Genomic DNA, 72,089 nt, shown 5'->3' with positions numbered 1-72,089 from the left:
CAATAATCGACGTTCGTCATCAGATAATATTATTGTTTCTAAATTAGATACAGAATTATACAAATTATACAGATTATACAAATCAAGTTTTTCTTTTATTGGTCCGAAGTGCGGAATTCACTAATCTGTGAAATTAAAAAATCAAACACTGTATATGCGATCAAATACTCTTACAAGTCATTATATTTTAACAGAGTGTACAATTTATAAGTCCACAATGTGTACTATAGGTGTATTATTTTTGTTATAATTATGTTAAAATATGTATTGTTTAGAATTGTATATTGGTAGACTGGTGATGTTTTACTCGTGTAGTTATTATTGTATATAGAGAACCTTATTGACAATTGGTTGAATTCAAATCAATTACTCTCTTAAGATATTATTATTATAAAGTCTTTCCACTTTTCCGTGGAAAGACCTATTGATTTTGTTTTGATAATAGGGTCTTTCCACTTTTTTGTGGAAAGACCTATTGATTTGTACTTTATATGATATCGCACAATTCATGCGCCTTTAAATATATAACGTATTGACCTTGACAAAAGTTCATAATTGATATGTATGATATGAATGGTATGTGATAGAGAACTAAAGTATTTTGATTGTTGGTCCTTGGTTCACAAAAATGATTTGAGATCAGGTCAAAGGTCAAGGTCATGTTCTAAATTTTGCCTTTTCCTTGATTATTTGTCACCTCTGATACTTTTAACGAACTAAAAGAACTAGTGCAAAATGTTTGTTTTATTGTGATGAAATTATGATTCATTTGGTCTCAAACATTCCAATGACATCTATTAGGAGTTATTGCGCCTGAAATGGTTATATTCAAGGATAATTGATTATTACTTAAAGTTGTTACATGATAAAGCCTTGAAAAATATCAACCGGAAGTGACACTGAGTTAACCGGAAGAAGCCATTTTTGCATTTAATTTATGGAAAAGTACCAAGAAACCATATATATTTTAAATAAACTTAAATAAACCTATTATTTGATACTGGAAATCACCGTATCTCATTATCTCCCTTTTGATATGGAAAAGTATAAAGAAACCAAATCTTTTTGGGATCAGTGTAAAAACAGCTATCATGTGAGACCGGAAGTGACATTTTCTAAACTAGGACTATAATAATAATAATTATTATTATTATCATTAATTCATTGCAGGTTCGCCAAGGAGGTATGACCGACACGAGGAGTCCACACATATCATAGGACTTGCAGTTGGTCAAAACCTTAGAATATCAGAACACATTTTGGCTTATCCGATTTTTGATATCACATGGATCTTTCAGCAAGATGAAAATGCATCCAGAGAAATAATGTCGTCGGATTCAAACTGTAGTATATACAATATTTTTGATCATCGAATTTGCTTTTTTAGACCAAATCTTACTGAAAATGATTTTGGACTCTACTCAGCCGTTATTGTCAATGATATCGGAAGTGCAACTTTAAATTTCGTAGTGAATCCACAAGGTAAGTTGTACTGCTTTATAAAATAACTGTTTGATTATTGTATGGTTCTTTTTGAATATGTCACTAAAGTTAAACTGTCACATCTCATTTTTTTGAATATTCCACACTACTGGATTGTTTTATTGTTTTGGAAATGTATATTTAATTTTGAAATGGAAAACGTAATAATATTAAGTTTAATTGAAGCTTCTTTTTAACACTTTAGTACCCTTTTATGCTGGGTCGTTTCAAAAATATAAAGATATGCATAGGAAAAACTGAAAACGGTAATAGCCAAGTCTTAATGAATGGACTTTTAACTGAAAGTATTTGATGAACAAGTTTGTAAAAATAAGGAGATGTGGTATGACTGCCAATGAGACAACTATCACCAAAGCTCAAATGAAGTGGATGTAAGCAATTATAGGCATTTAAACGGCCTTCAAAAATGAGAAAAACCCATACCGTATAGTCGACTGAATTGACCTTTCAACTATTTTAATCAGTTGTAACTGTTGAGTCTTGTGTGTAAAAAGCTTTAAGTCTAGTATCTTCAGTAGACTTTTTGTTTGCCTAGTAAATTAAACTCTGATTCAGATAAAAATGAAGGAATACTTAAGAGATTTATGAGCGTTCCGATTGACGCATGTTTGTAGTTGTTTTAGTAAAACGAACTCATAAAGCAATACAAGTGACTGCAACTAAAGAAAGGAAGCGACTATATCGCTAATTAAAAGAAACAACATGCTTCTTTGTATCTGTGACTAAAGCATCGAGCGCACACATTAAAATGTCTTATAATATTCACTGTTCTTGCATTTGTTTTTATTCTTATTTTGAAAAATCACCAACACCTTTAGGATTGATGCATTGAAAAGTAAAGTAACAAACATACCGAACTCCGAGGAAAATTCAAAACAGAAAGTCCATAATCAAAATGCAAAATAAAATAGCGTTTAAAAAGTCTGAGTAGCAGCTGCAAACTCTTGAACACCGAATGAGTTGGGAAATGTATATCCCATATGCAGGTGAAGTTGGTATATTGCTACTAAGGTGGGGAAAATTGATAATTTCAAAATTAAAATCGTCTCGTTTGTCATGGATTCTGGTACAGAGAAGACCGCTGATGATGTCCAATTTGAGGTATAAGTCTAAAAATTAGACAGAGGAAGCCGTGTCTGTTGTTTCTTTAATTTATGTTTCTGGAGGATATATTAATGGACCCCAGTCAGAAAAGTTTGGTTTGTTCATGGAAAGAACATCATCAATATATCTGAATGTGATATTATCTCTGGCTCAGAATAGAAAACAAGATAAATAATACTTTTTTTTGGCCGAAAATTATTGTACAAGTTCGATTAACAAATAATTTATAAACAAACATGAAAAACATAGAGTATACAAAATTGCGGGCCCTGCAAAAATAACCCGCATAAGTTATATATGTAAAAAGAAATAATAACTAAGCAGTACAATGATTAAATTTAGGGATGAGCGGGAGGGTGACTTATCGAAAATATATCTAATAACGAATACGAAATATCTTAAAGGTACTAACTGAACAGGTACTATTGAAAGTATCGAATTTCGAAATGTTGAAAGAAACAAACTCTGCATATAATTATGCGTTTTTAGAATTAAAAACTTTACAATTATCTCTGGCTCAGAATAGAAAACATATATATAAACAATAATTTGATTTTTGGCCAAAAATCATTGTACAAGTTCGTTTAACAAATAATTTATAAACATGCATGAAAAATAGGGTATACAAAATTGCGTGCCTACAAAAATAACCCATCAAACAAGCAAGCAAAAAAAAAAAAAAAAAAAGATAAGGCAAATTTATATTATAGCAATAAGACAGACCCATTAATTGATGTACTTTTGTGTAAGCCTGAAGAGATAAAAACGATACTTTCTTGTAAATCTCCAACTGAAGATCCAAAGAATATGTTACTTCTTTGTAAATCTTCTCCCTCATCGAAAAACGAACTTCATTGTAAGCCACCTACTTGTATGGTTATCTACAAAATATAAACAAATACAGTTAATTCAAAATCAATCAACTGTCTTGTATATATAAAAGATAATATATACTTGAACATATGAAAATTACAAAAGCGAAATAACATGAATAAAACACATTTTAAGCTTGAAAACTCCAGCCTCATTTAAATGCAAACCTCGATCTTTAATAGCAAACTCATCTCTTTTTGGAGAACCCTTCAATAAAAATCTTCTAAAAGACTTAATGAAAATTATTTCATCTTTGCAAATACCAATCATGGCTTTATTAATCTCAACAACCTTACTTCCTTACCGAACAAAATCAACTGGTCGCGGTAAAACAGAAGAGGTCAAAATACTTATATCTCTATTTCTATTTTTTATACTATGGATCAAATTTTTAAATTTATATAAAATAATCTCCGGAGTATAATTCTCTACATCATTAGTACCAAAATGTAAAATAACATAAAAACGCTATTTAGATCATGAAGATGCATAAATTCTTATCAATAAGATGTTTAATGTAACCTAAATTTGCTCCACAAAAACTCTTTACTACCGTGTCTTTTATCCCATCCAAATATTTCCCAATAGAATCACACAAGATCAACACACTCTTCTTCGTAACTGCAATTAAGAGTTAAATTTAGTCATAGCCTCAGCAACGGAGACTTTTTCTGATGAAGAAAATTGTAGATACAATTTATAGGCATCATTTGCCCAATCGCCATGAACTTGGATTAACTCCGCAGGCACCTTAGATTCAAAGGCAAACGTAGCACCCCCTCGACGGAAGCTGTTTGTCAAAAATAGTCGTGGATTCCTACCTATCTAACTAATAAACTCCTTAATGTACTTCTAAAAATATATATATACAGGAACTAATGTGTGTTTACTGTGAAATAGAAAGGCCGGACTATCTCCGTCGACAGGAATTAATCTACACATATTTTTATACGCTCTCAACTGCTTATTCGTGTCAAACGACATTTTAGAATCGGATACTTTATTTGATTAACACGCCATTAAAAAAAGGCGAATAAAAACAAACACCATATAGTGCACTGATTTGGATCGTCGTGAACAATAACTCTATAAGTATCTAGTAAAATATCTACAGTAATAGCTAATGCTGGTTTTGGTACAAGCTATTTTTCTCTAGTAATCCCTTTAAATAATGATTTGACAGCAAAATCTATATGCACAAAAGGTTTATCTAGCAACAAATGCGAAGTTATAAACCGACATGTATATTGTTTAATAGATCTTACTGATTTGAACGATCCAATCAAAAATTGAATGAACGAACAAATCGTTTTTAATGAAACAGGACATTCCTTCAATTTAAAAAAAAATGTACAAAATGCAAAAAGGCTCGCCACTGAACCATGCAGTAAATTCTTGTTTGTTCCAACAGCAAAGGCTGATAATGTCGATATCTTTACATCCCTTTCTAGTTCTATAATTTGTATATCATAAAACGTATTCCAAAGTAATACATTTATAGCGTATGCTACCAATTGAACCACAGTCAAAATAGGCCGATGAAGTTTTGAAAGAGTACTTCGGTATTGTACATTTTGTTCTCGCTACACAACTCATCTGAAACATCAGCAAAACGTATGTCAATCGCATTAATATAGATACCAGTCGAATGACATATGCTACTTGATATTTCAATAGTAAGAGCTTCGACGCCTCGATAAGAAATCCCAAGAAATGGAATGCTTACAGTGAATCGGCAATTGTGGCAAAAACTATCTTTCTATATAACAAACCATTAAATCTGAAATGGACAAGTTTGTATTCGACTGCACCGATTCTTACTCGACCATTCTGAATAAATCATGAATAAATCAATTTTTTACTGGAAAGTATTTGACCCCAATCTTAACCATACTCGACCTATTTGAACCTATTATCATTTTGATCTTTTTGGATAATAGGTCATTTTCTTTTAATAAGCTTTTGATTTTCTAATATTTTGGCCTCGAACATCACCGAAGAGACATTTTTTGTCGAAATGCGCATCTGGTGCGTAATCAAATGGTGCCGTTAATGTTATTAAGCAAACTCGACTGTACTGATTTGTACTCGACCCTAAATCTGAACCATACTAGTACTCGACCAGCCTGAACTGTCTTAACCCATTTTTGACGTGTACCGGTTCTTCACCTGTTATCAATTTCTGAACAATACTCGACCAAAGGTCTGAACTGTATTCGACCAATTCTCAATCATAATCGACCTGTTTATTTCTGATCTATCAATCTTGATTTTGTGATTTACTATTATTGAAAACTACAATACTTCCCTCTGTTATTTTTCATATTGATTTTAACAAACTGCAATAAAGTTGGATGAACTTCATGATATTTTTCACATATTTACTGATATATTATTCTTTCATGACGCTTTTATAATCTGGGAAAAAATGTACATTTTAATTCTTACATATGCACTGAATTGTTACTTTTCCTGAAAGGAAATGTATGTATTATAACAACCAGTTAATTGGTGTTGTTTTAATTATTCAGATTCAACTCATTTTTTTTTCAATTTTCTTCTATTTCAACTTAAACAAACTTAATAAATCTTTTATTTCACACAGTTCCACTACATAATAGGTATATTAAAAAATGTGCAATTGGAATATATTTATAAATACAAAATAGCAACTCATGTTTTTTTAAGACTACAATAAACCATTTGTGCATATATTGCTGAGTGAGTAAAACAATGCTCGACATGGAGCTAATTTTAAAACTAGTGGTCGCTCAGTTGACCATGTATTTTGCTGTCACATGTGGTTAATGATGCTTCATATTTGTACGTCTAATTTTAAGATACATATGTATTACACAGGTGACCTTTGAACAGGAAAAATTAATAATATAGAAACATCACATTTAAATCGGTGATAGTCAATGCTAGATTGACAATTTGGTCTAGCTTCAAACTAAACAAAATGACTATGTTTAATTATATATTATCCCCTGTGTCGGACTGATATAGGTCATTACTAAAATTAGACAACGATATTTTGAAGAGCAGTTCTTAACAAGAGAAGTTTACTTATCTATTACATATTAAAGAGTTAATAGAAAGGCGAAAGATGCTACAGGGAAAATAAACTGACCACGCCATCGCAAAAAAAATACAAACAAAAAACAAAACAAAATACAATCCAAAGTATACAAAACACCCCATGGAAATGACAGAGCAACATGAATCCACCAAAGGCCGGGGTGATCTTAGGTGCTCCGGATATCAACAGGTAGCACTGTGAGACCAACTTGTTTTTTTTTGTACTTTTAAAAATCCATAATTATTTCATTTTGAATAACATTGTTCATGATCATTTTATGCTTTCATAGGAAAACCGTACAAATCAACTAACCTCAATGTAACTTGTGGAATATTAAAAGCCGAAATAAACTGGAAGACAGCCTATAATGGTGGACAGAAACAACAATTCTATATATTAACAACCAACAACAATGGTTTACAGATTTTGTATAGCACAGGACTAGTCGGAAATAAAAAAGGAGAAACAAAGCGATATTCTCTTACAATGTCTGAAGGTCCGTTTAGTTTTGACTTATTTGGAAACAACACTTTTGGTAATACAACAGTAAAAGGCGCATCATGCAAAGTACAAGGTATTTTGGAATTAAATATAACGAAATCAGTTTAAGTTAGACACAAAAACACACTTTTGTAAGTGCACTTCAATATTTTTCTCCATTTCTATAATCTCTATAACAACATACACGGATGTTTGTACTATTCTGACCGGACGTGGTTAGTTATTCATAAATCCCACACACCCAATCGAACACACACTTTCCGGTAGGAAGATAACCAACAGTGCCCATGTTTCTATTCCTCAGTGACCCATTCGGTGATATCTTGACAAAATTACCTTTGAACTTGTAAATAACAGTGTTTTCACCGAACAATTCATATATAATCGTTTCCATTAATTTTGATTTTTATCTATTGACAGGTTTGCAAGAAAGAGATGATTCTGTGATAGGTTTAGCTGCAGGATTAGGTTCAGGCATGGCTGTAGTGTTAATTATCATTGTGGCAGTCGTCATTATTTGTCGAAAACGAATTTCACTCAAAAATGGTTAGTATGAAATGGCACGTTGGAGTTATTTGCATTTTGTTGCAATCAAACTTGTACCTTTAATGTAATTACTTCAACTTGGTCAATACCTCTGCTGGTTGACAGTTTCACCAGCTGATTAGCAAGTACTTCTGCCCTGCCATGAAAATACGGACATTGTGTTATTGAGATTTACATTTCACTGTTACATAAAAAATGGGAAAATTTTTTAAGTCAAGGATGTATCTCTTACCATGATAGCTCTGTACCTGTGTCCAGTTTTCTTGACTTTAAGTCCTGTCTATTTTAATCGGCTCTTATGTAAGGTTATGAAATTTAAAGAAATCGAAGCCTCGAGCATCGCTGAAGATATATATTGATTGTGATATGCGTATCTGGTGCAATACATTTGGTACCGGTAATGTTATTGCATTTTCACAAATGCAGAGGCATTCACAACATGGTTGAATGTTATGGAATATCTGTTTCACAGATAACAATGGATATCTTCCAATTGTCGTAAAACAAAAATCCCACCTTTTCTTTTTCTCGAATGTGATTTCATCGAATTAGATCTATCACGGAATTTGTAATTACATGGACAACAAAACAAGTGTCACATGTGGAACAGGATCTGCTTACCCTTCCAGAACATCTGTGGTCACATACATTGATAAATGTCTATGATGTGTTTAGTAGGCTGTTGTTTGTCTTATGGTCAATTTTGCGTCATATTGTCGTAAGTGTGTCTTCGACTTATGAGTTTAAATATGCCTTTGGTCTCTTCTGCCTAACTTTTACATTGTTTTAAAACCACTGGGTCTATTTCACTGCTTGGGGACATTTTGTCCCCGAGGACATCATCCGCACTGACTTGGATGTCGCCAAGTACACAAAAGACGCGAAATAGACGTCCACAAGGACATGTTGCCGTCTAAAATTGCAGGTGTCCGTTTTTGCACTCTACATGACAAATACCTCGAATAGACACATTTAAATCATCATTAAGATGACAATAGCAAAATCATCCCGACCGTGTACAATTCTACTTCAAGACAGTTTTTATTTAAATGAGCATGAATAACACTTCTGCAATTTTTACACAAGCCCTTATGTATTCATCACTTCCGCACGAAGCTTTATTCACTATTCTTTACCAAACTTCATTTTTGTACAACTTATGTTTGAAAACAACTTTTACAAACTCAATTCAAACCAATACAAATTACAGCTATCATCTCTGGCATTGCCAGTCAGGTAATTGGCATAACGGTTAGCACTGAAACAGATGAACTTGAGGAAAGAACCTTTCTTAACTTGTATTTGCCACAAAGGATTCGATAACATCAACTAAGGCAAAATCTTTGTCATAGATCAGTTTAATCGAAATTACCACCCTACTTTAGGATTAATCTGTACCACACAAATCGCATACATAAAAAAAAACAAATTGGGACTGAAATTTCGAATAAATATGATGAATAATGACGATTTCGAGTCGATTTTGTGGTTGCACCTGTGCTAATTCCCCATTCATATATAATGCAACTGACCAAGTCATTACCTGTGACTTGAACATTCTCAATAACATTTCTCTATAATCGAAAGACCCGAAATATCGTTATCCTAAATCAATCGATCGAAAACTTTGAATTACTGATGGATTTCAGTCAAAGATTATGCAAGGTAAAGGACTAAACACCAAAGAAAATATATTGATGATGGTAAAGGTTGTGAGGTCGTTGATATCGATAAGAATTGCAAAATTGAATAGGTCTATGAATACTCATACTACAGAACCCAGATGTTGCTAAGTATTTGTCCTTTCTCCCTGGAAAATATGTTACTGTCCTCGCATATAAATCCCCAAAAGAATAACGTTTGTGTGTGTACTTCACATTACATAAACTGCTTGATGAGGAAGTAAGTAACAATTCACTTCGACCCCAATATATACTCCTACGACACTTCTTACCAAAGAGGTAACTGTAAATGTACAAAAAAAGTACAATGCATTACCATACCACAAATATTGTGTAACTCTTATTTTATTGTTGTCGTCATAAAATAATTATGGACTTTTTCCCTCATTTAATTGATAATATTCAACCTAGTTCAACACTGTGGTATATTTAACATATCTTATAAGAAATAAATTTAAACCTATACTGAAGTTACCATTAGTAATTGGTATGTTTATTTTTTATTTTTGACAATTCAACCGGTATGAAATTTAAAATGTTAATAAAAACAAATGAATTGTTCGAGTTGAATACATATAGATTAATTGCTACATTATGATTTTTATACTATTTATAGATAACTATAAATACTTGATTCCAATTGGTCCTCTAGAATTGTTTCCTTGGTTTACTCTTCGATTGACCATGTTGCAAAAAATACGTTTGTAACCTTTGTCTGTTTTTTCAGGAAGATAAAAAGTATAGAGTTCATATATGGACATGGTTTGTTTGTATTTTATTACATGTCTTGTTTGGTATCATGCAATGTCAAAGTTGATTGGAGTAGCATGATTATCAAACTTAAATCAAGTGTCAATAAGTTGGTCCAAAGATGCAATCATGGTGTGCAAATCTTACAAAAACGTTGATAGTAGTTCATTTTTGCTGCGATATTTCTTTGTTATACAAATTATGACCAGAAGTGTAAGTGTTCTTCGTTGGTATGCAATGCTGAATAGGATAACTGTTGAATAGCTGCATACTAGAAACCGATAAGATTAACTGAAAACATTTCTTGCGTCGAATGCACTTAAGTTCTTCGACAGTTTTGTTTAACTCTGAAGAAGACCAATTAAATCAGGTAATCATTATGGATAACAAACGGGGCTGGTTTTTATCTATTGGAACTCTGTAGTATACAGTTTATTTTGTAGTATATCTGATACAATGAAATTACTATTTTCCTGGATAGTTGCATGGAGCAAAAGTATAATAAGACTACCATATGAGAAGAGACAAAGGCAGGAAATTCAATTTTGTTTTGAAAAATTTAGCTTTTTAAGGATTGTAGTTATGAAAGATCAAAGGAAATATCATTTGAGAAAAGATGTGTCCCTATAATATTTCTTTGAATTAGTTAAATTATATCAAATTCATAAATATGATATTAGCATTTCATTGATCATGGGTACAAATATATCAAACGTAAGATGTGTGTTTTTGCAATCGGTCGATCAAGTCTAAGCTTATGTTTGCTTCTAATTAGAATATATTTGCATAGATGGGAAAATTTAGATTAGTTTCAGTTGTAAACTTTCGTTATTATATAAACTATGAATTATGGGTCAATAACTGGTTTACAAATTTGTTTTTAAACGCCTATTGACATTTTATTTAACTTATTAATGATGTCATACACAGTTATTCTTGTATTGATTGACATATCAAGTTTTAATCAGTTTGATAAAGATGTAACCAATTATTAATATTTTTTGTTTTCATTATTACGATATGTTACGTTGAAAATGTAATATCAGTTGACAATCAGACAAGATATTTTTTTTTCTGATATCCAAACATAATGAGAGTAATGTGTTTAAATAATAATACAGATTATAATGGCAAACAATCCTTTTTCAGATGATGATGCAAAGCTTTTCAAGAGGTATGGTTATTGCATGTTTCGCCTTTTTTTTCTTTTCTCTTATATTGTTCAAAAAGTACGACAGATATTAAATAAAATAAAGACAAAATCTAAGCAAAAAGTAAGTAAATACAGGTACCAATACTGTTATAATCTCCCGAATTTAGCTTCCGTGATGTCTTCAAGGTCAAGTTATCACAATTTCTTTCCTGATAACAATGTATTCAAATGGTTCTATTGCACAATAGATTCCCGAGTTTTGATTCAATTTTAAATAATTATGTATAGGAGGTACATTTTGAAATATTTTGCAAAATTATCATTTACGTGTGTTTTTAGAACATCAGTTTGCTTTGGTTTTGAATTTTTTAATATGTTTGCCTTGAGAAACACCAATGACATATTCATTAGGAAATGTGCATCTTGTGCAGAACAATTGGTATCTTTAATGATATAGCTACCACTGGGTTTTCACCTCTGCCGGTAGACTGTTAGTCCCCGATGATATTACCAGTCCGGTAGACCGTACTTCGGTTCTTGCATTTATATACGAATATTATTTTGTTGAATGTGACAGAGTAAGTTGCTTCAGACCACATAATTACACATTTCTGTCATGAAGTCAATAAACAGATAATTGACTGATATATCTCTTCATCTTTGGCAATGATTTTATCATAGATTCCAGGTTTAAAATTGTGTACGCCAGACGCGCGTTTCGGCTACAAAAGACTCGTCAGTGACGCTTTAATCAATAGTTAAAAGGCCAAATAAAATATGAAGTTGAAGAGCATTATTGAGGACCCACAATTCAGTTAGCCACTGTAACCTTTTACAGGAGAACATATGACCAAAGACCACAATTAATGACCCCGCTTTTCGTTGTCCACGAATATAGTTCCCTTTCACAAGTGTATTTGTTCTTTATTTTTTTTTCTTTCTTCTCATTCATATCTTAGTTTTTATGGGGTGGAAATGAAAGAAGAGACCTGAAATAAATTTTTGGATGTTGTATTTTAACTGATTTTGATATAGAAAGAGTGATTAGGCCGGGTGCAAAAAGGTGATATTTACAGTTTTCGGAACATCTCTTGACTTGTCCATAAGGGTATGGATGTGTTTTGGCTAAATTTGTAAGATGTAACAGTGCAATCTTTATGAATGTTGGATATATTTTTGGACTAGTACTGTACATTACACAAACAAAAGATTTGACAAAAAGACATGGTGCAATTTTTTTAATGAGATAAAAAGTTATAAAGAACTAATAGAGGAAATTAATTGTGGTCTGTGGCCATATCAACCCTTTACTAAAAAGGCAAGGAGGTTAAGACATGCATCAACTGAAATAAATTTTATGAATTACTGATAAATATGTAATTGACACTGATCGATGCTTGTCTGAATAACACTGATTTGAGGACATTTTGTCATCTTTCTATCCATCAAGTTCAGCTTCCTTTTTCATTTGAATAGTTTAAAAGTACATTCTTCTGTTATCACTATTATCACTTTATCTTAAATGTTTAACATATCTTATTCCGTTTTCAACCTTCTTGTCGTTTCAACGGCTTCTAGATCTTGCATTATATCGGGTCAGCTTAAATATATCTTATTCAACAAAAATCATCTACTGGCATAATTGTACCCCTTCTTACCATTACAACGCTGTATCCATTTTATCGACTTTCAGTAGGGAGCTTTATACTTGTAGACCAAAATACACCCAACATGTTATTAAATAGTTTTTTGTTAAGACTTTGTGAGAAACGTTTAAACAAAACACATGGAAACCGTTTTGACTTATGGTTAAATTAACAATAAAACAAGTGGATGAGCCCAAATCTTCGATACGATCCAAAAAAACAAGCCGTAATATGAGATGGAACTTTTATATGTTGATAAATTTCTTTTTATTAAGAAACAGGCTAAAAAAACATAAAACAAAAAAGAAGTGGCAAATATAATGCAAAAAATACTTTACAAAATAATAATCTGTTAATATTCTCGACAGTGCTTGAGAACAATTGGTACCGTTGATGATATTTTTCAGAAAGTTTTAGTCGAATCCGACGTTGAAATAATCCACAATAACACAATTGTGTTTAACAATGTTTAAGGCCAGCACACATTCTTATATATATTTATACGTGTGCATGTAAAACAAATTTCTAGGTAGAGGGGTCTAAATACGTACAGCACAAACAACATTTTCCAAAAGACCAACATAGTGAAAAAGTATATTTATATATATATAACGCAATCATAGGTTTGAACGTTGTTTTCAATTTAGACTTGTTTATATTTTTTCATTTGGGCTTGTATTATATTTGCCTTCGGGTTTATATGATCCGTTCATCCTATTTTGACTCCTCAAAATTCAAGAATCTATCCTAAATTGAGGTAAATTATGTGGCCTTCCAATAATCGTTTCGATTCCTAACATCACTGAAGAGACATTAATTGTCGAAATCCGGATATGGTGTACAAAAAATCTTTGCACCTTTGTTTGCGGTATACCATCTTTGCCGCAAGTTTATTCTTTTCTTTTTAGTATTAAATTTATAGTTAAGATCCATTAATTACACCTTGTGATCCGTTTATTTGGCAATCGTCAATTGCAGTCAGCAGGATTTAAGAACATTTGTTGTTCGACCTGTTAGTCAAATGCGTTTTGTTAAAATATACCTTTTCACTTTTTTGGTCTTTTGGAAAATGTTGTTTGTGCTGTATTTAGACCCCTCTAACAAGAACTTTGTTTTGCCTGCACACGTATAAAAATTGCGGTTTTTATCCAACGCAATCATAGGTTTGAACGTTGTTTTCAATTTAGACTTGTATATATATATATATATATATATCTATATGTAATTACTTCTGAAAACCAGTTTAAGCAGACAATAATTCGTTGTGTTTGGCTTGTATATGCCCTTGCGATCGAGATATTCACATCAAATGATACGTTTTGTATAAATATTCAAATTTGTGTTAATGTGTATACAATCTACTTGAAAACATGAAATTTAGACACAATTTGACTTATTGAGAATATGTAAATACATTAAAGAAGTACATGTTGTACATATGCACTCAGAATATTACAGTTTTACTTACTGACAGATGTTGACATTAAAACAGTTGTGAAAAGCCAGTTTAAGTGACATTTAGCAATTAGCAAAAGTAACATCTGTTACTGACTTATACATTTATATCAATATGTGTTTATTGTTTATCACCGTTCAAAAGAACGGATTTGTCAAAGCATCGAGCACCACTAACGGACATTTTTCTCGATCATTGCAGATCACATAAATGTAGGTATGCAATAAATTACTGTAATATTTTAGTGTTGTATCTACATGGATTTTCTATTGGGTTTTTAGGTCAGAAAAAAAGACTATTGAAGAGGATGATGGTAGGCATCGTTTATTGTTTTTTACTGAAGATACATTTATTTATTAAGGATGAGAACAATAGTTAATTTCATAATTTTCGAAACTATGTTTGACAAAAATCAAAATAAATGCATAATTTTGATTGAATCAGTGAGATAATAAACATCGTAAAATGAAATGAAGGAAAACAAAACCAAACTTTGCCGGAAGAACTTCTCTTTGTTGGTTTGCAACACTTAAAATGTGTTTGCAGTTTGACTAAAAGATAAAAAATATTGTCCTCAAGCGCAACATTCTCAAATGTTACTGCAGCAGGTGCGAAGTAAAATGCATATTTGTTTTCATTCTTTTATTGAACATTTTATCAATATGCAATACAGATATGATAAATATATTATGCACAGGCGCGAAATGTAAAGATAAAAAGAATAAATGAAATCAAAATGTCAATTGCACGTGAACAATTGAGAGGTCTTTCATTTTCGTAATGTAAAATATATGTTTAAAGAATAGATGTAAAATGCATTGAAAAGCATTAAACACACATAAAACCCTTAACATATGTTCAAAAACATACAATTTGTGATCTAGGTCATGACCTTGACCTTTGTCATGGTCATTAGTCCCCGGTGTCCTTGCTAAAGACACTATGGATCTAGGACCTTTGGTTTAATACTTAAAGTAATTTTGTCTTTTCACAAACCGTTTACGGAGGTTATGCCCCTTACGGCAAGGTCAAATCTCTTTGGTCTAAACGTACCAAAGTTGCGCCTTAATGACTCAAACATTTTCCACTATTCAAGACTTCTGCAAGTATAATGGTATCCAATAAAAAGGTGTAAGGTCAAAGATTAAGGTCAACGTCAACATTTTGTTTTTTCAAGGTCAGTCACATGAATTACTGATCATTAGTGAAAATTCTAGGTGGCTACGACATACGGTTTCAGAGTTTAATTAGCCCAAATGTTTCAAAAGGCATAACACTACCAAGAGTCTCCAAATCCTTTCGATCAAAATGTTACGAAGAACCAGGGTATGGTCCTAAAAAAAATTCACCCTTTGGTTTTTTTCTACCTATTACGATTACGGTTTTTATCCAATAAAAAAATTGTTAAAGTTTTGAGCAGATAACTCCGAACCGACCGGTGAGTCCCGGATAGTTATTTGTGACACCGAAGCCAAGTGTGAACCTGAAAGCGACATGTTTTACGATTAACGGCTACATGTACAGATTCGTTTCATTAACACTTGTATGATTACGATTATATGCTTCTGTTTTGTGACATCTTAACATTTTATCTATCATATCTTAAAAACACTCGATGTGTGACTTTTTAAATATAACATCATAGCCAAATTTTCTTTTTTGTTTTTATTTTCTACGTCGCCGATATTACCATTCCAAAATTGGTTATTGTTTTCCGTCGGAACAGATTTTTTGAGAGATTGACTATAAACAACTTGAACTCCACAGCACGTTTATGTCAAGAATAACCTCAGTGGTTGTTTTTAGCTATATCATCATTTCTTTTTAGAATAATCTTGAAGTTTCAGGTTGGTGGATGAACTTTGATTATTTGTGATATAATTTGTTTAAATCTTGTCTTCACTGAAGAGAATATATATTTTGAAAAAATACTTACATCTTCTCTTAATTGATGAAGATTATTTGTTGATTCAAAGATGCATGTTGGTGTTTTAATTGTTGGGTAAATGGTATATTGTCGTATACTTAAATTTCTTCTTGAAACAACACTTTTACTCACTCCTATGTCCAAGGCACCTTTTTTGATTTCCTTTCATTAGGAAAGCTAAAAATCTAAATGTTAAAAAGCAAGGAATATATAAATACGAAGAATCGTTAGGAACTTAATGTTCGAAAGGGCCCTACCATGAATAGCCATATTCATATTTGGTCAACATTTTATTATTTAAATTTAATTATTTAAACACGGAAGTTAAACACAGACAATGACAAAAATGTAGAGGGATAAAAGAGTAGAACCCAACAATCAAATGTGATTTTTATCACTACAGTATGTTTATTTATACCCCTATCCCATCACCCGTGACACAACAGGGAATGTTCGTTTCCTTGAAAATTACTTCTAGATACAAAAAGAGGGATACTTATTTTAGTTTTGAAAAGTGTTATTAACAGAAAGACTGCAAACATTATAAATCGTCTTTCATGAAATATTTACTTGTCTGACCAGAATCTGATTAAGCAACCAACGCTCGTGGAAATATGTATAAACATCATCGCTTAATTAATAACACGAATAAGTTCATGCAATAAATAAATAAATAATAAATAAATAATCTAATAAATTCTTAAATACAAGGTAATATATCACTTAAATATCAAATTTTTATATTAAAATTCAAACGTTGTCAGCTATACGATGTTATATCAACTCTGTGAACAAAGAGACACAAGGTACACGTCAAGAAACTTTTCTAATGAATATCTCACTAAATAACAGAACTTTATTTGGAAAATGCATTCAATGGTTTCTTGTATTTCTGATGTAGACTTACTTTGTGACGGTATTTGTTGTCTTACTACTTATCCTTTTTTCAAATCATTGGTCGATTACCGGCAAAACCACGGTAGAAAAAAAGGAAAAAGTCCAACAGCCTGAACATTGATGAAATCAAGTGTAAAACAACTTTCTTCCATCACTTTTTACGTTACGCTTGATTACATAGTGATGATATCTAGCCAGGAAAAAGGATTGTAAAACGCAATTTACAACTCGTCTTACTGACGTTCGATTGGATTGTATATGGCATAGGGGGATTTGACTGTTATTTGTTTGATTCCTGACATCTTGTAGTCCAGGATTCGGACTCTAAACCTCCTTTACTGATACAAAGCCTGAATGAAAATAGGTCTTCGGAAAACGACTGTACCAAGGAAGAAATGTTACAGTTTATTTTTATCCAGCCGAGCGTTTGGTTTTGTCAGTTCAGATGAATATCCCTTTTTTGAATTTTCCTTTGAGTTCGTCATTTCTGTTGTTTTTGTTAATGCATTTGCTATATTGACAAAAAAGGCTGATACAACAAATATGACCAAAAGTATGCAGAAAGGAAATTCTAAATAAAAAAAAAAAAAAAACGATACTGGAATATGATATTGTTTAACATTAGGTAACAAATACATCGTTATCTCATAATCTAAGAGAGAATCCTTTTTTGTTCTTGTAAATATCTGGGATGTAAAATCAAACTTTATTTAACGAAAAGAGAGAAGAACAAACTAGCACAGTATTTGTTATATACATTTTCAGATGTTTTTAAATGAAATATTTTTCTAAGATAAAGTTTTTCCTTTTAACAGTTGATAAAGCATTTAAATTTGACAATTCATCTTTTACTTTTGTTCAGTTAATATAGTTTTTGTAGGCATTATCAGTTTTTTTTTAATCTAAATTCAATTTGATATTTTCGTAGTTACAAAATACAATACTTTGTTTTCAAATGTACTTCAACGTTTAAATATATAAACCAATTGGTAAGTGCAGACCAGTTGACAACTCTTGTGGTACTATGTACTCTGGTTTTTCTTCGCAGAATTTAGATATATTACCAATGGTCATCTTCATCTTAAAAAGTAGTGTATTAGTTTTCAAAATTTTATCAATAGTTTGTATTGTAACCAGAAACGTTTTATCCCTCTGGTGTATTTTTTACATTTTTACCTATTGTGTCTGTTTGTTTTGTTCACGCATCGTTGTCAATATAATGGAATTTGATGCGACTGTCATACAATTGAGAGGTTTAGCTAGCTATAAAACCAGGTTTAATCCACCGTTTTCTACATAAGAAAATGCCTGTACCAAGTCAGGAATATGACAGTTGTTATCCATTCGTTTGATGTGTTTGAGCTTTTCAATTTGCCATTTGATTAGGGACTTTCCTTTTTGAATTTTCCTCGGAGTTCAGTACTTTTGTGATTTTACTTTTTTTTATGTGAAGTATGTATTTTTGCAGTTTATACTGAGATAGTTTTTCTATTTTTCCCATGCAACATTATAGGATACGCTTATCCTGTCGACACTCCTGTTTTGCTTCTTTTTTGAGTTCTTGCTGTTCCTTCCATTTTTGTTTATTACCTGAATGTGTTTTCTTAATTAATTGATAACGTATAAACACCGGTTAACTAATATTGTTTTACAATGGACCAGTTCTAGGATAGCACTGTTCTAGAACATTTTAAAACAATTATTGAAATTTATGCTCATAGTTTTGAAGAAGGGTTAACATCAGTCCAAACTGTATATTTCAATTCTACAAACATATGGAAAAACCGAAAATATGCTGTCTAACAGGCAACTGAACAATTATGGATTGGTTGCATGCCATTTTTTGGCATTTTAGATGTTGTGATGATCAAATATTTGTTTTAACAAAACGTTTACAAGTGGAATTCTTATGTTTTCAATGAATACTCTAAAACATGTTTGAAATCCTTAATGAAATTTGCAGGAAAATATCATGAAATGATCTCAGTATATGAATTGACTGCAAGTAATTTGCATGAACAGAGTTGAATTTATCGCAAAGAAAATAAAGTTATTTGAAAAATGCTGAAACTCTTACCAAGACTATAATTTGAATATTCGGGCATTTTAGATTTTTTTTTGTTCAAAGTTTGCTAACACAAAGTTAGTTAACAATTGGATGTCTTGTGTTACCATTTAATACTTTAAACATTTTAAAATCTTTGATAACATTTTAATGAAATGTTCTTTCAATTAGATGATATAGGGCTATATAACATGTGAACATATTTCATAATAGAATACTAAATATCCTTTTTTCAAATTAAATTTTAGACGAACTGAAAGACAACCCTTTGTATGTTACATCAGATAACAACTCTGGTGGAGAAATTGGACCAGTTTACAGTACCGTTGACAAAACTGAAACAACGAAAGGAATTAAAAAGCCAGTTGCGTTTAGACTTGGCCTTCAAGGACCTGTTTATTCCGAAGTGAACAAAACTGAAAAAAAAGGTAATAATAAATAATGCGTTGTTATAAGACCTGTTGCATTTCAATATTCATATTTATATTACGACTATTAAAATACAGTCAGAAGTCTGCTGATAATCACACATTCTATTTGAAATATATCTGATATAACATCTTGCATCTTGCATTTTACTTATTATAATTTAAGATAATTCAAATTACAATGAAATTGTTGAACATCTGATGTGTTAGACTATGTCATAGCATATCTTAGACTTTGAATTAATATTCGAATCTAAAGTATACATTTGAAGTTAATCGAAAATTACTGTCATGTCTCTGGCAGTATCAACAAAATTGTAACTGTTAAGTGGTGAGCTTTATTAATATTCATGATAACGTCAAATGACTTCTATTGAGAAGCCGATTATATTGAATTAACCCTCATGTGTTGAAGTGTATAGTGTCATTGGGTTATTGTTGCATTGATTATACACATCGTCTACTTTAATATAATTTCAAGATAGATTTCTAATAATATAGTAACTGTGTAAGAGTCTCAATATCCTGAACTCTATACTACAAGCGATGCATATTCAAGTAAAAAACTGCTTTTATTAGTTTTGCATTTATCTGATTTCTTTTAGTATTTTGCACACAAGAAATATCAAACTATACTTGGCATTCCTTTTTAGGGGTATCGGATTAGGACACCATAAACAAATATTATGGTTTTGTTACAAAGTTGTTTGATTTTTATCACGTAATAACCTAGTCTTATCACACGAGTAAAATCTGAAAACTATGACCAACACTATTGGAATAAAGTGATTTTCGATTGAGTAAACACAAATGTATTTTGCTTTTTAAATGATACAGAAGGTAGATTAAGTAAATCCTTGATTAATATTTACAGCAATCTGAAATTTTTGGTTGACGTAGCGTACCATGCAGAACAGGCAGAATTTTGAAAAAAAATATTTCAGCCAAAAAGATAAGGCGACAATTATTAGGAAATCCCATTTATAGGAACATTTCTTTATGGTTCCATTTTTAAAAAAAATACATAAATGGGAACGTACTGTGCACCAATTATTGCGTACCTGTTTCTGTATTGTTATGAGTTACGATTTATGACCAAAATCAGCAAAGACCCATCGAAACAACATCTGATACAAAACATTAATAACGCTTTTAGATATTTGGATGATATATATAGGCTCTTTATCTCAATGACGACTTCAGTATGTACACAAAAGAAATTTATCCTGCTGAACTTACTTTAATAAAGCTTATACTAACAAAGAACACTGCCCTTACCTGGATCTTGATATTTATAATTTTAATGGGAAGCTTAATACCAAATTTTACGATAAAGGAGATGATTTTTCATTTCATATTGTTAATTATCCATTTTTAGATAGTGATGTTCCCTTGTCACCATCTTATGGTGTTTATATATCTCAACTTGTTCAATTCGCTCGTGTATGAAACAATGTATTTGATTTTAACAAAAGAAATCTCTTCATTGTTGAACAATATTACACCAGGGTTTTCGATATCACAAACTAGTCAAAACATTCACTAAATTTTATCATCGGTACAAGAACATCATTCGTAAATATAAATAAGCATGCATACATCTAATACGTTCAGGTATTTCACATCCAATCTTTTATGGTAATATACTATACAAAGCACAAAAGTGTCAGCAATAACCTCACACACTAACTAAACCTTTAAACAGACTTATTCAGAAGGGATATAGTTACGATACTGTCGTCAGGTCATTCAAGATGACATTTTTTTAATTGAAATTGAAAAAAGAAAGATAACAAAACTACCAAACTCCGAGGGAAAAAATCAAACGGAAAGTACCTAATCAAATGTCAAAATCAAAAGCTCATATACTTTTTAATGGTATAATACTTAAACCCTAACGAGAGGAAATGTGCTTGATTTTCATATAATAAGGACATAATCTTTCAATCATTTCAATTGAGGCCTGGAGCTGGCATGTCAGTAATGGCTAGTTGTCCTTTGTTAATTCATGTATCATTGTCGTGTTGCTTAGTTTCTTCTGTTATCTATTCTGACCCGGACTTCTTTTAAACTAAGTTCTACTGTGCGTATTGCTGTGTGTTTGTTTGTTCTACATTGGCTAGAGGTATAAGGGAGGGTTGAGTTCTCACAAAAATATGTTTAACCCCGCCGCATATTTGCGCATATTTGCGCTTGTCCCAAGTCAGGAGCCTCTGGTATTTGTTAGTCTTGTATGTTTTTTTAAAAATTTATTTCATTTATATGTTTCGGAGTTTAGTGTGACGTCCATTTTCACTGAACTAGTACATATTTTTGTTTAGGGGTCAGATGAAGCCCGCCTCCGGGTGCGTGATTTTCTCGCTGTGTTGAATTATTTTGAAATACACTTTGCAAACCAATTCATGTTATGTTAGAAAAATAACGATACAATAATGTTACCATGAAAAACATTAGCCTCTTGTTTTGAAAAACAGGTGCAGTAAATACCAACTTTGTTAAGTTTTATGATCCTCCTTTCAGTTATGTTACCCTACACGTTCGAGAGATATTGAACTTAATCAGTCTGTAGGTCAATATTGGTGCTAAGGATATCATCCTTCAATCCTTCTGTAGAGGCAATTTTATACACTTTTGTTTAAATATCTGAAATGCGTTCTACAATTTTCTTGCAACAATTGCAGCAAATAAGTGTGTTCCTAGTAGACCTGTTTATTCTCACGATTTTTAGGAAGAGAGTTCTTAGTGATAATTTCACCCAATGTCAAGAAGCTCTATATATAAACTGTACAATAAACAATTATCATTTTTAAAGTGTTGAAATGCCGAATATCCATCATTAATAGTTTCAGCCTATCGTTGAATGCGTTTTTCATTTTCCATCCGTTGGTAAGATTTATGTAACAAAATGGCAGACGTATACACTGATATCTAAAGAACTTAGACCCCGAAAACATGTCTCTAGTGAGTTGCAACACTGTGTGACAGTTTTTGTGTAAAAGAAGATACCAAGGGGACATTAGCAACTCTTCAGTTAAATAAAAAATGCCAACACAATGTCAAATAGTGTAAAGTGACGAAATGTTGAGCACAGGGGTGTCTATGAAGACAGCATAGTGTGAAGATGCAGGTGCGTAACGTAATAACTGAGATATGTAAACATTATACGTTGGAGTAAAGGATATGTTACTTCTCCAAAATGGGAAGTTGACAATCTGAAAGTTTAATATAGCGATATTACACATTATTGCAGAGTAGGAACAATACATTAAAGTTCAATCGTACTTCTCAACTATTGTGTTAAATTTAATCTACATGTTTAAGAATTCTAGCAAAGAATATTTGTAAAATGTAACAACATTTCAAACACTAGTAAGTATATTTAAAACTCTATTGGCCAACTATATCAGATCTTTTCGACTATTGTTAACAAGTAATTGAAAAATTCAAAATACAAAAACCTTATAAACTGCATTCATACGAAAAGTTTTTTTCTGGATCTACCTTCATCCAGAATGCTCAAAGCCGAGTATTTGAAAGCCAGCGATCTATAAGAACCATAACAGTAAAAGAACGGAATTTTCAAGAAAGGTTAAAAAAAGAGTCGATTATGAAAACAATTTTCCTTTGTCATGCATGTGCAAAAATATGTGACATTTCTAAGCGAGATAACCCAATCTTTTTATATTGAACAGTAGATAATTAACGACAACTCTTAACTCCTTCCGGTAGATGTCGTTGCAATTACTAATCTTGTTAATAACAATTGATTACCGTCTTCACAGGAATTACAAATTACAATACTGAAGTTAGTGGTCGATAAAAGGGCTATGAGAGCGATACATCGTCGAGATTATAAATCAATGAACGGAGGAGGAGTTATAAAGATAGAAAAAAAATTTAAGATCCATCATTTTTGTTGAATTATCAATTGAATGCCGTTTTCTAAACAAACAGCCATAAAACGTATCTACTGTGTTTACGAGGCATCTGGTTTAATTTTATGACGGGAAGGTAATATCATAACCTGACGGGAGACTACATGATCTACACAGATCTTGGTTGGATGTTCATAGATCTTAATATATGACCATGAAATTTAAAATCTTCATTTGTCCTTATGTAATAGAGACGACGAATGAAATAATCATTTTACCTTAGAATGATGATACATATACTTTTGAAGAAATATCTAACAAGCTAGATTTTATTTTTATTTCTTACATGTTTGATTTAAAAACGGTTGAACATATTTTAACCATCTTCAGTTCTGTAAGCAGATAAAAATATAAAAACAAAAAAAAATAAACAATTGTTGAAAATTAACGATAAAATTCTTTGACTATATTACTGAAGAATAATTCATTTCACAGTTTGATATATGTTTCATTGAAAAAATAAACGAAGATTTATGAAAATTGTAATTAGACACGGAACAAGATTTTTTTAAAAAGGGGGATGCCAACAAGGAAACGTTCGGAGTTTGACTTGTTTAAATTAAACGCATATTTATATAAGTGGCTCCATAAGAAAGAGGGACTCTATCAGTCACTTGTTATAATTATACAAAAGATATATTTTGTCATCATGAAGCAAGTTAAGTCACAGGCGCTGGTAGAGTGGACCCCCTTCCCTTTTTTGTGTGTTTAATTTTTATTTGAAACTATTCTTATTTCAACTTATTTTCACTTATCTAAAATCTTCTAACACTTATCAATGCGATTTTAAAATAACAGTAGTTTATATATGGTGTACCTCTATCCTTATTTTCCACAAGGCAAGAAAGATAAATAATTTGAATTAAAAAAAGGCACGGATAAAAAATCACAGGACTAAAAGTCAAAATTAAAGCTCAGCTATGCGATAGATTGTCTTAGATAAATAAATCATCTTTTAAAAAAGCAATTTGCTTTGTTCATGAACAATTGATTATAAAAATTTAGAAAACATTTTTCCTTGTTGAAGATTTATTTTCCGCAAGTCAAGAAAGATCGAAAATTTGTATTAAAAAAATCATGCACATGAATTCGTCGGACAAAACTAACATGAGTCAATTTTTATGAGTCTCGGTATATGCATCATGCAAAAGGTGTTTTGAAATACAAGGAAAACCCAACATATCAACGAAGAAGGGTTTCTTGTGCTGTTACGAAGATTAAAACTTGTCACCAGGTCTTCAAGAATCGACTTTCAATATTCATTTGTAATTGCAAAACATTCACCGATTTAACAAAAATCACATAGTCCATGTGTAAGCGTTACATTTTTCACACAAGGCCTATTTGAACAGTACATTTAAATTGACCGAGAGACAACCCGCATGTGTTTTATATAGCACTAAGTACGTATCTTAAAAAAAAAAAACAAATAGAAAGACAAAAATAAAAAGAACAAAAAGTATACAAAAAAAACCAAAAAAACAGCAAAATATATTAGCTATACATGGATAATAGAACTAATCAAAGTAGTGAAGAAAAATAAAGGTAACAGTAGTATACCGGTGTTCAAAAGTGATAAATCGATTGAGAGAAAACAAATCCGGGTTACAAACTAAAACCGAGGGAAACACATCAACTATAAGAGGAAAACTGAAGTGCAACAAAAACAAAAGCCAACATACATAGAAACGAACTGTTTGATAACAACTGCCATACTCCTGACAGGACATTTTAAGAAAAAATGGTGGGTTTAACCTGGTTTTATGGCTAGCCAAACCTCCCGCTTTTATGGCAATGTTAAGAATATCGCTAAATGACAACACTACGTGACAGAAATACAGCACAAACACACGCAAGAACACTCATCACAGAGAAACGCACAAACAAATAATATAATAGTCGACACAACATGCAAACCGCAGAACAACAACGATCATCTTCCATCAACGACAGACGCCACATCCACAGGACATCACAAACAGTGACGCACTATGTAACGAATATGTTATCTTGAACTTCACACAATTAATTTCACAACACCAGTCCAAACAATTTTCACGACAATGATAATATTGAAAGGTTATTTTATAATTATTTGGACTACAAACGATAAGACATAACACATTGTCCAACCGAAACTATAACAGAAACATCAAAAATAAATACATGAATGTTGGATGTATAAAATACCGAGACACGTAGTATAGTAATGCAAATTCACACTTGGTATAACAGTCATATTCGGGAATAGGTCACGTTCGGTACTTAGCAGACAGACGACATAGATGTTAAACCACAATCTAAGACGTGGTAAAAAAGAAATATGAGGTGCGCAATGAAAACCATCACGTCGAACCTTAAACATGTTAAATGACCACGAAAAATATATATATATAAAAATAAAAGGTCACAAAAACACTCAAACGTAAGAGCGAGTGATTTGAAGGATTTTTATCATTAACTTTCTAGTACTAAAATTTTTTCAAGTATTTTGATAGTTCCACAACATTGATGTAATGTCATTGCAGAATATTATACTTCCACAGTAAACTTACATTCAGTACGTGTACATATGTCACCAATTAACACAAGTTGTATTGTATCGGATTCAATTAAATTAAACAAGCAGTGGTATCCTGTTGAGTATTGAAGATATCGTAATTGGAGATGGAAAAGACAATCAAGGCGACAGGGTGCCTGCTGATAATAAAATTTATTTGATAATTACTATTTTGATCATTTTTGAATACCACCTTTTTGTTTTTCTCTCAATATTCACGAAATACAAATTGTGGACAAATGTTTTGCAGGTTAAAAAAAAAATTAACAGTGAATCGTTTATAATTATCTAAATGTAAATGTATGCTTTATTATCTATCATTAAATACCTTTCACCAATTATCAATAAAAGCATCTTTATAGCTTCTATTATAAATTGTACGAACTATGATCTATAATGAACAAGAACCCTGATAGTAAAACTCCGTTATGCCCTTTGAACAGATGAGATATCCCTCCTAATACAATTTAATATAATTGAATATAGTTTAATTTTATATTCAATATTCATCGTTGCATATTTGAACAATAAAAAAAGCCGCAATGAAAAACTTTGAATTAGAACTTATCATTTATTTATCATGTTTATATAACTGAATATATGTATTAATTCATTTATTAAAGATATCTGGAATTTAGTTTACAATCTCGACATAGTACGTTGTTTTCGTATTGAGTTGGGTTTTTTTTTTTATCGAAGACCACTTTTCAAAACACCTGAGACCTAAGAATTTCTTAATTTGAACTGAATTTTCTTCCATCAAAATATAGCTTATTGCCAGGAGTATTCAAATGTATGAGTTAATAGTATTTCCACCGCATATGAAGCGTGCTTCAATTTTTTTAGTTATTGCTGTCTCAAATTCTTTTTGGGTAATTCATTGATATTTACTGATGTGAGAAAGGGAAGTTAGATAATGATATTTTCAAAAAATCGGAGCACTAAAAATGATATCAAATAAACTGGATTTTTTATACCAGCAGAAAGGTGAATCTATGAAGAATTCGGTTGTATAAGTTAATAAGAATTCAAACGATAAATAAAAATAATACGAAAGATTAATGAAAGGTACCCATATATTTTCCCATTACTTTCTATGTTAATCGAACATCATTGAAAACATTGCAACCAGGGTGACTCTGATAAGGGTAATCGGCCATTACTGTCCTCCATTCTTGGGTATGTTTTTGATCTACACAAATCTTATGTCGCTGTTACCAAGAAACCTTAAGTCGTATTGATATACAGTCTTTTATATGAGATACATGAGCGATAAACCGCAATGTCAAGGTCATGTTCTCAATTTAGAACTTTGCTTGCTATCGAAACACTTTTTCAAGGTCAGGGTGAAAAGTCAGTTTGCTAATTATTCCTCTTATTTTAAGAAAAGAGTCCGGAAATATGTTTTTTTGGAATCAGATGACACCGGACATGTTTAGACTTGAGGTAGTAAAGTACCTCTCATAATTAAAGGAAATACATCAAACATATGTTAATTGAATAAGTGAAAAGTAAGCTACAGTTGGGTGCAGACCAAGTATTACATATAGACGCCCGAAAAAGTTAACACAGCATTTACTCGCGTGCACTTCATGTAAACGCCGCGTTAATACTGCGTTAGCTCCCAAATTTTAGTAGACATAAAAAATAAAACGGGCGTTTACTTTCACGTTTACCTCCGCGTTGAAATGAAAATGAAAATGCTTACAACTTTTTAAGTTATCATAGGATTTATCTCAAAGTTGGAATATTATACGAATTGATCATTTGATATTTAAATATAAGAAAAAAGAACGAAAATATATGTTTAAACCTTGCGAAAAACGTGACCTGGGCAACGTTGACAGTGACCTGACCAACATCGGCAATGACAGGACCAATTGAAAATGCTGATAATTTTTTTATTTCTCAAATGAATCATCTCAGATTTACTATAAAAAACCTGATAGTTGAGAACTTTTTATTCCTCAGAATGGATTGTTAGACATAAAAGTTAAGAAATCTAAGTTTAAAATTTCAAAGTTTGTTGGCGCATTAAACACAAGGTGTCAATATTTGCCATTTTGTTAGAATATTATACAACGGCATTGAAATTCTGTTCTTTTTGTCCCTAAGGATGAATAGTTTTACGCAAATTAAGAGCTTTATAAGTCTACGATTACTAATATTTATGTCAATAACAATAAAAAGTGACAATATTTCTTTTGTTTATTAATATTCTTGTACTGACCTTATAATTGAGTACTTTTGATATCTCAGGATAGATTGTTAGACATAAAAGTGAAGAAATTTAAGTTTAAAATTGCAAAATTTTTAGTCGCATCAAAAATAAAAATTCCAATATTTTACATTTTGTTAGAATATTATACAATAGCATTAAAATTCCGTTCTTTTGGTCCCAAATAATGAATAGTTTAACACAAATTGAGAGCTCTATAAGTCTATGGTTACTTATATCAATGTCGATAACAATAAAAAGTGACAATATTTTTTTTTAAATAATATTCTTCTAGTGGCCTGATAATTGAGTACCTTTTCTAACCTAGAATGGATTGTTAGACATAAAAGTGAAGAAATCTAAGTTTAAAATTGCAAAATGTGTTGTCATATAAAAAAAGGTGCTTATATTTTCCATTTTGTGATATATTATACAGCAGCATTAAAATTCTGTTCTGTTTGTTCATAAGGATGGAGAGTTTTACACATATTGAGAGCTCTATATGTCTACCACTTTTAATATTTATTAGATAACAATAAAAAGTGATAATATGTCTATTTCGTTTTAATATTCTTGTACTGGCCTGATAATTGAGTACTTTTTATACCTCAGGTGAAGAAATTTATTATATTTAAATTGCAAATTGGTTGTCACATAATAAAAAGTGCCAATATTTTCAGTTTTGTTAGAATATTATACAATAGCATTAACATTATGTTCTTTTGGTCCAAAAAAAAAAAGAATAGTCTTACACAAATTAAGAGCTCTATAAGTCTACTGTTATCAATATTTATGTTAATAACAATAAAAAGTGACAATATTTCCTTTTTTTTATTAAGATTCTTGTACTGGCCTGACAATTGAGTTCTTTTTTATACCTCAGGACGGATGGTTAGACATAAAAGTGAAGAAATTTAGGTTTAAAATTGCAAAATTTGTTGTCACATTAAACAGAAATGTGCCAATATTTCAATAGCATTGAAATTCTGTTCTTTTCGTCCCTGAGGATGAATAGTTTTACACAAATTGAGAGCTCTATAAGTCTATGGTTACTAATATTTATGTCGATAACAATAAACAGTGACAATATTTCTTTTTTTATTAATATTTTTGTACTGGCTTAATAATTGAGTACTTTTTATACCTCAGAATGGATAGTTAGACATAAAAGTGAAGAAATTAAAGTTTAAAATTGAAAAAGTTGTTGTAGAATCAAAAAATGTGTGAGTATTTAAATTTTTTGGGATATCATACAACGGCATTAAAATTCTGTTCTTTTTGACTCTAAGAATGAATAGTTTTACACAAATTGCGAGCTCTATAAGTCTATGGTTACTAATATTTATAATTAAAATTGTCATATATACGTGCAAATGTCTCACAGGTTTGAACAGTCATTACATTTATGAAAATCATATGCAACATATGAGCACCAATGAGCAGGGATGCGTACCCAAAGTTAGCTAAATATCTAAATTTTAAACGGTCGTGAATGAAAAAATACTTGCATGGTTTTAATTCACAGGGATTTCAAATCCTTGCATCTCACAGAAAACGTAAATAATATTTTACAAATAACAAAATTTAATTACTATGTTAATTATTTAATACTCTTTCAGTATGGATTTATAAGTCTCTGCTTATATTTTGTATATCAATATTTTCATATAGTGTAATGTTAGACTTTAAGAAGAGATTGATTTGATAAATAAAATGTCCATTCGCAAATACTTGACGTTTGTGTTTATCGATATTATATTCTAAATTTTCGAAAAAAAATCATTAACAGGAATCTATGTTAATTATAAAATTTCAATTCTTTTTTTGTTTGTTTGTTTTAATAGTTCGACCTTATAGCAATTGTATTCATTGTGTTGACCAGCTATCCTACACGTCTTGGTTCATTCACATTATACATCACCCTGTTCACACGCACACTATCGGTTTGCGTTCACACAAATTCCGGTTTAAATGTCAATGAATCCAGAGTCAAAACACTTGAGGTAGGAAGTTTGACACGGAAATCAACTATAAAGTTATTATATGTGATGACGCAAATGCGTATTCTTATCCAGAGTATTAGTGCGTATGCTTTCTATTTACTATTTCTTGCGCAAAAATACCACGTGCATGTATAAATATTAAGTTCACTCGTGAATGCGAATTTTCGCTTTTCTTATCTAAATTCAGGGCACGGCAGTAAGAGCTTGACATGTGACTTTCAAGCACGGTCATCATTACTTACGGTATTCTGACCTCTAGCTGTTTCTCTTTCCTTTTCATTTTTGAGTCACTGTCCTATTATAAATTAAACTTTGACATTTTCGAAATGGTAAGGATTTTCTACCCCAGGAATAGATTACTTTAGATGTATTCGGCAAAACCTTTGTTTCGAAATTTGGGTCCTGCATTCCTTTCAACTTCATACTCTATTTGGTCTTTTTAACTTTTTTTTATTCGAGCGTCAATGATGATTCTTTGTAGACTTATCTCGCGTCTGGCGTACAACATTTTAATCCTGGTATCTTTTTATATCTACATATCGTTTTATATAAATTGGTTCTTTTGAGAGTATGTTCAGGTATTCATAAAACTTATAAAATATACTCTTCAAAACCAAGTTTTCCTGTAAAATATTTGGATTGATTTAAGTAAAATCAGGAAATCCTTAAAATCTGAGATGTTTTATAAGACTGAAATAAGTCTCTATATAAGAGGTATGAATGAAGCTGATGTGTTACTCTTAAGAAAATATACGAAACCTTCTTATAAGTTGCATGCCACAGGGTTTCACTTCACATGGAAATTGGACTATAAATTTATCTATACAACATCTACCATGAGTACAGACAGCTTCAATAACGAGTCGAGAATAATTAATGGCATCCAGGAAACAAAATATGAAGATATGATAGATAAAATAAAATGCATCCTGATTATAAAGCAAACTGAGTGCTTACATTTATATTGCGATTGGTTTGTGCAATTTGCATTAGACATACGGTTTGTAGAAACTTGGATTTGCAAAACGGTTATTAAAAAATGATGTACACTCCCAAGTAATAAATAAAATAGTCGAGCCTTGAAATGTATATTCAAATAGTAGCTGTATATATACACCTTTCTCTTCACAACTATCCAACATTGCTTTCAACTGACTTGTGCAAGAATCTACACACAATTGCATATTTTGAACAAAGGTGTTTTAACATCATCATTATCGTATTCTATTCAGTCAATTATTTCAATTCAAAAGGAAACAAAAATTCAGCAATTTTGGTGACCTGTCAGCCGTCTTGGATTCACGTGTTGCTTTTCTTTTTTTTAAAGAAAGCAACTTGTTTTAAAGTTTTGCAGCGTTTACTTATCCAATAATTTCTGAAAATATTTTTTTAGCGATACTTTATTTATTTATCATTTGCAATATATGAATAAGCCAGAAAAAAGTATATTTAGAATTTTCTCAAATAGTTACAATGTAAAGGGAATAGTTAACGCGTGTTTTCTAATTGCACGTACAGTTAAAGATGTAAAATCTGTAGTAAACGGCCGTTTACTGCTGACTAATAGGACACAGAGTAAACGCGCGTTTACTCGAGTAGACATTAGAAATTTCCATTTTGACCGCGTTTACGCAATTGTAGTAAACGCCCGTTTACTGGTAAACGCGAAAATTGGAGTTTACTTTATGTTATGCTTGGTCTGCACCCAACTGTATCACTTAATACCGGAAGTAATGGTTTCAAACCAGAGGTTGCTGATCATCTCCCTCAGCATGCTTATGTCATAGAAAAGAACTACAAACTATATTTTGCAAGACAATCTTCTGACACCGTTGTTTTTAAACGAAGTGTTATAAAGTAAAAGTGTATTTACTCTTTAATTATTAATATATGAGTTGAAAGGACCTTAATGTAAACCATTGACTGATAATTGACAAGATAAATAAATTCATATAGATTCCAGGCTTGAATTTTATACACCAGACGTGCATTTCGTTTTCAAAGGACTCATCGGTGACGATCGAAAAAAAAAAATCAGACAAGGCCAAATAAAGTTCTAAATGAAAGATCATTGAAGACCCAAAACTGCCAAAGGTATTTACTTATCGGCTCTTATAAATCAACGGACATACTGTTATATAATTAATATTGTTTGACCTGTTTGGAATCTGTGCAATCCATATGACTTTTTGCCGTAAGTGAATATTATAGCAAACACACCGCAGATGATTTCATCAACAAGCTAATCTTTTTTTTTTCGATAGTCGATAGTTCAATTGGTACTTATTGTGCACCCCTACTTGTCGACTAGTTATTGTAATCTCATGAAGAAAAAACAGCAATAAAAAAAAATCTTGTTTAGTTCTTTTATTTCACTTTCATAAATATTGATGATGTAATGTGACTCAATCTCTAACATTGCCATCAGCGCGTGCATTTCCTATATCCCAGTGATACTGAGATTCCGGGTACTACCAACACTACAAGGTCCGTTTCCTACATTGATCTGTTCCTCGATATTGACACAGACTTCAAATATTTTCCAAACGTGATGATTCAACTTTTCTATTGTCATTTTCCTATTTCCCAGTCGTAACATACCCGCTGTCTCGAATATACGGCATTCGTGAACAGGGGTATACTCCTTACAGACAATTTTTTGAACAGTGTTGAGGACGAACTACTAAAACCGACACTTCATAGTTTTTACGGTCATTATCACGAATTTATCATGTTGGTTGGGACGTGTTTGTGTTAACCAACAATCGACATCTTTGGGGCTCTTGATATAAGTGGTCTGATCTGTACATTTATCGATTGTGTACCATTCCCACACCAGGTTTTTACCTTGATTTGTATCTTCTGAATGGTTTAACGCGCTTTGAACGTCGGTAGATTAGTGTTGCCTCAAATTTATTTGTTATTTGTTCAAAAGAAACAAACTATTATTTTTGCAATTAATAAAGCAAACTATATTTTCCTACACATCAAAATGTTTGGTAATGTATCTGATGTTGTTTTTGTTAGCTCTCCCGAAAGACAAAAAAGACGGAAGCGGAAAGAAAATGTCAAAAGAAGAAAAAACAGGTGAAATGTATAACGTTTGTTATTAGAATAAGATTTAATTATGTTTTTATTTTATTTTATTCGATTCACACTAAATTATTTATTATCAACATGTACATAAATGTCAAAATTTAACTAAAAGACCGTAACTGTAATTTTGTTTATTCGATTCTGTTTCTGTTATGGTTTCGGTTAGATAATGTGTTATGTCTTATCGTTTGCACAATTTCATATTACTTTTTTTATAAGTAGTCCAGAGGAGAAGCAAAAACAATCAATGTCTGAATTTTAAAACGATATCTTGACGTTCAACCTTATCTCATCCAGAGGCCCTTGCATTCCGGATTTACTATTAGAATGTTTTACACTTATATACATTGTACTAATTAAAACGGTGAATAGAAACAGTACTTACAAGAAGGAGAATATATCAAGGCAAAGATCAAAATCATTAGTCGAAAAAACATGGCCTATGCATAAAGATTAAGATCGAGCAACAACTAAATCGTCGAAGGAGAACTGGATTATCACATTAGAGAAAAACAGTTTTATTTACACATGTGACACCCGCTGTGTAAGTCATGATAAAAAAACCTTTGGCGACATGACTTGTATAACCGGTTGCGTATATGGATAATAAACTAATGTGGAAGGAGTGTAGTCCTTGATAGTCAATGTCAAACCCCTATTACCGTCTATCATCATATGCGTATCATCCTAACAGTATTTGGCGAAACAGATTTTAAATGACATAGGAACACGAAAAGACCAAAGCAAAGGCTTTATCAACTGGAAATTTTAAGTACTTGAAAATAAAGTCACTTATCAATTAAATTGGGATGATTGGCGGTCTATACACCTTAAATTTCACAAATAATTTTTGACGTAGGTGTAAACATTGTTAAATGAGCTAGGAAGGTTAGCTGAATACGAAACAGATTACATTAGCGATATAACTGTATATGAATAAGGCAAAACATAAGTTTTGATAGAAAAAAAACCGGATATTGATAGAAACAACCGAATGATCTGCTCCATATTTGAAATTGATAATTTGTAGAGACATTATTTGTTGTAGTTCTCTGTACATGTACTTAAAATTGGCAGGTTTTGATTTTGTCTCAAAGCATGGGAAAACTATAACGATTTAACAAAGTCATTTTTGGTGCATTTTTATAATTTGCAATACTCTCAAAAGCAATATGTGCATTATCTATGAAATTAGAGAAACTTGTTATTATACAAGATTGCTTTCGCGTTTAAAGAAGCCGATCGAACTCTGATTCACTAAAACATGTTGTTTCTAGATACGTTCAGCACAAAGGTACGAAATTGTTTCAATAGCATCTACGTTAACAGACTTTTAAATTCTCAGTTTATATTCAAAGCTTAAGAAGAAGATTGGTTACACGATAATCATTGTTAAAAAGGACATCTTTCTTATTAAATTTTTACTATTTCGAGTTGATGCAAAAAAGAGACCTGGACGTTACAAAAGCGCATACGTTACACATACTTACGGTATAGACATTCTAAATTTGATATGAATTAATCCTAAAACCGAAACATCAATCTATGCATAAACTTGCTTTAATAGTTGCAACAATGTGGACTTAGCATCGATTACAATATTTTCAAATCTGTTTAATGATTTCTATATTAAGGCATTTTTTGTTTAATTACTTCAGGAAAGCACAGATGCGACATTGAAATGGGTTAGTGTTTATATAATGCAGAGCAAAATTTGATGAATGCCATTAATTCATGTTAATGCTTTAAAACATTGATATACATGTATTTCAATAATTCCAGTGCCCGCGGCTCATTTAGACACCACTACACCAGGATGAGTAAGCATTTCAACCAACTAAACACATAAGATAAAACCATCCTTCATTTCACTTTGTCTAAAACAGGTACAAGCTTAATATCAACAACTTTGCTGTCAATGTTCTTTACAAATAAAAAGATGTGGTATGAGTGCTAATGAGACAACTATCCATCTAAGTCTAATGTATAAAAGCTAACAATTATAGGTCAAAGTATGGCCTACAACAAGGAGCGTTCGCTCACACCGAATAGCAAGCTATATAAGGACCCAATGTGTACTGAGCACAGTAATGTGCATGAAAATCATCTGATATACAAGTTACTGTGTTTAATTTCAATATATGTAGTTTATCTAACATGTTCAAAGGAATAACAATGTAGTGTACTCAGCACTTGCATAATTGGCTAGTCTTACATCTGGAAAAGCTATTTCATCTTATCATATTGATATTATTAACGTTATTAATTCATCAGTTTATATCGGAAACAAATAAAAAACAGCGTGTCGTATTCGGTATGACATTTTATGTCATTAGATAAAATTATTTATATTTCTGAAATGTATTCATGTTTCACGCAAATGAAACAGAATACACGGTATTTGCTTGCAATACTTTGAATCTGATTGCAATAATACATGATACAAACTCAATATACCGACAACTTTTGGTGCTACAGCTTTATTTGTACAAAAAAAAAAACAAATACAAAATACATTGACATACAAATGAGGAGACGTTGTATGATTGCCAATGAGACAACTATCCACCAAAATTCACATGCAGTGGATGTTAGCAATTATAGGCAACCGTACGGCCTTCAACAACGAGAAACCCCATACCATATAGTCAGTTACAAAAGGCCTCGACATGAAAAATATGAAACAATTAAACTGAGAAAACTGACGATCGAATTTATAACAAAACAATTTACGAAAAGCAAATTCGACAGACATGATCCAACAACAATCACTGAACTACAGGCTTCTGATTTAGGACAGGTTCATAAATAATGTAGCGGGGTTAAACATATTTGTGAGCGCTCAGCCCTCCCTTAACCCGGGACAGTTCTGTAATAGCACAACATAAGAACAACTATAGAAATCAGTCGAAAAAGGCTTATTCCAGAATAAGAAATAAACATCAAGAACTTTCAAAGCGGTTTGTGTGTTTCTACCGGCCGACAAAGCAGCCAACAATTTGGTGGTGCTATGCCGTAAATACTGCACGGACGTCCTTAAGAATGCAATTGTAAATTCATCTACATTCAAGTCCGTGCGCTCCATAGAGAGTCATATAGTAAACAAACATATCATAACCACATCACAGCTTGAAACCTCTTCTGAACATTTGAAGGTCCCTACTATGTATTGGTTACCTAAACTACACAAAAAACCGGCAAAATATCGTTTCATCTCGGCCTCTAGTAAGTGATCTACAACTAATATTTCAGTGCTTTTAACTAGTTCCTTAACTACTATCAAAGAACTTATCATAAACTTTTGTAATAAAATATACGAAAATAGTGGAATTAAATATTTTTGGAGTGTAACAAATTCTTTGGATATTTTAGATAAATTGCGTGCTTTTGATGGTCCTTTTGATTCTGTTGATAGTTTTGACTTTTAAACTCTTTTAACTACACTTCCAAACAATCTTATCAAACATAAGTTTTCCTATTTAACTAAATGGTCGTTTGGTAAATCTGAATGCAAATTTATTTGCTGCAACTCATTTAAAGCTATCTTTTATTCACAAAAAAAGACACTTTTTAAACAAGTACTTGAGAACGTACTGTTAGATAAGGATATGATAAAATTGAATAAACTTACTATTACTAATTCCATCTCTACAAATAAAAAAAAACTATTTGAGAGGCATAGTCGGGATTTGTTTGCCTTTAAGCATTGATTGTCAATGAGACAACTCGTAACCAGATGCCAAAAACACATAGAAGTTATCAATAACATGTCACCCTTTGACCTTTAAAAATGAGCATAACCTCCGAAATGACAAATGTAAACCTAAATCGAGCAAACTAATAGACTTATTCATGCATAAAAAAAAAGAACAAAAGTCAACCTGTATTCATAATTTTTCATGTCGGTGCAGTTTATACTATTCTACACCATATGGGTTTTGCACCTACTGGAAGGCACAACGGTGACCACTAGTTGCTAAATACCACCTCCTTAATTCTCTGTTAGATATATATAACACTGGCAATTATACCACAACTTTCGTTTGATATTTATTGGAAATGCAATTAATCATGTATATTTAATATTTTAATTATTTATATGGGCTTTTAGGAAACGTATACGGCAACGCGCAAATGATTATTCAGGACAATAGTGAAGACAGTGTATATGCAAATGCAGAAAGTAAATTGGACAACAGAACTAATACTGGCAAAGTGTACATACCAAAAAAGGTAATTATCAACCATATCATTGTTACAAATGTACAAGGTTATTCGAATGTTTTCTTTGTGAAAGTTGTTTTCATAATTTAAAAATATGTCTGCTATTTTATCGTTTCAAATCAGTCTTGATACGAGGTGAAACTAAGCTACAAAAAAGTATAACAATAATACCGAGCTCCAACGTAAATTCCTAAAGGAGAAGTCCTATAAATCTGACAAAATTAAACTTTATCAATCAACGGAACGAGTGGGAAACAGCTTCATATTCTTGAATCTTTTAATACTATTTTTTAAATAAGATTAGAGTTTTAATGAACTTGGGACGTTAAACAGCTTGATGATACAGATTTGTCTTAAATGTTTACTTTACAGCTAAACCATTAATTTGTAAAAGTTCATTTGTAATAGGTATGTTGGTGTCAATCAAATGTTATAATTTGCCATAAGAGATATAGCTGTCATAAAATCTCTCAAAATTTGTTAGATGAATGAGGTGGTCAAATCATATTTGGTTCAATTATTCTTAGGAAATTAAATCGAAACTGTTGTAAGAAATTCATTACTTAAGTCAATGCAGGTATCAACATGTTTACGTGGTTGTCTCAATTATGTCCTGCCGTCAGATTATATAAAGCATATACAAAAGGAGATGTGGAACGATTGCCAATGCGACAATTATCCACCACAGATTAAATGGAGTGGATGTAAGCAACCGTGGCATGTTAAGTATTGTGAACATCAATTTTTTAGTTAGCAAAGTTCATTGAATGATGCGTTTTTATCTGGATTGTCGAATCTATGATATTCAAAGAACGAATTTGACGGATTTGTAGGAAAACGCGTTGCTCCAACTGAAAGCGGAATTGTTTAGATAGTACATGTTATTCTTACGTTATTATTTAGTCTCTAACAAGCTATACACGTAGAAAACTAATTAAACACGGGATGCCATATCCTTATTTTTACGGTGATGTTGTTTACCGAGCCTGTAAAATAAGATTACAATCATTCAAATAAACTTATTCTAAAATGTTACCAATTCAATACTGTAGTTAGATTTTTGAATATTGTTTTTAAAGGTATAAATATAGATTTTTTTATTAATATATTGAAACCCAATTAAATATTATTGTTAGACTCACATAATGTACTTTCACGGTCCTACCATCTGTCGATACCTTTATTTTTGCATTGCATAAGGTCATGCTTTCTCTAACTGATAATGAGGTCTTTATACTAAATCAATTGGATATTGGATGTGTACTGTTTAATTGAGTCTTAGATATATGATTTATATATTTGGTTTTATTAGCTTTGTGTCAGTACTCTCAGTTCTGTGCTTTGTGTTTTCTGTGCACGCGATTTTGTCTTTGATTGTTATTTTTGGTGTGCTTTGTATCGATTTGATGAGCCCTTTTCAACTATTTTTTATATTTTTTCTTATATTGAACTGTTTCACCACTGTCCAAGATAAGTGGCAGGGTTTGGCTCCAGCAAATGTGCTTTACCCAAGACAGGACCCTGTAATTCAGTGCTTGTCGTTTGTTGCTGTCTATCATTTGCGAGTATTATTTGATACCCATAGCAGGTTGTTAGTTCTCACGTTTGAAATGTTTAACATTTGTCATTTCAGGGCCTTTTATAGCTTAAAATACCGTATTGGTTTTCTATGTCACTTGGTCTCTGGTAGAGAGTTGTCTCATTGGCTATGATACCACATCTTCTTATTTTTATATAAACCGGTTTTGTGTTTATTAACATTTCATTGTGTTTGTACCTTTGAAAATTAAATTCTTTAAACCGGAGAAAATTATATAATTTATCTTAGGCGACACAATTATTTATCCCCAGTACTTATATGAAAAGACATATCTAGTTATGATATATCGTTGTCAAGTTTGCAATTAATATGAAGCCAAGTGCTTTTGTGCTGTTTATAATGAAAAACATAATGGCAATTAACAAATTCAAGCCTTGTCTATATGCGCTTTTTATGTTATTAGTGTTGTTTTCAATTGCATCGACCCAGTTTTACAAATATTACAGACGGGTGGGAAAATTCAATTCCAAAGTTTACATGTAATCTATAAATGGTCTTTGATAAACCGTAGCGATCACTATTTAAATAATTTGATATACTGGTAAATTCATTGAAACTGGAAATAATAACAAGATAAAAAAATATTGACCGTATTTATAAATATCTATAGAGTCCACTGTCTTATGAACATCATCGACGTATCCGTAAACGTTTACGTCACAAGGGAAAATATGTGACGCCTCTAAAGAAAAGTGATTGTTATATGACGTCAATAGTTTCCGTGCCGCAAATTCTCGAATCAAGTGTAACAGATTCCGAAATAGCGATTAGCTATTAATTTTCTTATTGATATTCAGACCCGCGATAACCCGAGTCACTTTCTTCAAGATATTATCAAATTACTGCTCAACGCAGGTCAAATGCGTACCTACCTTGCGAAATGAAAACTATGAATTATAATATAGAGCGGAATATAAAAAAAAAACACTTTTAGCTAACCTGGCTCACATCGCCAGTGTTAGCTTTTCTTATCAAATGACGTCCATCGTCTGTCGTCCGTTAAGGTCCATTGTTGTTTTTTAACTTTAACAAAAATCTTCTACTCTGAAGCTGACGGACCAAATTAAACCAAACTTAGCCACAATGATCATTATGATATTTAGTTTACAAAATGACCCGAATGACCCTGCCTGCCAACCAACGTGGCCAGGAAAGCTTGAAATAGAACATTGGGGTAAAATTCAAGTTTTGTATTTTTTCTTGAAAAAAAAACCTAAATAGAGAAAATCTGACAGGGTAACAATGTCCAGATAGCTGAGATCTATTTACTGGCTTTTCCAGTACAACTGTCAATCAACCTGCTATGAGCTTGAAATTTCATACAACAAAAATGAATATCAAAACAATATCTATAGTTAGTTCTAACATGACCCAAATCATTTGTCGAATCTTTATTGAAGTGATTGCCTTTTTTTGGCGATTTTTAATGTTGTTTTTTGTAACTTTGCCTATTATCTTAAAACTTTGATAAATGGATAGAATTTTTAAAACGCAAAAATGATCAGTAAGAAAAGATTTACAAATAAGCAGATTATTGGTGAAATCGTTGATCAACTCTCTATAAAAATAAGTGCTTTTAATGATATCTTTTCCATTTTTTTAGCGCTTTTGACTATTGTTTTGAAATCTATGAAAAAAAAATATATAAATTTAAATAGAAAAAACATGATAAAGAAGACAAGTCAGCACAAAGGTTTGCAAAGATACAATTATCAGTTGTGTTCTAATATGAATTATTGTCCTTCAATGACGATTTTCCCCTCTTTTTGTGTTTGGGCAAAACCTACAGAAGATAGAAGAAAACGGTATACAGAACAAACTGCCAAGTGTTCATCTAGAAGTTAATAGCTATTCATCCAAAAACCCATAGATTCTAAGTTGATCATAACTATCAAGTTGCAAATGCCCGTTTTCCCTGTCAATTTCAAGTTCAGATCTATGAACATCGGTCATAACAAGCCAAAATGTATGATACCAGCCATTGCAGATCGGTCGAAGGTTTTCAGACGGCTACTACACAAAAAGATCGATCACAGCAAATTGATCATTAGTGAACGGCAAAGAAAGAATTTTAATGTAGTAAAAAAATCTTGCTGATATTAGCCTCTGTCAGCAAGCTTTGTTCGTTTTTGAAGTCGTCCTAATTCATTGAAACTGTCTTGTTTACGTGAGAGAATTCAGAGAGACTTCCAAAATGACAAATGTAAAACAAAAAAACAAGAAAACAAACGGCCTGATTTGTGTACAATTATAAGTTCATAAAAGGGCAAGATATACACACATGCATGGTACAATTCTGAGAAAATTATTGATATTCTTTAGCGTTGAGGAGATGATTAATTTAAACATTCTAGTCAATGTGATAAAATTAAAACTTTGTAAGTTGATATAAGCTCTATAATATTTATCCTTCAATGTTAACTATTTATTAATGACAACCGGTATGGGGTTTACAACAATCAATTAGAAATTGACTAATTAATCAAATTAGATATAATTGTGTTTTCTAGACAAAATGAGTGGGTCTTTCAAGGAAGATAAGTGTATCTTGCCATCTCATTCGTAAGCATAAGTGGCATAGGACAATGTTTTTGGTTTTGGTATGGTTACCCATAAAAATTTACTCAGGTCAAAATATGGAATAAAATTTCTACAATTGCATGTCCATTTTATTTTTGGATGTGTCTTCATGTTCAAAGGAGTTTCGAATTAACAAATTTTCGGACGCGTACACATGTCCTCACAGATTTGTTGTCAGTAAAAAAAGTAACTGTTGTTTTTATAAGCTGAAAATAAAACTTAGTAACAACTCATTTAAATTACCATTTAGATCGGCATTTTGAATACTGACGATTTCCTCAAAAACATGCTTTTCAATTTCACAGTCATTAAGCTTTTTTGCTTCTTTCTATCTACCGGGTTATCAAGTCACAATATCCGCTTCATTGTATTTTGGTTTATTTCACAAAAGCAATAGATTATAAATGTCATGGGAATTTTCATTCGAACAAACAATTTCTATGCGGTATGGGTTTTCTCATTGTTGATGGTCATACGGCGGCCTATAAAAGAGGGGCTTAAGATACCAAAGGAACATTAAAAATCATAAGTCAAAAAAAAAAAAATGAAAACGCCATAAAAAAAGACAAGCATACACATCAAACAAGACCATCCGTCGGCTTGCTCATATAAGTACAAACCGGGAGATAAAACTAATTCGGTAGGTAATTGCTTACATTCACTTATTTGAACTATGGCGTATAGTTATCTCATTGGTTCATGTATTTATACCACATCTCCTTATATTTATATGGTTTAATTAAAAATTGGAGGTATCAAAAACTGTTGCTGTAGATTTAAAAGTTATGATGCAATTGCCTGTTTAATAAATGAATTGACAGCAAACCTTTCATGAATATGATGACCAATTACCAAAACGTCTGGTTGAATTGGTCGCAGGTGCGTATTTTTATAATTTTTCATTCATTGTTCAAATGAAATGCACAACAAATTAATTGTGTTATAGGGACTAAGAGATGAATTCAGAAAATACCGAAGTTGTAATTTTGCAACTTTCCTGGGTGATTCAACGGTATTTATTTGTCAAATGAATGAAAGTAGAGGATTTACACTTTTATTTGATAGAAATTCTGTAAAAATATTCCATGTTGGCATAATATGGCAAAAAAAAAGGATTTTCAAGCCGTTTCCATTAGTGGCATTCCGACTTTCTATCTGGAAGGATTTCATGCTTTGATATTTGTTTTTCAAGGCATATATCAAGTTTTATTAATCATTTGTAAACTTTGAATCTAGAAGAAAGTAATTAACACAGAACAAATTTGCAAAATGTGTTGCATTTATGATCCTGGTCCATCGACCTCTGGAAGCAAATTAAATATGTTAAGCTAAGTACACCAAATGAGTATTATATAACTTCGAAAAGATAATACATTATACTTTAAGACAATCAAATAGTATAATTTTGCATTGCTTGAATTTCCTAAGTCTTAATCATGAAAAAAATTAATCGTGAAATTTGGAATTCTATGCGACTCTCATACAAGTGAGAGGTTTAGCTAGATATAAAACCAGGTTAAATCCACCATTTTCTACATGAGGAAATGCTTGTATCAAGTCAGGAAAATGACAGTTATGTTTCATTCGTTTGATGGGTGAGAGCTTTTGATTTTGCCATTTGATAAGGGACTTTCCGTTTTGAATTTTCCTTGGAGTTCGGTAATTTTGCTATTTTACTTTTCAATTCAAACATCAAAACTAAAAATACAAAATTTCAAATACAAAAATTGCGATATTGTCTTTAATATATATCATGTAGCCATGAAACGTCGTAAACTTTCTTATAATACACACAGCTTGAATCATGCCAAGTTTTATCAAAATTGGTCCGATGACATAATTATCAACTTAAGATCTTTGTTTTCTACAAATATAGTCCCATGTGTGGACATTGTATTACTTGCAAATTTTTTTTCATTCACCATCCCAATTTATTTCTTCATGTTTTATGCCTCAGGTAGAATGTAGGGAATGGAATTGCACTGTTAAAATTAAGGTCGAAGTTTCTCATTAAGATTCCACTAAATCTGTTTAAAAATCACCAAACATTGAGTGTTTTACCTATGTCATTTCATATACACATGTACTACATGTTTTCATTTGTATTATAGTAGCTTGTTCAAATATATGCCTATTTAGGTTAAAATTACATACAAGTTTATCACTTAAAAAACCATACTGTCTGCAACAAAATTGAATGCAAGAGTTCTTTTGCATTCAAGCTTCTGTCATAATATCTAAGCATAGAAATGAACAAAATAAACAAATATCCTTAATCGATAGCTCCTGTTTGCATTTGTGTATGTATATGTGTGAAACGGCATTAATTGACATACAAGTATTTTCTGCCTACCAATTTATACTCATGTGTTATGATGTTTGAAATATTAGAAGCAAGTAAATTGTGTTAAGCTAAGTACATTAAACATGTTAAAGTTGAAGTTTCCAATTAAGATTTCACTAAATCTGTATAAAAATCACTCAACATTGATTGTTTACCTGTGCCCTGTCAATTCATTCTAAGATATAAAAGTACTCAATTATCCAGGAACTATATAAATACTTTTAAAAAAATATTAGCACGTTTTATTGTTGTCAACATAAGTTTAAGCAACTTTTATTGGCACTTTTCATTGTTATAGACGCAAGTCTTAGTAACCATAGACCTATAGAGCTCTGAATTTTGTAAAACTCATATAGTCATCCTATGGTACCAAAACAAATGTTAATGTCGTTACGTAATATTGTAACAAATGTGCAATCATTGGCACCTTATTATGATACTAACAAAACATGTTGCAATTTTTAACTTAAATTCCTTCCCGTTTTTTGTTAAACAATTCATCTGAGCTGTAAAAGTACTCAATTATCAGGCCAGTACAAGAAAATGGGAAAGAAGGTAGAAATATTTGTACATTTTATCTTTGTCGACATAAGGTTTAGTAACCATAGACGTGTAAATCTCTTAATTTGTGAAAACAATATCCATCATGAGGTATCAAAAACAACAGAATTTAGTTCCAGTACATAATATTCTAAAATAGAAAAATCTTGAAAAGAACTTTTTCTCACAACAATAGTTATTTATCAAAATCAAAGGCTGAAAGAAATCACTGCATATTCTCTAGCTTTTCTTTTACAGTACATTTTATACCCGCAACCCTGTTCAATTTTTAAAGAATTTGAAAACAAGACTTTAATCAATGTCAGCTTACCCTATGTGCATGTTTTCTGACATAAAATGCGTAGAACTTGTACGAAACTATTCTGATAACAAATTGAAAGCATTTCAGAATACTATAAATGTGAAGTTTAGTAGCTTATCATTTCAAAATTCAAAATTATATAAAGTATCAAATCCTGCCTCTGTCTCTAGTCCACATCTTACTGCATGCATATTTATCAATAAAATGTCACAATTTCTGCCTTGAATGGTCAGTTTAGCAATCTTGTCACAATAATATTATCTCTTGCTATAAATCTAACATAATTTGGCTAATATACGACCAGAAGTGTTTAAACAAAGCCATATTTGCAAAAATTGTATTTTTGTCAACCAAAGTTTTCTTTTTAACTGATGACGTGAGAAGGAAATATTCCAAGGATTCGAGTTCATTTGCAAAATATCTAACACAAGATTTGCGATAAAGGTAATTTATTCAGAAACCATTAAAATATAATACAACTGACTGTTATGAACAATTATGTAATAAACTAAAACTGAATAAATGACAATAATTTGCAAAGGTGGGGAATAAATACCGAATAATAAACAAATTACAAAATCTATAAACAAACAAATATTGTACAATAAAAGATTGAAATCATCATCATATGAAATTTAAATTTTTTAATTTTAAAAATAATACATAAAAATATATATCTGTTAAAGAATCAAGGGAGTAGGTGGGTGGGAAATCTAAAATCTTCACTTTTCTTGAGAAAACAAAAATGGCGTCCGCTAGCATTCAGTGCAATTGCGAGAATGCTGGCTAATCTAAACACATGTGAAGAGATAACATGCACCTAATCCTCATTGGTGAATTAGATATCATTAAACAATCATACTGGTAATTAATCTTGACCCTGATCGTGAGATGACCATACTGACCTTAACTGCCTGTAATCCAAAAAACTTACATAATTCACAGACAACCCCATGCAAATTTACAGTTTCATATTACTCTTGATCAGAATGATTTCCTGACAAAAATGTTTTTATGTACTGTATGATAAAAAGATTGCATGAAATTACCAGTCTGATATATGAATTAACTAAAAGTTTTATAGAACTTACTGCCGGAATCTGTGTTTTGCATAAAATTCAAAGCACAGTTATTGCGTTCTATACGAAAGACCTTTATAATAATAAAATCATAGCCTTTACAGGCTAAATTATCTGTTTTATGACCCAGTGGTGAGGGATTTTTCTGTTTTTTGCCCCTGGGGCCTCAAATTTGCAAAATAATTCTGCTGTTTCTGTGAATATGAAATATTTAGTACATTTTTAGGATAGAACACACTATTGTTAGTTTTATTGATGAATTTTTGTATATCTAGCTTATTTTGTTTTATGCTGCGGTCACAAGAAAACACATGCAGGTGTTACGGCTTACTTTTGGGTTTTCGACAGAACAAAAACACCCCAACAACAATATTCATCAAGGATCTATGAGTTTCAATGACTGCTAAGAGTTAATATAAGCACTGCTTAACAATTTAAATCAGAAATTTGCATAATTATATTATTAATTGTCTTTGCATACAGGGCTTTAGGTAAACTATGCATATTGTAAACTGTGAATTTATGCTGAGCAATCATAGTAAAGGCCCAGGATTTTCTCAATCTTCATAAAAGATTTATAAAACTTTATATTTGAGTTAATTTTATTTAGACTCTGAAGATAAACCAGATTTGGTGAAATTCACATGTTCTCTTTTTTCACCCAATATAGGTTGCACTTCTGTAAATATAGACAATGCAATTTCCCATAGGAACTCCTTTTACGGCTAAAACTGTACCACTTTTACTATGAAGTTTCGTAAAAAATTATATCCTAGAATGGAAAGTTCGTATGCACTACTTTTTTTTAAAGGTCAAAATATAGGGCTGTGCAGCATATTTTCACCATTTATATGCCCGAACTTCTTAGAGTTTAAACTTATACTAAAATTCTGTACTACCCCTCCCTTCACTTTGTTGCTTCTTCAGAATTTAATTTCACCGCTAATCATGTCTATTTATACTGGTAACATTCCCAAGTTATGTCTCTACGAGATTAAACATAGAGATCATATCTGGGAACCAGTAGGTGAACAAAACAAAATATCTTTGAATATTATATATCTTCCAAAAGAGATGTGGTTTGCGAAACAGCTGTATTTACAAAGTGCAACCTATATAATCATGCGTAGCAAGAGTTGACAAAGAATACTCAATCCAAAAAAAATCCTAATAGTCCAACCCTGAAAATCAAATGCTCGTCTCCTAACGCTAATTACAATCGGCTAGATTTTTTTTTTTATTCAATCGTTCAAGTTTTTACAGCTGTTAAAAAAAGATTGTGATATCATTATATATGTCTGTACGTGACTGATGTCTTTTTTGGTTTAATAAGCTGTTCAACGTTTATATTAGGTTTTTGATTTTCAATACGTTTGACGCGAGTATCACTGAAATTACATTAATTGTTGCAATGTACATCTGGTGCAGAAAAACTGATACCGTTGAGTTATTATGTTATGAAGGGACTCTTTTTGTATTTGTGGTTCATAAAGTTCGACATAAAAGATTAAAATAACGGTATAACATAAGTGTATGGTATTGCTTTTGATACCTTTGGTGTTTGAATTTTAATTCAAATTTACGTTTTTGTTTCTTTCAGAACAAGGATGGCCTTATTTATGCAGACTTAGAGCTAGATCCTAGTCCAAGTGGGAAGAAATTTGTAATTAGGGGTCTCGAAAACAAAACAAATTATGCTATAATTGATCTGAACGTGAAAGTAGACCCTCTTCCATCTGATGATGATGACGACGAAGTTAAAGAAAACAAGACAGATGAAGATACAAATCAAAAGGATAGTGTTGAATAATAAGAAAACGATATTTTCCATGTTTTGTGCGATTCGGATACCCTGTTCAAATTACAACCGTTCGTAATGCTTTAGTTGTTTTTACTTTTGTTGAAATGATGAAAAAAAAAAAAAAGAATTAAAAAAAATTAATACAAGGGGACATTCAAAACTCATAATTAGAAGATAATAACTGACAACTCCATGGGAAAAAAACGCCCTACAGACGAAAATAAAATCAACAAAATAAGAAATCAAAAACTAAAGATTGACCAACAATAACCCTACCCAAAACAATTGAGTGAACTCGTGTGTTTTAGAAGGTAAGCAGTTCCTGCTCCACATGTGGCAACCATCATGTTGTTCATGCAATTAAAATTGTAGGTATTACATTAAATGTAGCATTGCTGGTTTCTTAAACCTGTATTACAGCATGAAGCACAACCATCGTTTGAATCGACCATTGGGAAGGTTTCAGTGATTAACAATACATTTCATTAAAAGTGTTTTCCGTCTTTTCCTAAAACAAATTTGTAGAATATCCACAACAATGAACAATACCCTTGGTTTAACATAAATGTCATATTCAAATCAAATGAAAAGAAAAGTAATTTGTATGTGTTGTGTCAATGTTTTCAATATACAATTACTCTGATGTTTTTGTATATAGAAAAAAACATGTGAAATTTTTTTAATTATTATAACTATTTGAACCTACTCAGTATTAAAACAAAGATGTAGTATTTAACAGGTGTTCAATAGAATTTGTTTTTTATTGTAATCAAAACGGTTGTTAAACTATACAATTTGTTCTTCATCCTCCTGAAATGAAACATCAAATAATTATTGTATTGTCTATATATTATAAAGCAGGTGTATGCTAAACGCATTTATCTACGACTTAAACGTAGTACACAAAGCGTGAGGCAAATATCAAATATAATTAAAAGCCTAGAAAAAAAAAAATATTTTACTTTAATTTGTACATAACATGTTGTAGCGAATCTGTTTTGTCGTTGTTGTTAAGGCTTTTGTACATATCTTCATATAAAATGACTATATAACAAAATGACAATCAGTCAGGTTTTTACAGTTTAACATTCAATGAAAGAAGTTTAAAACACTAAAACAAGCATGATGACCAAACATATAGCTTCTAAAGTCTGGCAGACTTATGCCTTGTCAACAATCTGCATGGCATTTATTTGATTCAAATAAATAAAACGTGTGATATAATGCTACATGTACCTGTTTTGTCTAATATTTTGTCTTATATTTAAAGCTTGTATTTACAAAAATACATAAATAAAGAACAATTGCCTGTTGATTTATTCTAAACATTAAAAAAATGTTTCTACACAGAGACATCAATTGCCTTAGCCGTGTTTTGCATAACTTTTTAGTTATTTTCGGTTTTGTGTGTGTCTCTGTCCTGTATGTTCTCCCATTTATTTGTATTTTAGTCCTGTCATTTTGATGTTATATTTAACATTGCCATAAAAGCGGGAGGTTTGGCTAGCCACAAAACCAGGTTCAACCCACCATTTTTTCTTTAAATGTCCTGTACCAAGTCAGGAAAATGGCCATTGTTAATATTATAGTTCGTTTCTGTGTGTGTTGCATTTTAGTGTTGAGTTTCTGTTGTGTCGTTGTTCTCCTCTCATATTTGATGTGTTTCCCTCAGTTTTAGTTTGTAACCCGGATTTGTTTTTTTTCTCAATCGATTTATGAATTTCGAATAGCGGTATATTACTGTTGCCTTTATTTAACATATTCAACTTTTAATTATATTTAGCCTTCCAACTTTGTGTTTATTAGAGTCACTGTTGAGTTTTATGTAAGCGAAACGCAAGTCTGGCGAACCAAATTATAAACCTATAGCCGGTTGTGAAAAGTAAAATAACAAAAATACCGAATTCTAAACGGAAAGTCCCTAAGCAAATGGCAAAATCAAAAGCCCACACACATCAAACAAATGAAAAATAACTGTCATATTCCTTACTTGATACAAGCATTTCCTCATGTAGAAAATGGTGGATTGAACCTGGTTTTATGCCTAGCTACACCTCTCACTTGTATGACAGTCGTATAAAATTCCATTATATTGACAACGATGGGTAAACAAAACAGACAGACACAATAGGTAAAAATGTCAAAAATACGGGTACAGCAGCCAACATTGTGTCACAATCTCAATCAACATAAAAACAAACAAACATGTCAACAAAGAAAAACAAAAATGCACATAGACAAAGCACATCAGCAAAAACGAAAGACAAGAATACAAAAATTTACCATAGCACAATGACACAATGACGGAATGTACAAGTACCGAGCCACGTCAAATGGATACCAACAAAAATAGACTAAACAGCAAAAGTAATAATCTACAAAAACAAATAAAATAATACTATAACGTTATTAAGATGATAAACAACGTCAGTACCTAGAATCCATATTTCAAGACCATCGTGTATTATTTGTGAAGTTGATACGGAATATTTATCAACAAGGTCTTGGTATCTTTCGATTAACATTTTTAGAAAAAGGACGAGACGTTCTTTGACATACTCCTGGTTCATCAACTTTCTGCTCGGACACTGGTGACGTTTTACAAAGTCTGAGTAGCAGCTGTGAGCTCTCGAATACCGAACGAGTTGGGAAATGTATATCCCATAGGCAGGCGAAGTTGGTATATTGCTACTAAGGTGGGGGAAATTGATAATTTAAAATTAAAATCGTGTCGTTTGTCATAGATACTGGTACTGAGATGACCGCTTATGTCAAATTCGAGGTATAAGTCTAAAAATGAGGCAGAGGAAGCCATGTCTGTTGTTTCTTAAATTTCTAGTTCTGGAGGATATATTAATGGAACCTAATCAGAAAAGTTTGGGTTGTTAATGGAAAGAAAACATCATCAATATATCTGAATGTGATATTAAATGATCTGACTTCTTTGATCTCCTCTTTTTGACAAGTGTCTGAAGGAACTCCGACTCATATGAAAATAAGAAGAAGTCGGCAAGGAAAGGAGCACAGTTCGTTCCCATAGGAATGCCGAAAATTTGTTGAAAAAGTCTACCTCAAAATCAACAAATATATTGTCAATAAGAAATTCCAGCATACTGATCACTTGTTCTTCTGTGTAGCAGGTTTTACTTTTTTGTTCACTATTAACAAAATATGACGTATGGTATCCCAAAATAATAAATTTATAGCGTATGCTACCATTTTTATGTTGAAAAGCAATGTGGATTATTTCTTTAAGACGATTTTTCAATTTCACATGGGGAATGGTGGTATACAGGGTTGAAAAATCAAAAGTTTTGATAAAACTAATTTCAGAGAAAGATCGAGATTTAAATTTATCCAGAAATTCTTTAGAGTTTTTTAGAATCCACCTATGGTTAATACCACTACTCAAGTAAACACACCTTAGGCATGCTTGACTAAAAAATCCAGGTGGGGTATAGCACGGATTTTTTTTTTAAATTGGTCCAAAGTTGGGGTCCGACACCCTACCCCACCCTAACTTTCAAAGTTAATAAAAATTTCCTACGGCAATACTTTTTTCCACACTAGGTGCAAATGAAAGTTAGGACCCTAAGGCATGCTTGACTAAAAAATCCAGTTGGGGTATAGCACGGATTTTTTTTTTTAATTGTCCAAAGTTTAGGTCCGACACCCCACCCCACCCTAACTTTCAAAGGAAAAAAAAATATCCTACGGTAATACTTTTTTCTACACTAGGTGCAAATGAAAGTTGGGACCCTTAGGCATGCTTGACAAAAAAATCCAGGTGGGGTATAGCACGGATTTTTTTTAAAATTGTTCCAAAGTTGGGGTCCGACACCCTACCCACCCTAACTTTCAAAGCTAATAAAAAATTTCCTAGGAAAATAATTTTTTCCACACTAGGTGCAAATGAAAGTTGGGACCCTTATGCATGCTTCACTAAAAATTCCAGGTGGAGTATAGAACGGATTTGTTTTTTAAATTGGTCCAAAATTAGGTTCCGACACCCTACCCCACCCTAACTTTCAGAGTTAATAAAAAATTTCCTACGGCAATAATTTTTTCCACACTAGGTGCAAATGAAAGTTGGGACCCTTAGGTATGCTTCACTAAAAAATCCAAGTGGGGTATAACACGGATTTTTTTTTAAATTGGTCCAAAGTTAGGGACCGACACCCCACCCCACCCTAACTTTCAAAGTTAATAAAAATTTCCTACGGCAATACTTTTTTCCACACTAGTTGGAAATGAAAGTTGGGACCCTAAGGCATGCTTGACTAAAAAATCAAGGTGGGGCATAAAATTTTTTTTTTTTAAATTCGTCCAAAATTAGGGTCCGACACCCTATCCCACCCTAACTTTCAGAGTTAATAACAAAATTCCTAGGGCAATACTTTTTTCCACACTAGGTGCAAATGATAGTTGGGACCCTTAGGCATGCTTGACTAAACAATCCAGGTGGGGTATAGCACGGATTTGTTTTTTAAATTGGTCCAAAGTTGGGGTCCGACACTCTACCCCATACTAACTTTCAAAGTTAATAAAAATTTCCTACGGCAATACTTTTTTCCACACTAGGTGCAAATAAAAGTTAGGACCCTAAGGCATGCTTGACTAAAAAATCCAGTTGGGGTATAGCACGGATTTTTTTTTTTAATTGTCCAAAGTTTAGGTCCGACACCCCACCCCACCCTAACTTTCAAAGGAAAAAAAAAATATCCTACGGTAATACTTTTTTCTACACTAGGTGCAAATGAAAGTTGGGACCCTTAGGCATGCTTGACAAAAAAATCCAGGTGGGGTATAGCACGGATTTTTTTTTAATTGTCCAAAGTTGGGGTCCGACACCCCACTACACCCTAACTTTCAAAGGTAATAAAAAATATCCTACGGTAATAATTTTTTCTACACTAGGTGCAAATGAAAGTTGGAACCCTTAGGCATGCTTGACTAAAAATTCCAGGTGGGGTATAGAAAGGATTTTTTTTTGAATTGGTCCAAAATCAGGGTCCGACACCCTACCCCACCTAAACTTTCAGAATTAATAAAAAAAATTCCTACGGCAATACTTTTTTCCACACTAGGTGCAAATGAAAGTTGGGACCCTTAGGCATGCTTGACTAAACAATCGAGTTGGGGTATAGCACTGATTTTTTTTTTAAATTGGTCCAAAGTTGGGGTCTGCACCCTACCCCACCCTAACTTTCAAAGTTAATAAATAATTTCCTATGGCAAAACTTTTTACCACACTAGGTGTAAATGAAAGTTGGGACCCTTAGGCATGCTTGACTAAAAAATCCAGTTGGGGTATAGCACGGATTTTTTTTTTAATTCTCCGAAGTTGGGGTCCGACACCCCACCCCACCCCAACTTTCAAAGGTAATAAAAAATATCATACGGTAATACTTTTTTTCTACACTTGGTGCAAATGAAAGTTGGGACCCTTAGGCATGCTTGACTCAAAAATCCAGGTGATGTATAGCACGTATTTTTTTTTAAATTGGTCCAAAGTTGGGATTCGACACCCTACCCCACCCTAACTTTCAAAGTTAATAAAAAATTTCCTACGGCAATACTTTTTTCCACACTAGGTGCAAATGAAAGTTGGGACCCTTAGGCATGCTCGACTAAAAATTCCAGGTGGGGTATAGAAAGGATTTTTTTTCAAAATTAATCCAAAGTTGGGGTCCGACACCCTACCCCACCCTAACTTTCAAAGTAAATAAAAAATTTCCTACGGCAATACTTTTCTCCACACTAGGTATAAATGAAAGTTGGGACCCTTTGGCATGCTGGACTAAAAAATTCCAGGTGGGGTATAGCACGGATTTTTTTTTTAAGTGTCCAAAGTTAGAGTCCGACACCCCACCCCACCCTAATTTTCAAAGGTAATAAAAAATATCCTACGGTAATACTTTTTTCTACACTAGGTGCAAATGAAAGTTGGGACCCTTAGGCATGGTTGACTAAAAATTCCAGGTGGGGTATAGAAAGATTTTTTTTTTAAATTGGTCCAAAATTAGGGTCCGACACCCTAACCCACCCTAACTTTCAAAGCTAATGAAAAATTTCCTACGGCAATATTTTTTTCCACACTAGGTGCAAATGAAAGTTGGGACCCTTAGGCATGCTTGACTAAAAAAATCCAAGTGGGGTATAGCACGGATTTTTTTTTTAAATTGCTCCAAAGTGAGGGTCCAACACCCTACCCTACCCTAACTTTCAAAGTTGATAAAAAATTTCTACGGCAATCTTTTTTCCCACACTAGGTGCAAATGAAAGTTGGGACCCTTAAGCATGCTTGACTAAACAATCCAGGTGGGGTATAGCACGGATTTTTTTTTTAAATTGGTCCAAAGTTGGGGTCCGACACCCTACTCCACCCTAACTTTCAAAGTTAATAAAAAATTTCCTACGGCAAAACTTTTTTCCACACTAGGTGCAAATGAAAGTTGGGACCCTAAGGCATGCTTGACTAAAAAATCCAGGTGGGGTATAGCACGGATTTCTTTTTTTAATTGTCCAAAGTTGGAGTCCGACAACCCACCCCACCCTAACTTTCAAAGGTAATAAAAAATATCCTACGGTTATACTTTTTTCTACACTAGGTGCAAATGAAAGTTGGGACCCTTAGGCATGATTGACTAAAAATTCCAGGTGGAGTATAGAAAGAATTTTTATTTGAATTGGTCCAAAATTAGGGTCCGACACCCTACCCCACCTTAACTTTCAGAATTAATAAAAAAAATTCCTACGGCAATACTCTTTTCCACACTAGGTGCAAATGAAAGTTGGGACCCTTAGGCATGCTTGACTAAACAATCCAGGTGGGGTATAGCACGGATTTCGTTTTTAAATTGGTCCAAAGTTGGGGTCCGCACCCTACCCTACCCTAACTTTCAAAGTGAATAAATAATTTCCTACGGCAAAACTTTTTTCCACACTAGCTGCAAATGAAAGTTTGGACCCTTAGGCATGCTTGACTAAAAAATCCAGTTGGGGTATAGCACGGATTTTTTTTTTAATTCTACAAAGTTGGTGTCCGACACCCTACCCCACCCTAACTTTCAAAGGTAATAAAAAAATATCATACGGTAATACTTTTTTCTACACTAGGTGCAAATGAAAGTTGGGATCCTAAGGCATGCTTGACTCAAAAATCCAGGTGATGTATAGCACAGATTTTTTTTTAAATTGGTCCAAAGTTGGGATCCGACACCCTACCCCACCCTAACTTTCAAAGCTAATAAAAAATTTCCTACGGCAATACTTTTTTCCACACTAGGTGCAAATGAAAGTTGGTACCCTTAGGCATGCTCGACTAAAAATTCCAGGTGGTGTATAGAAAGGATTTTTTTTTAAAATTGGTCCAAAGTTGGCGTCCGACACCCTACCCCACCCTATCTTTCAAAGTTAGTAGAAAATTTCCTACGGCAATACTTTTCTCCACACTAGGTATAAATGAAAGTTGGGACCCTTAGGCATGCTTGACTAAAAAATCCAGGAGGGGGGGGGGGGGGATAGCATGGATTTTTTTTTAAATTGCTCCAAAGTTGGCGTCCGACACCCTACTCCACGCTAACTTTCAAAGTTAATAAAAATTTTCTACGGGTATACTTTTTTCCACTCTAGGTGCAAATGAAAGTTGGGACCCTTAGGCATGCTTGACTAAAAAATCCAGGGGGGGGGGGGGGGGGGGGGGGGGATAGCACGAATTTTTTTTTAATTGTCCAAAGTTGGGGTCCGACACCCCACCCCACCCTAACTTTCAAAGGTAATAAAAAATATCATACGGTAATACTTTTTTCTACACTAGGTGCAAATGAAAGTTGGGACCCTTAGGCATGGTTGACTAAAAATTCTATGTGGGGTATAGAAAGAATTTTTTTTTAAATTGGTCCAAAATTAGGGTCTGACACCCTAACCCACCCTAACTTTCAAAGCTAATGAAAAATTTCCTACGGCAATAATTTTTTCCACACTAGGTGCAAATGAAAGTTGGGACCCTTAGGCATGCTTGACTAAACAATCGAGTTGGGGTATAGCACTGATTTTTTTTTTAAATTGGTCCAAAGTTGGGGTCTGCACCCTACCCCACCCTAACTTTCAAAGTTAATAAATAATTTCCTACGGCAAAACTTTTTTCCACACTAGGTGTAAATGAAAGTTGGGAACCTTAGGCATGCTTGACTAAAAAATCCAGTTGGGGTATACCACGGATTTTTATTTTAATTCTCCAAAGTTGGGGTCCGACACCCCACCCCACCCCAACTTTCAAAGGTAATAAAACATATCATACGGTAATACTTTTTTTCTACACTAGGTGCAAATGAAAGTTGGGACCCTTAGGCATGCTTGACTAAAAAATCTAGTTGGGGTATAGCACGGATTTTTTTTTTAATTCTGCAAAGTTGGTGTCCGACACCCCACCCCACCCTAACTTTCAAAGGTAATAACAAAATATCATACGGTAATACTTTTTTCTACACTAGGTGCAAATGAAAGTTGGGATCCTTAGGCATGCTTGACTCAAAAATCCAGGTGATGTATAGCACAGATTTTTTTTTAAATTGGTCCAAAGTTGGGATCCGACACCCTACCCCACCCTAACTTTCAAAGCTAATAAAAAATTTCCTACGGCAATACTTTTTTCCACACTAGGTGCAAATGAAAGTTGGGACCCTTTGGCATGCTCGACTAAAAATTCCAGGTGGGGTATAGAAATGATTTTTTTTTTTAATTGGTCCAAAGTTGGCGTCTGACACCCTACCCCACCCTAACTTTCAAAGTTAGTAGAAAATTTCCTACGGCAATACTTTTCTCCACACTAGGTATAAATGAAAGTTGGGACCCTTAGGCATGCTTGACTTAAAAAATCCAGGTGGGGTATAGCACGGATTTTTTTTTAAATTGCTCCAAAGTTGGCGTCCGACACCCTACCCCACGCTAACTTTCAAAGTTAATAAAACTTTTCTACGGGTATACTTTTTTTTTACACTAGGTGCAAATGAAAGTTGGGACCCTTAGGCATGCTTGACTAAAAAATCCAGGGGGGGGGGGGATAGCACGAATTTTTTTTTAATTGTCCAAAGTTGGGGTCCGACACCCCACCCCACCCTAACTTTCAAAGGTAATAAAAAATATCCTACGGTAATACTTTTTTCTACACTAGGTGCAAATGAAAGTTGGGACCCTTACGCATGGTTTACTAAAGATTCCAGGTGGGGTATAGAAAGGATTTTTTTTTGAATTGGTCCAAAATTAGGGTCCGACACCCTACCCACCTTAACTTTCAGAATTAATTAAAAAAATTCCTACGGTAAAACTTTTATCCACACTAGGTGCAAATGAAAGTTGGGACCCTTAGGCATGCTTGACTAAACTATCCAGGTGGGGTATAGCACGGATTTTTTTTTAAATTGGTCCAAAGTTGGGGTCCGCGCCCTACCCCACCCTAACTTTCAAAGGTAATAAAAAAATATCATACGGTAATACTTTTTTCTACACTCGGTGCAAATGAAAGTTGGGACCCTTAGGCATGGTTGACTAAAAATTCCATGTGGGGTATAGAAAGAATTTTTTTTTAAATTGGTCCAAAATTAGGGTCCGACACCCTAACCCACCCTAACTTTCAAAGCTAATGAAAAATTTCCTACGGCAATAATTTTTTCCACACTAGGTGCAAATGAAAGTTGGGATCCTTAGGCATGCTTGACTAAACAATCGAGTTGGGGTATAGCACTGATTTTTTTTTAAATTGGTCCAAAGTTGGGGTCTGCACCCTACCCCACCCTAACTTTCAAAGTTAATAAATAATTTCCTACGGCAAAACTTTTTTCCACACTAGGTGTAAATGAAAGTTGGGAACCTTAGGCATGCTTGACTAAAAAATCCAGTTGGGGTATAGCACGGATTTTTTTTTTAATTCTCCAAAGATGGGGTCCGACACCCCACCCCACCCCAACTTTCAAAGGTAATAAAACATATCATACGGTAATACTTTTTTTCTACACTAGGTGCAAATGAAAGTTGGGACCCTTAGGCATGCTTGACTCAAAAATCCAGATGATGTATAGCACATATTTTTTTTAAATTGGTCCAAAGTTGGGATTCGACACCCTACCCCACCCTAACTTTCAAAGCTAATTAAAAATTTCCTACGGCAATACTTTTTTCCACACTAGGTGCAAATGAAAGTTGGGACCCTTAGGCATGCTCGACTAAAAATTCCAGGTGGGGTATAGAAAGGATTTTTTTTTTAAAATTAATCCAAAGTTGGGGTCCGACACCCTACCCCACCCTAACTTTCAAAGTTAATAAAAAATTTCCTACGGCAATACTTTTCTCCACACTAGGTGCAAATGAAAGTTGGGACCCTTAGGCATGCTGGACTAAAAAATTCCAGGTGGGGTATAGCACGTTTTTTTTTTTAAATTTCTCCAAAGTTTGGGTCCGACAACCTACCCCACCCTAACTTTCAAAGTTAATAAAAATTTCCTACGGCAATACTTTTTTCCACACTAGGTGCAAATGAAAGTTGGGACCCTTAGGCATGCTTGACTAAAAAATCCAGGTGGGGTATAGCACGGATTTTGTTTTAAATTGTCCAAAGTTGGAGTCCGACACCCTACTCTACCCTAACTTTCAAAGTTAATTCAAATTTTCTACGGCAATACTTTTTTCCACACTAGGTGCAAATGAAAGTTGGGACCCATAGGCATGCTTGACTAAAAAATCCAGGTGGAGTATAGCACGGATTTTTTTTAAAAATTGGTCCAAAGTTGGAGTCCGACAACCCACCCCACCCTAACTTTCAAAGGTAATAAAAAATATCCTACGGTAATACTTTTTTCTACACTAGGTGCAAATGAAAGTTGGGACCCTTAGGCATGGTTGACTAAAAATTCCAGGTGGGGTATAGAAAGGATTTTTTTTTGAATTGGTCCAAAATTAGGGTCCGACACCCTACCCCACCTTAACTTTCAGAATTAATAAAAAAAATTTCTACGGCAATACTTTTTTCCACACTAGGTGCAAATGAAAGTTGGGACCCTTAGGCATGCTTGACTAAAGAATCCAGGTGGGGTATAGCACGGATTTTTTTTTTAAATTGGTCCAAAGTTGGGGTCTGCACCCTACCCCACCCTAACTTTCAAAGTTAATAAATAATTTCCTACGGCAAAACTTTTTTCCACACTAGGTGTAAATGAAAGTTGGGAACCTTAGGCATGCTTGACTAAAAAATCCAGTTGGGGTATACCACGGATTTTTATTTTAATTCTCCAAAGTTGGGGTCCGACACCCCACCCCACCCCAACTTTCAAAGGTAATAAAACATATCATACGGTAATACTTTTTTTCTACACTAGGTGCAAATGAAAGTTGGGACCCTTAGGCATGCTTGACTAAAAAATCTAGTTGGGGTATAGCACGGATTTTTTTTTTAATTCTGCAAAGTTGGTGTCCGACACCCCACCCCACCCTAACTTTCAAAGGTAATAACAAAATATCATACGGTAATACTTTTTTCTACACTAGGTGCAAATGACAGTTGGGATCCTTAGGCATGCTTGACTCAAAAATCCAGGTGATGTATAGCACAGATTTTTTTTTAAATTGGTCCAAAGTTGGGATCCGACACCCTACCCCACCCTAACTTTCAAAGCTAATAAAAAATTTCCTACGGCAATACTTTTTTCCACACTAGGTGCAAATGAAAGTTGGGACCCTTTGGCATGCTCGACTAAAAATTCCAGGTGGGGTATAGAAATGATTTTTTTTTTTAATTGGTCCAAAGTTGGCGTCTGACACCCTACCCCACCCTAACTTTCAAAGTTAGTAGAAAATTTCCTACGGCAATACTTTTCTCCACACTAGGTATAAATGAAAGTTGGGACCCTTAGGCATGCTTGACTTAAAAAATCCAGGTGGGGTATAGCACGGATTTTTTTTTAAATTGCTCCAAAGTTGGCGTCCGACACCCTACCCCACGCTAACTTTCAAAGTTAATAAAAATTTTCTACGGGTATACTTTTTTTTTACATTAGGTGCAAATGAAAGTTGGGACCCTTAGGCATGCTTGACTAAAAAATCCAGGGGGGGGGGGGGGATAGCACGATTTTTTTTTTAATTGTCCAAAGTTGGGGTCCGACACCCCACCCCACCCTAACTTTCAAAGGTAATAAAAAATATCCTACGGTAATACTTTTTTCTACACTAGGTGCAAATGAAAGTTGGGACCCTTAGGCATGCTTGACTCAAAAATCCAGATGATGTATAGCACATATTTTTTTTAAATTGGTCCAAAGTTGGGATTCGACACCCTACCCCACCCTAACTTTCAAAGCTAATTAAAAATTTCCTACGGCAATACTTTTTTCCACACTAGGTGCAAATGAAAGTTGGGACCCTTAGGCATGCTCGACTAAAAATTCCAGGTGGGGTATAGAAAGGATTTTTTTTTTTAAAATTAATCCAAAGTTGGGGTCCGACACCCTACCCCACCCTAACTTTCAAAGTTAATAAAAAATTTCCTACGGCAATACTTTTCTCCACACTAGGTGCAAATGAAAGTTGGGACCCTTAGGCATGCTGGACTAAAAAATTCCAGGTGGGGTATAGCACGTTTTTTTTTTTAAATTTCTCCAAAGTTTGGGTCCGACAACCTACCCCACCCTAACTTTCAAAGTTAATAAAAATTTCCTACGGCAATACTTTTTTCCACACTAGGTGCAAATGAAAGTTGGGACCCTTAGGCATGCTTGACTAAAAAATCCAGGTGGGGTATAGCACGGATTTTGTTTTAAATTGTCCAAAGTTGGAGTCCGACACCCTACTCTACCCTAACTTTCAAAGTTAATTCAAATTTTCTACGGCAATACTTTTTTCCACACTAGGTGCAAATGAAAGTTGGGACCCATAGGCATGCTTGACTAAAAAATCCAGGTGGAGTATAGCACGGATTTTTTTTAAAAATTGGTCCAAAGTTGGAGTCCGACAACCCACCCCACCCTAACTTTCAAAGGTAATAAAAAATATCCTACGGTAATACTTTTTTCTACACTAGGTGCAAATGAAAGTTGGGACCCTTAGGCATGGTTGACTAAAAATTCCAGGTGGGGTATAGAAAGGATTTTTTTTTTAATTGGTCCAAAATTAGGGTCCGACACCCTACCCCACCTTAACTTTCAGAATTAATAAAAAAAATTTCTACGGCAATACTTTTTTCCACACTAGGTGCAAATGAAAGTTGGGACCCTTAGGCATGCTTGACTAAAGAATCCAGGTGGGGTATAGCACGGATTTTTTTTTTAAATTGGTCCAAAGTTGGGGTCTGCACCCTACCCCACCCTAACTTTCAAAGTTAATAAATAATTTCCTACGGCAAAACTTTTTTCCACACTAGGTGTAAATGAAAGTTGGGAACCTTAGGCATGCTTGACTAAAAAATCCAGTTGGGGTATACCACGGATTTTTATTTTAATTCTCCAAAGTTGGGGTCCGACACCCCACCCCACCCCAACTTTCAAAGGTAATAAAACATATCATACGGTAATACTTTTTTTCTACACTAGGTGCAAATGAAAGTTGGGACCCTTAGGCATGCTTGACTAAAAAATCTAGTTGGGGTATAGCACGGATTTTTTTTTTAATTCTGCAAAGTTGGTGTCCGACACCCCACCCCACCCTAACTTTCAAAGGTAATAACAAAATATCATACTTTTTTCTACACTAGGTGCAAATGACAGTTGGGATCCTTAGGCATGCTTGACTCAAAAATCCAGGTGATGTATAGCACAGATTTTTTTTTAAATTGGTCCAAAGTTGGGATCCGACACCCTACCCCACCCTAACTTTCAAAGCTAATAAAAAATTTCCTACGGCAATACTTTTTTCCACACTAGGTGCAAATGAAAGTTGGGACCCTTTGGCATGCTCGACTAAAAATTCCAGGTGGGGTATAGAAATGATTTTTTTTTTTAATTGGTCCAAAGTTGGCGTCTGACACCCTACCCCACCCTAACTTTCAAAGTTAGTAGAAAATTTCCTACGGCAATACTTTTCTCCACACTAGGTATAAATGAAAGTTGGGACCCTTAGGCATGCTTGACTTAAAAAATCCAGGTGGGGTATAGCACGGATTTTTTTTTAAATTGCTCCAAAGTTGGCGTCCGACACCCTACCCCACGCTAACTTTCAAAGTTAATAAAAATTTTCTACGGGTATACTTTTTTTTTACACTAGGTGCAAATGAAAGTTGGGACCCTTAGGCATGCTTGACTAAAAAATCCAGGGGGGGGGATAGCACGAATTTTTTTTTAATTGTCCAAAGTTGGGGTCCGACACCCCACCCCACCCTAACTTTCAAAGGTAATAAAAAATATCCTACGGTAATACTTTTTTCTACACTAGGTGCAAATGAAAGTTGGGACCCTTACGCATGGTTTACTAAAGATTCCAGGTGGGGTATAGAAAGGATTTTTTTTTTTGAATTGGTCCAAAATTAGGGTCCGACACCCTACCCACCTTAACTTTCAGAATTAATTAAAAAAATTCCTACGGTAAAACTTTTATCCACACTAGGTGCAAATGAAAGTTGGGACCCTTAGGCATGCTTGACTAAACTATCCAGGTGGGGTATAGCACGGATTTTTTTTTAAATTGGTCCAAAGTTGGGGTCCGCGCCCTACCCCACCCTAACTTTCAAAGGTAATAAAAAAATATCATACGGTAATACTTTTTTCTACACTCGGTGCAAATGAAAGTTGGGACCCTTAGGCATGGTTGACTAAAAATTCCATGTGGGGTATAGAAAGAATTTTTTTTTAAATTGGTCCAAAATTAGGGTCCGACACCCTAACCCACCCTAACTTTCAAAGCTAATGAAAAATTTCCTACGGCAATAATTTTTTCCACACTAGGTGCAAATGAAAGTTGGGACCCTTAGGCATGCTTGACTAAACAATCGAGTTGGGGTATAGCACTGATTTTTTTTTAAATTGGTCCAAAGTTGGGGTCTGCACCCTACCCCACCCTAACTTTCAAAGTTAATAAATAATTTCCTACGGCAAAACTTTTTTCCACACTAGGTGTAAATGAAAGTTGGGAACCTTAGGCATGCTTGACTAAAAAATCCAGTTGGGGTATAGCACGGATTTTTTTTTTAATTCTCCAAAGTTGGGGTCCGACACCCCACCCCACCCCAACTTTCAAAGTTAATAAAAATTTCCTACGGCAATACTTTTTTCCACACTAGGTGCAAATGAAAGTTGGGACCCTTAGGCATGCTTGACTAAAAAATCCAGGTGGGGTATAGCACGGATTTTGTTTTAAATTGTCCAAAGTTGGAGTCCGACACCCTACTCTACCCTAACTTTCAAAGTTAATTCAAATTTTCTACGGCAATACTTTTTTCCACACTAGGTGCAAATGAAAGTTGGGACCCATAGGCATGCTTGACTAAAAAATCCAGGTGGAGTATAGCACGGATTTTTTTTAAAAATTGGTCCAAAGTTGGAGTCCGACAACCCACCCCACCCTAACTTTCAAAGGTAATAAAAAATATCCTACGGTAATACTTTTTTCTACACTAGGTGCAAATGAAAGTTGGGACCCTTAGGCATGGTTGACTAAAAATTCCAGGTGGGGTATAGAAAGGATTTTTTTTTTAATTGGTCCAAAATTAGGGTCCGACACCCTACCCCACCTTAACTTTCAGAATTAATAAAAAAAATTTCTACGGCAATACTTTTTTCCACACTAGGTGCAAATGAAAGTTGGGACCCTTAGGCATGCTTGACTAAAGAATCCAGGTGGGGTATAGCACGGATTTTTTTTTTAATTCTACAAAGTTGGGGTCCGACACCCCACCCGTCCCTAACTTTCAAAGGTAATAAAAAATATCATACGGTAATACTTTTTTCTACACTAGGTGCAAATAAAAGTTGGGACCCTTAGGCATGCTTGACTAAAAAATCCAGGTGATGTATAGCACAGATTTTTTTTAAATTGGTCCAAAGTTGGGATCCGACACCCTACCCAAACCTAACTTTCAAAGCTAATAAAATATTTCCTACGGCAATACTTTTTTCCACACTAGGTGCGAATGAAAGTTGGGACCCTTAGGCATGCTCGACTAAAAATTCCAGGTGGGGTATAGAAAGAATTTTTTTTTAAAATTTGTCCAAAGTTGGCGTCCGACACCCTACCCCACCCTAACTTTCAAAGTTAATAGAAAATTTCCTACGGCAATACTTTTCTCTACCCTAGGTATAAATGAAAGTTGGGACCCTTAGGCATGCTTGACTAAAAAAATCCAGGTGGGGTATAGCACGGATTTTTTTTTAAATTGCTCCAAAGTTGGCGTCCGACACCCTACCCCACCCTAACTTTCAAAGTTAATAAATAATTTCCTACGGCAAAACTTTTTTCCACACTAGTTGCAAATGAAAGTTTGGACCCTTAGGCATGCTTGACTAAAAAATCCAGGTGGGGTATAGCACGGATTTTTTTTTAATTGTCCAAAGTTGGGGTCCGACACCCTACCCCACCCTAACTTTCAAAGGTAATAAAAAATATCATACGGTAATACTTTTTTCTACACTAGGTGCAAATGAAAGTTGGGACCCTTAGGCATGGTTGACTAAAAATTCCATGTGGGGTGAAGAAAGCATTTTTTTTTAAATTGGTCCAAAATTAGGGTCCGACACCCTAACCCACCCTAACTTTCAAAGCTAATGAAAAATTTCCTACGGAAATACTTTTTTCCACACTAGGTGCAAATGAAAGTTGGGACCCTTAGGCATGCTTGACTAAAAATTCCAGGTTGGGTATAGAAAGGATTTTTTTGAAAAATTGGTCCAAATTTGGGGTCCGACACCCTACCCCATCCTTACTTTCAAAGTTAATAAAAATTTCCTACGGCAATAGTTTTCTCCACACTAGGTGCAAATGAAAGTTGGGACCCTTAGGCATGCTTGTTTAAAAAAATCCAGGTGGGGTATAGCACGGATTTTTTTTAAATTGCTCCAAAGTTGGGGTCCGACACCCTACCCCACCCTAACTTTGAAAGTTAATAAAAAAATTCCTACGGCAATAATTTTTTCCACACTAGGTGCAACTAAAAGTTGGGACCCTTAGGCATGCTTGACTAAAAAATCCAGGTGGGGTATAGCACGGATTTATTTTTTGAATTTTCCAAAGTTGGGGTCGGACAACCCACCCCACCCTAACTTTCAAAGGTAATAAACAATATTCTACGGTAATACTTTTGTCTACAGTAGGTGCAAATGAAACTTGAGACCCTTAGGCATGCGTGAGTCAATAATCCAGGTGGGGTATAGCACGGATTTTTTTTTTAATTGCTCCATAGTTGGGGTCCGACACCCTAACCCACCCTAACTTTCAAAGTTAATAAAAAAATTCCTACGGCAATACTTTTTTCCAAACTAGGTGCAAATGAAAGTTTGGACCCTTAAGCATGCTTGACTAAAAAATCCAGGTAGGGTATGGAACTGATTTTTTTTAAATTGGTCCAAAGTTGGAGTCCGACACCCTACCCCACCCTTACTTTCAAAGTTAATAACAAATTTCCTACGGCAATTCTTTTTTCCACACTAGGTGCAAATGAAGTTGGGACCCTTAGGCATGCTTGACTTCAAAATCCAGGTGGGGTATAGCACGGATTTCTTTTTTGAATTGTCCAAAGTTGGGGTCCGACACCCCATCCCGCCCTAACTTTTAAATGTAATAAAAAATATCCTACGGTAATAGTTTTTTCTACACTAGGTGCAAATGAAAGTTGGGACCCTTAGGCATGCCTGACTCAAAAATCTAGGTGGGGTATAGCACGGATTTTTTTTTTAAGTTGGTCCAAAGTTGGGGTCCGACACCTACCACACCCTAACTTTCAGAGTTAATAAAAAAATTCCTACTGAAATACTTTTTCCACAATAGGTGCAAATGAATGTTGGTACCCTAAGGCATGCTTGACTAAAAAATCCAGGTGGGGTTCATGTATAGCACGGATTTTTTTTAAAAATAGGTCCAAAGTTGGGGTCCGACACCTACCACACCCTAACTTTCAGAGTTAATTAAAATTTCCTACGGCAATACCTTTTTCCACTCTAGGTGCAAATGAAAGTTGGGACACTTTGGCATGCTTGACTAAAACATCCAGGTGGAGTATAGAACTGATTTTTTTTAAATTGGTCCAAAGTTGGGACCCGACACCCTACCCCACCCTAACTTTCAAAGTTAATAAAAAATGTCGTGCGGGAATACTTTTTCCACACTAGGTGCAAATGAAAGTTGGGACCCTTAGGCATGCTTGACTAAAAAATCCAGGCGAGGTATAGCACGGAATTTTGAAAAAATTGGTATAAAGTTGGGGTCCGACACCCTAACTTTCAAAGTTAATAACAAATTTCCTACGGCAATTCTTTTTTCCACACTAGGTGCAAATGAAGATGGGACCCTTAGGCATGCTTGACTCAAAAATCCAGGTGGGGTATAGCACTGATTTGTTTTTTAAATTGGTCCAAAGTTGGGGTCCGACACCATACCCCACCCTAACTTTCAAAGTTAATAACAAATTTACTACGGCAATTCTTTTTTCCACACTAGGTACAAATGAAGTTGGGACCCATAAGCATGCTTGACTCAAAAATCCAGGTGGGGTATAGCACGGATTTTTTTTTTAATTGGTCCTAAATTAGGGTCCGACACCCTACCCCATCCTAACTTTCAAAGTTAATAAAAATTTCCTACGGCAATAGTTTTCTCCACACTAGGTGCAAATGAAAGTTGGGATCCTTAGGCATGCTTGTTTAAAAAAATCCAGGTGGGGTATAGCACGGATTTTTTTTTTAAATAGCTCCAAAGTTGGGGTCCGACACCCTACCTCACCGTAATTTTGAAAGTTAATAAAAAATTTCCTACGGCAAAAATTTTTTCCACACTAGGTGCAACTAAAAGTTGGGACCCTTAGGCATGCTTGACTAAAACATCCAGGTGGGGTATAGCACGGATTTATTTTTTGAATTGTCCAAAGTTGGGGTCCGACAACCCACCCCACCCTAACTTTCAAAGGTAATAAACAATATTCTACGGTAATACTTTTTTCCACACTAGGTGCAACTAAAAGTTGGGACCCTTAGGCATGCGTGAGTCAATAATCCAGGTGGGGTATAGCACGGATTTTTTTTTTTAAATTGCTCCATAGTTGGGGTCCGAGACCCTACCCCACCCTAACTTTCAAAGTTAATAAAAAAATTCCTACGGCAATACTTTTTTTCCAAACTAGGTGCAAATGAAAGTTTAGACCCTTAAGCATGCTTGACTAAAATATCCAGGTAGGGTATGGAACTGATTTTTTTTTAAATTGGTCCAAAGTTGGGGTCCGACACCCTACCCCAACCTAACTTTCAAAGTTAATAAAAATTTCCTACGGGAACACTTTTTTCCACACTAGGTGCAAATGGAAGTTGGGACCCTTAGGCGTGCTTGACTAAAAATTCCAGGTGGGGCATAGAACGGATTTTTTTTTTTAATTGGTTCTTAATTAGGGTCCGACACCCTACCCCAACCTAACTTTCAAAGTTAATAAAAATTTCCTACGGCAATAGTTTTCTCCACACTAGGTGCAAATGAAAGTTGGGACCCTTAGGCATGCTTGTTTAAAAAAAATCCAGGTGGGGTATAGCACGGATTTTTTTTTTAAATAGCTCCAAAGTTGGGGTCCGACACCCTACCTCACCCTAATTTTGAAATTTAATAAAAAAATTCCTACGGCAATAATTTTTTCCACACTAGGTGCAAATGAAAGTTGGAACCTTTAGGCATGCATGACTAAAAAATCCATGTGGGGTATAGCACGGATTTTTTTAAAAATTGGTCTAAAGTTGGGGTCTGACATCCTACCCCACCCTAACTTTCAAAGTAAATAACAAATTTCCTACGGCAATACTTTTTTCCACACTAGGTGCAAATGAAAGTTGGGACCCTTAGGCATGCTTGACTAAAGAATCCAGGTGGGGTATAACACTTATTTTTTTTTAAATTGGTCCAAAGTTGGGGTCCGACACCCTACCCGCACTAACTTTCAAAGTTAATAAAAAATTTCCTACGGCAATACTTTTTTCCACACTAAGTGCAAATGACAGTTGGGACCCTTAGGCATGCTTGACTAAAAAATCCAGGTGGGGTATAGCACGGATTTTTTTTTTCAATTGTCCAAAGTTGGGGTCTAACACCCACCCCACCCTAACTTTCAAAGGTAATAAACAATATCCAACGGTAATAGTTTTTTCTACACTAGTTGAAAATGAAAGTTGGGACCCTTAAGAATGCTTGACTAGAAAATCCAGGTGGGTTTTATAACGGATTTTTTTAAAAATTGGTCCAAAATTAGGGTCCGACACCCTACCCCACCCTAACTTTCAGAGTTAGTAAAAAAATGCCTACGGGAATACTTTTTTCCACACAAGGTGCAAATTAAAGTTGGGACCCTTAAGCATGCTTGACTAAACAATCCAGGTGGGGTATAGAAAGGATTTTTTTTTTAAATTGGTCCAAAGTTGGGGTCCGACACCCTACCCCACCCTAACTTTCAAAGTTAATAAAAAATTTCCTACGGCAATACTTTTTTCCACGTTAGGTGCAAATGAAAGGTGGGACCCTTAGGCATGCTTGACTAAAAAATCCATGTTAGGTATAGCACGGATTTTTTTTAAATTTGGTCCAAAGTTGGGGTCCGACACCCTACCCCACCCTAACTTTCAAAGCTAATAAAAAATGTCCTACGGCAATTCCTTTTTTCCACACTAGGTGCAAATGAAAGTTGGGACCCTTAGGCATGCTTGACTAAAAATTCCAGGTAGGGTATAGAACGCATTTTTTTTAAATTGATCCAAGTCACCCTACGACACCCTAAATTTCAAAGCTAATAAAAAATTTCATACGGCAATATTTTTTTCCACACTAGGTGCAAATGAAAGTTGGGCCCCTTAGGCATGCTTGACTAAGAAAACCAGGTGGGGTATAGCACGGATTTTTCTTTTAAAATAGGTCCAAAGTTGGGGTCCGACACCCTACCCCACCCAAACTTTCAAAGTTAATTAAAATTTCCTACGGAAAATTTTTTTCCACACTAGGTGAAAATGAAAGTTGGGCCCCTTAGCCATGCTTGACTAAAAAATCCAGGTGGGGTATAGCACGGATTTTTTAAAAAATTGGTCCATAGTTGGGGTCCGACATCCTACCCTACCCTAACTTTCAAAGTTAATAACAAATTTCCTACGGCAACACTTTTTTCCACACTAGGTGCAAATGAAAGTTGGAACCTTTAGGCATGCTTGACTAAAACATCCAGGTGGGGTATAGAACTGATTTTTTTTTTTAAATTGGTCCAATGTTGGGGTCCGACACCCTATCCCACCCTAATTTTCAAAGGTAATAACAAATTTCCTACGGGAATATTTTTTTCCACACTAGGTGCACATGAAATTTGGGACCCTTTGGTATGCTTGACTAAAGCATCCAGGTGGGGTATAGAACTGATTTGTTTAAAATTGGTCCAAAGTTGGGGTCCGACACCCTACCCCACCCTAAATTTCAAGGTTAATAAAAAATGTCCTACGGCAATACTTTTTTCCACACTAGCTGCAAATGAAAGTTTGGATCCTTAGGCATGCTTGACTAAAAAATCCAGGTGGAGTATAGCACTGATTTTTTTTTTAAATTGGTCCAAAGTTGGGGTCCGACACCCTACCCCAACCTAACTTTCAAAGTTAATAAAAATTTCCTACGGGAACACTTTTTTCCACACTAGGTGCAAATGAAAGTTGGTACCCTTAGGCGTGCTTGACTAAAAATTCCAAGTGGGGCATAGAACGGATTTTTTTTTTTAATTGGTCCTAAATTAGGGTCCGACACCCTACCCCATCCTAACTTTCAAAGTTAATAAAAATTTCCTACGGCAATAGTTTTCTCCACACTAGGTGCAAATGAAAGTTGGGACCCTTAGGCATGCTTGTTTAAAAAAAATCCAGGTGGGGTATAGCACGGATTTTTTTTTTAAATAGCTCCAAAGTTGGGGTCCGACACCCTACCTCACCCTAATTTTGAAATTTAATAAACAAATTCCTACGGCAATAATTTTTTCCACACTAGGTGCAAATGAAAGTTGGAACCTTTAGGCATGCTTGACTAAAAAATCCATGTGGGGTATAGCACGGATTTTTTTAAAAATTGGTCTAAAATTGGGGTCTGACATCCTACCTCACCCTAACTTTCAAAGTAAATAACAAATTTCCTACGGCAATACTTTTTTCCACACTAGGTGCAAATGAAAGTTGGGACCCTTAGGCATGCTTGACTAAAAAATCCAGGTGGGGTATAACACTTATTTTTTTTTAAATTGGTCCAAAGTTGGGGTCCGAAACCCTACCCGCACTAACTTTCAAAGTTAATTAAAAAATTCCTACGGCAATACTTTTTTCCACACTAAGTGCAAATGACAGTTGGGACCCTTAGGCATGCTTGACTAAAAAATCCAGGTGGGGTATAGCACGGATTTTTTTTTTCAATTGTCGAAAGTTGGGGTCCGACACCCAACCCACCCTAACTTTCAAAGGTAATAAACAATATCCAACGGTAATAGTTTTTTCTACACTAGTTGAAAATGAAAGTTGGGACCCTTAAGAATGCTTGACTAGAAAATCCAGGTGGGTTTTATAACGGATTTTTTTTAAAATTGGTCCAAAATTAGGGTCCGACACCCTACCCCACCCTTACTTTCAGAGTTAGTAAAAAAATGCCTACGGGAATACTTTTTTCCACACAAGGTGCAAATTAAAGTTGGGACCCTTAAGCATGGTTGACTAAACAATCCAGGTGGGGTATAGAAAGGATTTTTTTTTAAATTGGTCCAAAGTTGGGGTCCGACACCCTACCCCACCCTAACTTTCAAAGTTAATAAAAAATTTCCTACGGCAATACTTTTTTTCCACGTTAGGTGCAAATGAAAGGTGGGACCCTTAGGCATGCTTGACTAAAAAATCCATGTTAGGTATAGCACGGATTTTTTTTAAATTTGGTCCAAAGTTGGGGTCAGACACCCTACCCCACCCTAACTTTCAAAGCTAATAAAAAATGTCCTACGGCAATTCCTTTTTTCCACACTAGGTGCAAATGAAAGTTGGGACCTTTAGGCATGCTTGACTAAAAATTCCAGGTAGGGTATAGAACGCATTTTTTTTAAATTGATCCAAGTCACCCTACGACACCCTAAATTTCAAAGCTAATAAAACATTTCATACGGCAATATTTTTTTCCACACTAGGTGCAAATGAAAGTTGGGCCCCTTAGGCATGCTTGACTAAGAAAACCAGGTGGAGTATAGCACGGATTTTTCTTTTAAAATAGGTCCAAAGTTGGGGTCCGACACCCTACCCCACCCAAACTTTCAAAGTTAATTAAAATTTCCTACGGAAAATTTTTTTCCACACTAGGTGAAATGAAAGTTGGGCCCCTTAGCCATGCTTGACTAAAAAATCCAGGTGGGGTATAGCACGGATTTTTTAAAAAAATGGTCCATAGTTGGGGTCCGACATCCTACCCTACCCTAACTTTCAAAGTTAATAACAAATTTCCTACGGCAACACTTTTTTCCACACTAGGTGCAAATGAAAGTTGGAACCTTTAGGCATGCTTGATTAAAACATCCAGGTGGGGTATAGAACTGATTTTTTAAAAAATTGGTCCAAAGTTGTTGTCCGATACCTTATCCCACCCTAACATTCAAAGTTAATAAAAATTTCCTACGGCAATACTTTTTTCCACACTAGGCGCAAATGACAGTTGGGACCCTTAGGCATGCTTGACTAAAAAATCTAGGTGGGGTATAGCACGGATTTGTTTTATTTTAATTGTCCGACACCCCACCCAACCCTAACTTTCAAAGGTAATAAAAAATATCCAACGGTAATAGATAGTTGCAAATGAAAGTTGGGACCCTTAGGAATGCTTGACTAAAATATCCAGGTGGGTTATAGAACGGATTTTTTTTTAAATTGGTCCAAAATTAGAGTCCGACACAATACCCCACCCTAACTTTCAGAGTTAGTAAAAACATGCCTACGGGAATACTTTTTTCCACAATATGTTCAAATT

At 33.6% G+C, this 72,089-nt stretch overlaps 1 protein-coding gene across 1 annotated transcript; it reads left to right on the top strand.

Moving 5' to 3' along the window:
• Positions 1-19,440: 19,440 nt before the first annotated feature.
• Positions 19,441-48,465, top strand: LOC127736565 (uncharacterized). Its single transcript, XM_052247146.1, has 5 exons — positions 19,441-19,613; positions 33,357-33,416; positions 35,084-35,110; positions 37,537-37,658; positions 47,715-48,465. Exons 2-5 carry the CDS (start codon positions 33,395-33,397, stop codon positions 47,922-47,924), a joined length of 381 nt encoding a protein of 126 aa, XP_052103106.1. The 5' UTR covers positions 19,441-19,613; positions 33,357-33,394; the 3' UTR covers positions 47,925-48,465.
• Positions 48,466-72,089: the final 23,624 nt, after the last annotated feature.

This window comes from Mytilus californianus, unplaced genomic scaffold, assembly GCF_021869535.1.
Source record: "Mytilus californianus isolate M0D057914Y unplaced genomic scaffold, xbMytCali1.0.p SCAF_33, whole genome shotgun sequence".
Classification (NCBI taxonomy): Eukaryota; Metazoa; Mollusca; class Bivalvia; order Mytilida; family Mytilidae; genus Mytilus; species Mytilus californianus.
The sequence above is the reverse complement of the archived record's forward strand: the minus strand, read 5'-3'. Positions and strand labels throughout refer to the sequence as shown.

Bases quoted from the DNA above. Each gene is read 5' to 3' on its own strand.
- LOC127736565 (XM_052247146.1), top strand. From the start codon at position 33,395: ATGTCAAAAGAAGAAAAAACAG. The intron at 33,417-35,083 runs GTGAAATGTATA...TAATTACTTCAG, and splicing joins GTCAAAAGAAGAAAAAACAG to GAAAGCACAGATGCGACATT. The intron at 37,659-47,714 runs GTAATTATCAAC...TGTTTCTTTCAG, and splicing joins AAGTGTACATACCAAAAAAG to AACAAGGATGGCCTTATTTA.